Genomic DNA, 59,029 nt, shown 5'->3' on the forward strand with positions numbered 1-59,029 from the left:
TTTAAATAATGTCATACTTTAATTTAACTCTAAATAAAATAATTATGTTTATTTGATTTTTTTTTATAATTTGGGCAGGATTAAAAAATTACAAATAATATTTTTTTATTAAAATTATAAAATTTGATATATTAATAATATTAAATATAATAATTTTTAATAAAAATTATGATTTATTAATTTTGTGTTATAAAATGGATATTAGCAATACGAAAGTACTTATACTTAACTCGGGGGCAGTTGCTTAGGGCAAACACTGATTCTGATTCTCTCTTCCATAGCAATCTAAAACCTTTCTCACAAATTCTCTCTCTGACAGTGTTGCTTCTGCTTCAGAACGATAATGGAGTTGCTCCGATCAAACCTTTCCCGGGTTCGAATCCCCGAGCCTACCAATCGCATATACAAGCAAGAATGCTGCGTGTCTTTCGACACTCCCGTAAAATTTTCTCTTTCCGTTCCGTTTTCCAATTTCCATTTTGCTCTGTGTCACTCAATCAATATTTGTGGTGAATTTCAGGTGTCAGAAGGTGGATTGTTCATCGACATGTTCACTTTTCTCGCGTTTGGGAAGGACTTCGTGAGTTGGAATTTCGAGAAAACTGGAAATCCTGTTTACTTGCATGTGAAGAAGACTAAGAAGTTGGTTCCAGAAGATAGGCCTTCGAAGAAACCCACTCTCCTGGCTATAGGTGTGTGTGCAATATTATGATAATTTGTTTTGTATGAATGCATGATTATTTGCTTCACTTGTTGCTTAAATTGAAAGATTTGTTATTCTTTTATGAGTGGTGTTTTTTAATGTATAGGTGTTGATGGGGGATTTGATAACAATGAAGCTGAATATGAAGAGATTCATAGTATAGTTATATTACCTGATTATGTGTCTCTTCCGTTCCCTTCGGTGGAATTGCCGGAGAAGGTGACTGTTTATTCTCTTTCCAGTTTTTGTTTGGAGAGGAGTTGTGTGCTGGGGATGAGTTTCGTTTATTTGTGAAAAATGTTTCAGGTGAGGTTGGCTGCTGATGCTATTTTGTTAGCTGTTGGTGCTGAACGGAAGGAGCAAGTTGCAGCTTGGACTGCTGATAAGAAACGAGTTAGTGCCTATGCGATGAGTTTACAGCAGATTGACAATGGTGTTGTTATTCCTCCATCTGGGTGGAAATGTGCGGAGTGTGATAAGAAGGAGAATCTTTGGTTAAATCTGACTGATGGATTGATCCTTTGTGGGAGGAGAAATTGGGATGGAAGTGGTGGAAACAACCATGCTGTTGAACATTATAAAAAGACAGGCTACCCTCTTGCTGTAAAGCTTGGGACTATCACTGCTGATCTGGAAGCAGCAGGTGATGCCCCTTGCAGTGTGTTTTGTTTTGACATTCTTATGCTCCTATTAATTTCAGTGGTTTGTTTGTAGAGCATGGTTTAATTTGCAATCATGAAGGGGTAATTATTATGCCCTTATGATTGTTTCTGGTCAATGAGTATGTTGTTTGCTTTTAATGGTCTGGCCAACTGATTGTGCAGTTCTTGCTACAGTGTCTTTTAACTACTGTGGTAGTGGGTGTCATATCCTGATTACCAATATTTAAATTTCAATTTGAATGTTGCAATGCTAATAATAGCAGAGTATTTCCTTATGTGAAATAGACTAATAGAGGATGCAATTAGAATGTATTAGTCATAAACCTAGCCAAAATCTCTTACATTTCTTTTTTCCTTTCCCAGAAGTGGGATGGTTAAAAGTTAGCTAGTTTGCTAAAATATGACGGAATTGTTTTGAAGTAATATTAGGCTTGGAAAACGCTATACAAATATAGATTCTGTTTGTAATATTTGACCATTGCAAAGAACCATGTTTCCATTTTTTGTCCCCACGTGTTACTTGTCCCAAATGGTTTATATGCAGTGCAATGTTCTTGAATATAGTATAGCATATACTTTGAATGCAAGAAGCCTATTAAGCCGTTTTTCAATGATATCATGTTGAAGGGGCAAGGTTGAAATTTGTTGTCAATCAAGTAGTTTGTTATTTATGGTTCTTATACCTTCTATCCTGAATAAGTTATTTAAACTATATAATTTAAATATACACTGTGAATTAATGCTGAATTATTTTTATTTATTTATTTGGTATTGTGTGCTAAGTATGGATAATGTTATGGCAGCTCAGATGTTTTCTCCTATCCAGAGGATGACAGTGTCTTGGACCCACTTTTAGCACAGCATCTGGCTTTTTTTGGCATTGATTTCTCATCACTGCAAAAGGTTAATTCTTTACCTTAAATTGATATTTTCCACATGGTACTTGATTACCCATGGAGTATGATTCTAATATTTGGGTCAGCTTCTTCCCCTTTCTAAACAATGAGTTTATGTGATAGTTATATATGGATGTTTAAGCAATTGACTTTTGTTGTGTTACCTTGTAACATACTTTGTATAAGAGTATGCTTACCTCAAATAATATGCTGTTTCAAAGTGTCAAATAATTCTTTTAAATCATCAACTTGTTACATTCAGACTGAAATGACGACTGCTGAAAGAGAACTTGACCACAATACCAATTTTGAATGGAATCGAATCCAAGAAAGTGGACAGGCCGTGGAACCAATTTTTGGACCTGGATATACAGGATTGGTCAACCTTGGAAACAGGTAGAGTAGGCTCTTGATGATTTCTTCTTGTTGTAGTGCGCTTGTTTGATGAGTTTTTGCTTCCTCTTTTTTCTCTTTCAGTTGTTACTTGGCAGCAACAATGCAAGTTGTATTTTCTACACAATCCTTCTGTTCACGGTCTGTTCAGATCTCTAATTTTCTTTAGATCTGTTTGGATCCTGCTTGCAGTTACTTCAGTGTCTGTTATGATTGCATCTTAGGTACTATATAAACCAAAATCTAAAAAAGGCATTTGAAACAGCTCCTGCTGATCCAACTGTGGACCTGAATATGCAGCTGTAAGTTACTAGATTGTTTTAGTCTACTAGAAAAGTAGAAATTGATATAACTGTATCACAAAAGTGTAAGAAGAAACACATTTTTATAGAAAAAATCCACTATTCTACTTTTGACATGGTTAATAAGTATTTGGTTACTAATGTAATTAACCCATATATGTAGCAGTAGTTTTACATTCAAGTAGGGCACTCTGTTTGCTCCATAGAACAATGTATATCAATAATGAGGAGATGCCTTCAAAAAGGATTTTTTTTTTTTCTAGAAAAAATCTCCAAAAGAGAAATGTTAATGATTTCCATCTTATACAGGACCAAATTGGCTCATGGTTTACTGTCTGGTAAATACTCTATTCCACCATCTGAGGTATGTACCCGTATCAGCACATTTATCTTGAAAATTCGTTTATATTCTTCCTCTTCCTTTTTTAAGATTACCTTCTTTCATTCAGAGTGATGACTATGCAAATGTTGCTACCACATCTACAACTTTGGTAAGCTTTCTAGAACTTTGGTGACTAAAATTCCTATTTAACTTATACAATCAAGAACATTTAAAATTTTTAATTGATCAAGTTCCACGGTGAGCAACATCATTCTTTTAAGGGGAATGCAGATTATATGTTGTACTAGTTTCAGAAATGAAATGATTTTTTAAATGAGCTTTAATCAGAATGGGTTGAATATGCTGCATGTTTTTAAAATGAGGTTTAATCAGAATGAGCAACATCATTCTCAACTTCTCATGTATTCTATGATAGAAATTTCTCTGTTTCATCTTATTGTTTCGTATAACAGTGAGCTTTCTTGTCATTTTTTCTGCTTGCCCTGTCCCGGTTTTTTCAAACACTAGGAACAGGAAGGGATACCCCCACGAATGTTCAAAGCTGTAATTGCTGCCAGCCATCCTGAATTTTCATCTATGCGGCAACAGGTATGTTTATCGACTTCTTTTTTCTGAATGAGTTAATGGTATAAGAAGTGTCTGATATTATTCCATTTGATATGTCCTGCTACTTAGTTATTTATGAATATGTAGCCACACTGTAAGGAAGTAAAGGATGTAAAGAAAATATCAAGTTAAGCTGGAATGATGTCTGCCGTTATGCTTGGTTACCTGCACTTGTTATCATAAATTTAGGCCTCCTAATACATACTTTTGGTTTCTGATAAGCCCCAAAGTATATAACTTAAATTATCTTGATTCAACAGAAGTGGTTCCACCCATACTTTATTTTAATATATTTTTCTATTTGGATTTTGGAGATGAATGTGTCTTTGCTGTCTTCTAACAATTTTATTCCAACTCAATGTTAGGATGCTTTAGAATTTTTCCTTCACTTTCTTGACCAAGTTGAACGAGCTAATACTGGGAAAACTGAACTGGATCCTGCGAGGAGTTTCAAGTTTGGTATTGAAGATCGAATCTTGTGTTCATCGGGAAAAGTTGCGTATAATAAAAGACTTGACTATATTCTTTCGCTGAATATCCCATTGCATGAAGCAACTAACAAAGGTGGGTGTTTTTAGTTCTCAACTGAGAAATCTTAGGGTCTTGTATTTTATACCTTTTTTCTTTTGTGAAATTTCAGAAGAATTAGAATTGTTCAACAAACTGAAAGCAGAGAAACTTTCTGAAGGAAAGGAAGTGTAAGTTCAGATACTTAGGAATCTTACTGTTTCATTCATTTGTTTATCCAACCTCTGCTAATTATATTTATTCTTAATTTCTGATAGGTCTGGCAATGAGATTGTACGGCCGAGGGTGCCTTTAGAAGCTTGCCTTGCAAATTTCTCATCCCCTGAGGAGATACATGATTTTTACAGCACTGCCTTGAAAGCAAAGACAATAGCAATGAAGTAAGCATTAATGCCGTTCATGTTAGTTCATTGGATAGTTATATAGGGTGTTTCACTATTCTGTTTTGGATTATTGAGAAATTTAGTCTATTGATGTCATTGTCTTGGGTATAGGTGAAGCTATTAAGAAGGATTTATAGGTCAATAGTTTGTATGTAAAAACATGATTTATGGTAATATTTTGGCTTTTGAATTGTGTACCTGACCGAAAAGGCTTGAGTTTCGTTATAATGTTATTGTCTTAAGCGAATAAATGATAATCATCTGCAGTTAGGATTTACTTTATAATTCTTATTTTTTACTTTTACTTTAAAGTAGCTTTTAAGATCTAAAAAAGCTTGGTCTAATGCTACCTAATTATGTCTTTATTAATAGTGCATTGAAAATCATCTTGATGCTGAAACATTATTTAATCTGTAGGACAGCTGGTCTGACATCTTTCCCTGATTACCTGGTGTTACACATGCGGAAATTTGTTATGGAGGAGGGATGGGTACCCAAAAAACTTGGTACGTTGTGTATCAATAATCAATATGTTGTGTATATAGATGTACCTGACATTATTTTTTTCCCTATATCTCTTTATACATAACTAAGAACTTCTCTTCTTTCAGATGTGTATATAGATGTACCTGATATCATAGATATTAATCATATGCGCAGCAAAGGTCATCACCCTGGGGAAGAGCTTTTACCAGATGGGGGTATGTATGTTTTTCTTGTTCAGGAGGTTATAAGATTCCAATAGAGGAAAATAGATAATTTACTTTGATTACTGAGTCCTCAATTCTAATATATAACATTTTTTACATGTTGCGTTGGTCACCTGCTATTTCCTTAGTGGAATTTGTGTTCTCTGTTAGGAAATAAACTTTATAAAATTAGTGGCTTACATTGATAATATTGTTTCATTTTACATACGCTCCTTATGTACATTGACTTGGTTTGGTGAGATCACGCTGGGATTGTTGGGCAACCTCATGAAATTGCTGAAATTGGATGATTTGTGGAATCTTGATGAGCCACCGTGTAAATGACTAAGAAACAAATTTTCAGAGGAAAAAATAACCCATGCCCACCCCCAAGCTCTGTGATCATTTCCCATTTCTGATCTCTGGAAATCTGAGTTTTTGTTACACTGAGTGGTGCTACTACTGGAGTTCCTCTTTCGTCTAAGACTTATTTGAATTTTATTGAACTGGTTGGTGCCATATGGGTCTTCATCAGGGTGTTGCCCTTTATCTGCATTGTAAACTTGTCGGTTGGCTGGGTGTGACTCTGGTGAAGCACCCACAATATATATTTTTTGTAACATATTTGGCCTTGGCCCTAAAAGACCAAACAATTACAATCTTTCAGTCTTTCACCCTTGGCAAAAGCATTGTTAATGTGTTACAATCACACTATTTTTTGTGTCTTCCTCTCCCTTCCAATCCTAGGGAGGATCTAGATTTTAGCTAAATAACAAAAATATCATTTTAGCTGGAATAAAGCTAAAAGTTGCCAAATCTATTGACATTTGTTGCACAGTACCCGGTGAGGAGGATTCAGACGAACCTTTGGCCAATGAAGACATTGTCTCACAGCTGGTTTCCATGGGCTTTAACCATATTCATTGTCAGAAAGCTGCTATAAATACATCAAATGCTGGGGTAGAAGAGGCAATGAATTGGTTACTATCTCATATGGACGATCCAGGTTTCTCTTAGTTTTTTTTATGCAAAACAGTTCCTTTAAGCCAGTGGCTTCTTAATACAAGAGATAATAACTGATATATCTTTATTTTCATAGATATTGACATTCCTATCTCAAAAGGGCAAGGCTGTGACAGTGTTGACCAATCAAAAGTTGATACTCTAATTTCATTTGGATTTCAAGATGATGTTGCTCGAAAGGCACTGAAGGCATCGGTAATTTTCTCTTACAATATTTTCCCTTCTCTTCTGTCTGTGGGATTTGGATGGTCCTCATTGTCCTAAAATGTTTGACTTGGTGAAAATAATTGCTCTGTAGGGTGGTGACATTGAGAAAGCAACAGAGTGGATATTTAGCAATCCTGATGCTTCAATTTCCAGTATGGATGCTACTGCATCAAACTCTGAATCTGTTCCAAATGATGCCAACTTACCTGATGGAGGAGGAAGTAATTTGCTTTTAATACTTAGTTATTATGACGTTGATTATAATTGAATCTTGAATCATCCAAAAAAAAAAAAAAGTTTTCGAGTGTTCAAATTGGCGTTATTGTTTTAACAGCGGATTTTTAATGAGATTTCTCTCGCTTTGGTTTTCCACAGGATATCGACTAAAGGGTTTTGTTAGCCACATTGGAACATCGACGCTGTGTGGTCACTATGTTGCACATGTCTTAAAAGACGGTAGATGGGTTATTTTTAACGACAATAAAGTTGGGGCTTCCATTGATCCTCCCAAGGACATGGGCTATCTTTATTTCTTCGAGAGGCTTGATGTTTGAATCAGATTGTGTTAGGTATTGAACATTGGTGAATATTTATATTGTAAAGAGGCCCAGTGCGTTTAAGAATGTCACAATCAGCAGCTACCAATTTGTGCTAGCGGGAATAGACAGATACTATCGTCGTCATGGTGACATGGTAAACCTCCCTCATTGGCCGCCTCATTACTTTTGGGAACTGGAACATAGATACCTTTCTTCGATCTTTTAAAAATTGCAAATCCTGTATTACATTTCTTCCCAATGCCAAGGAATCTTTATAATTAAACCCATCAACTCAACGAGTTTCAGCATGATAAATGCTATGAATGAATGGATTACATTTCAAATAGTAAGTAATAGGAGGCATCATGTGCTTTGAGAAGCCAGTGTTGGAGCTTCTTTTGGTCTGAATGTTTACAGTTTAGGAACTATATATTTTTAAAACAGAAGTTAAAGATACTGTAATTTTTTAGAATTTCAATTCAACCACGTTCTGCGATTCAAAATCATTTAATGCAACTCAATAGTTTGTAAATGAAATTTAGTTCACTTTGTCGAGCATGGTTTGGAAAATGCAAATTATCTTATTTTTAGGATTTATTTGCTTTCAGTTTATCTTCATTTTTTTTCTCATTTTATTTTTAATAATTTTATTTAAATTTAGTCAATTTTAATTTAAATGTTAAATTCTGAACTTTTTATCTAAATGTTGAATTTTGACTGTAAAGTCATTAATTTCAATAAAATTCATGTCTTTATTTAAATGATTTTTTAATATTTTTCTTTGATTTAATTCTATTTTATTAAATAAAATATAATCTATTATATTAATTTTCATTATATTTTTTTCTTCATTGAGATGCTAGTTTTACTATTTCCAATTATAATATTTTTATTTCTTAAGATATATATTTATTAATTTTTGTTTATATTTTTTAGATTTAAATTTGTAGAAGTGATAATGAATTACGAAAAAGATGTCTGTTATTTGAATCGATCAAGTTTTTCGGTTTCAAAATCTGTCTCGATATTTATGATATAGAAATTTGGTCCTATATATATATATGTATAAAGTGATAAAAAAAAAAAAAGTGTATTTTCATCAAGAAATAGCAGGATTTGAATTGCTTATAAAAGCCATCATTTACACTTCACGCACAGCTCATTCGGATATTGAAACATGACGCAGAAGAATCGTAGGCAGGACAGCAACAATCAGGCGGTCTAAAAAATCAATTATGGAGAATAAACACTCACTGAAACGGAATTCGGGAACCACAGTTGCAGTGTAATGCTATATCAATAGCGACAGTTCAATCGGCATATTATGAATTGCACGGTCCACAATCAATTTCTGGACCGCCGCCAAATGGAAAGGGATTAGAACTACATGATATATGTAACAGCAGTTAGTGTTCAGTGTTTGATCTTCTCTTTAGGATTTAGTATTAATAGGTGTAGAAACTAACTAAACGATGCTGCAGTTACAAAATCCCCCGTTTCCTAGAGGTTTATCGTGTCCAGTCCCCCTTATTGTTTCAGGACATCGAATGCTTACTATTCTGGGGTCATCTACCCGTGCTTGTGCCTGTGCCTGTGCTTTTGCTTTTCCATGTCCTTTTGCTTTTGCTTTTTTATGTTTTCGTTCAGCTTCATGTTCCGTTATGTATTCTATAATATCTAGCTGCGTACTAATTGGCCACTTTAGGTGAAAGTTCATTAGCTTCTTTGGAACAATCTGTGAAACTGGTCCCTCCTCCTCCTCCTCTTCTTCCTCCTCTTCCTCCTCCTCCTCATCGACCACCATCAATGCTTTGCCCTTCTCCCGTCTTCGTTGGTTGAACTCGATCTCATCTTCAGTTATTTCCGGCACCATCCGTGTCTTGCCCTTGTCCTGTCCTTGTCGGTTTGTCTCTGTCTCTGCTGCTACATCTTCTTTAGATGCCTCCACGACCCCAGCCTTGTCCTCCTCCTTTCTTCTTTGTTTTGCCTCGGTCTTGACTACTAAAATTCCAGATTTCTCTGCAATAGAGACGCCCCTGTTTCGTCTTCGTCGGGTTATTAACTGAGCCTCAGGTGCTTCTTCTTCTTCTTCTTCTTCTTCTTCTTCTTCTTCTTCTTCAGGATTATCAAGCACCAGGGCCCAAAAGGGGGCTGCCCTGCTCTTGTTATGTTCTTGCATGCTTGACTCAATCTCTTCTGCCAACTCTTCTTCGGATGTCTCGGCTGCTGCAACTTCTTCAGCATGCTCCAGGGATGCCGCCATTTTGCTACCAGACATAACAATTCCTGATTCAGTACGTATCTCAATGTTCTTTCTAAGACAAAGTTCAACCAGCTTGTTGCAACACTCTTTCTCCTCCTCCTAGGAAAACCAGGATGATATATAAAATTGCTTAAGGCATAATTTGTAAATCTGTTCAAACAGGAATTACGACTGTGCATTTAATTTTTCATTTCATTTACCTTTTTGTCTATTGAATCATACTCATTGGGATATGCAATTTTGGTAGCAGCCAGAAAAGCGGACATTGCAATAGTAGAAGGCGTGAATAGAGTGAAGGGGTGCTCTGCAGCAAATTTTTTTGAAAAGAACCGATGTTCTGTAAGTGTCACAGTGGGAGAGACAAATGCTACCAATATATTTTTTAACACACTCTTCTTAATTACTTTTTGACTGAAATTTATTGAGAAATGCAGAATTACATCGATTTTAACTTTTGATTTAAACGAGCCTCACTCATAATTTTATAGTTTCAAATAAATTTCAATAAATAATAATAAAGAGTGTATTAAAAAAATGTTACCAGGACTTTCGTAAAAAAATAAAATAAGACTCAACAAGTTGATTGTGATGCCAATTCACCTCCTTGAGCCTGGACTATGATCTCATTGATGCAACGGCGTTTGAAACCACCAATCTTTTTGAAGATGGGATAATGGTGGTCTAGAAAGCAAAAGGGAGTTACAGATATCATTCGCCAGTCAAGTTCTTCGAGAATTAGAAGCTCCATTTTCATAATCCTCTCGTGTTCGATATCAACATATTTGTCCCCCTGTGTAATAAATCAGCGCGTGTAGTCGTGTATTAAACACAATGAGATTAAATTTAACGTGGTTTTAATTCCGCAATATAGAGTGTCGCGCACAGGCTTACCAGAAGCTCAGGGAGATAGAACTGCTTTGTCCTCATCTTGGCGGAAATGATGAAGCAACATATTGCAATCAAACGAACTCTTTCAGTCAAAGTTCCACCGGTGATATCCTTAGGGAAACCAGAGAGATTTATCACAAATGAATTCAAAGAACGATGGATAAACAAATTTTAAGATTTCAGAGGCGAAAAGAAAAAGATATATTACTTGAATAAGTTTCCTGGAAGCAAAGCGATCGAAATAGTTCACTGCTAGGTAGGGAATATATGCATCGGGATCTTCGCGCTGCGAGAGCTGTGCGAAGCAAAACACGCAGAAGAAGTCAACATAAGTCAACAACGACAAGATTAAGTAAAAGAAATCAACAGGTTCCTTTCACGATTACAAAGATAAATCCGAGCAAAAAGAACTAAACCAGAGAGCGAGATTTTCACACATTAACACATCCAAATGAAGATTCAAAAAATTATGCACAAATATTACGTTCTTGCTTTCCACGAAAAGGAAAACGTCCAGGCCCTAATGCAATCAATATATCGGAAATTAAACACAATAACACTCACTTTTTCTTCCTGTTTTCTACGTAGCCAAACGGAGACGAAAATAAGCCATAAAATACAGCCTAGAAAACAGATCGCAAAAAGAAATTAACACTAGCGTAGCAAGCACTTTCTTGCACGGATGAACATATTTCGATTCTGTTTTCTGAGTATCCAAACAGATGCATATGAAAATGAGCTGGAAACTAGAAACAAGAATCGAATTTTTTCAGGAAACAAGCAGGTTCTTGCATGGATTTCAAGTTTCATATTACGGCTAAAGGAAACAAACGGAAACGTGTCTACGATTCACACTTACCCTGGCGATTGTAGAAACGGCGTGCCTCCGTAATTGAATGGTGTAGTTCCTTGAGTAGTAACTCCTTGCGGCCATGAAATCGATCTCGGTGTCAAGGTATTTGGTTATAGCGTCAAGGTCCCTGTAAGTAGTTGGCTCGGGAAACTCAGTGTCGGATTCCATCGTCAGAGAGCGAGAGAGAAAGTGGAAGGTTGTTTGTTTCCCAAGAAATTGAGAAAAAAAACGAGAAAGAAGAGAAAGAGAGAGAGAGAGAGTGAGAGAGATGCGGAGTGTAATTAAGCTCAAGGGTTCGGCTTTCTCTCTCTAGACAGTTATTTGTTACCAACGGAAATAGAACAAAAGCGCGCCAGTTTTTAAACTTCGCGATACGACGTCGTGCTGTTGCTGAACGCAACGACGTCGTGCTGCTTGTAAACGCAACGACGTCGCTCTGCCTCTGCTTCCGTGGAATTCAAATGTTTAACGATCGACGAACAGAATAATTCAATTTTAATTTAATTTGTGTTACGTGAAAATATGAAAAGAAGAGAGATAATCATATTCCTTAGGAAATTAAGTGATTTTTGTGGGATGACACAGTGATATTATCGCAACAGTTTTTCAAAGTCATAGATTAGATAACAATAGTGTATTTTAGTTATAGCAGCAATTTCCGTTCTCCAATACTGCGTTGAACCACTTTTGGCATTGAACATGTAATTCAAATATAGGGAGACCTAACCTACCTTGTTGTGAAGAAAGACAAATGCTTTGGTAACATGCTAGCATGCAGTATATAAAATAAAGAAAATATTAGCAAAAGTGTTTAGGATTGATTTTCAACCTTTAAAAGTGGTATAATTTCAATAAAAATATAATAAGCATGTATTATTTTTAAATATTTAAAATTAATTCAAAGATTTGATATTAACAATATTGATAAAATTATGTTCTTTCATGGCCAAAGATGTATTCACTTTGAGAGAAAAATATGTAATAAAGTTCTTACATGTCCGTATAGGAAACGTAGGACTAATAAATTTTTGCTAAAAAGAAAAAATATAAGAATACAAAAATTTAAGAGTAAAACCTCAATACTCTTTGAGGAATAATTGTTTTTTTTAAGCTTATCCAATATTTATGATTCTAATTGTGAATTCTGTTTTTGTCCAAAGTGTATATTAAGAGTAATTTTAATTTTCCCCTCTTTTTTCTTTAAATTATCCTATTAACTAAATAAAGAAAATATTAAATATATTTTATGTTTTTAAAATAATAAATACATATACCTTTTTAAATTTAATTTTTACTTTGCAAAGTAATACAAAAATTAGAAATATACAACAAAGCTTGTATATTAAACCTCTTTCTATTGTGCTAAATTATATAAAATGTAAATAGTACACAATATAAAGAGTCACAATACATATTAATCAATAAAATTTTTGTAAACTTCCTGGCAGCATAATTAAGATTATTATGAAAAAGTTACAAATTAGGTTTTAAAATTAAAAAATGATAATTAAAGTAATTAAATTGTAGTAATATAAATAAAATCATTTTTCAGGAAATTACAAAAATCCCATTTCGAAATTAAATTTGTTAACTGCAAAAGTTGCTCATTAATCCATTTTGATAGGGTTGATGACATGACATTACTGTCAAAGTGCATGAGAAAAGAAGAGTGAGATAAAATAATTTATAAAATTTTAATGTGTGTGAAAGTAACATTATAAAAATTTATTAAATAATATTTTTTTATTAAAAATTTAATATTTAATATTAGTAATATAATGAATTTTATAATTTTAATAAAAAATATACTATATATAAATTTTTATTGTGTTTTTGGACATGTTAAAAACAACTGAACAGCGTATATTCACTTGCTGAGTTAGCGTGGGTATGATTTGAGGTCAATTTGTTTAACTTCGTCCCGCACTTTTCATTTAAATAACTCGTATTTAAATTATTTAATGATGACTTTAATGTTTTTATATTAAATAATATATTTTTACCAAACATATTTAGTTTTCATTGGTTAATTTAACGTTGTGATGAATACTGATTTAAATTTATATGCGATGTATACTGATTTCTAAATTGTAATTGATTAATATAAATTTGAATATAAAATATTTATAAGTATATACGATGGGATTTTATTCCTTTAACTTAAATATGGTAGACGCAGGTAAGTTAGCGTTGTTTCATGTTAACTTAAGTCGGATAAAAACCAACTCCATTCCCCAACATTTTGACTATTCTATCGACTAATTGTAAATATGAAATGATTTCTTTATTAGTAATAATAAGCTCTTATTTCTTTTATGAATAATTTAATATGAAAAATGCTAGTAATATATTTTTTTAATTCACTCTTTTTTTAAAACTTATTGAAAAATAAAAAAAAATGAGAAAGAAACATTAATTTAAAAGTGACAAAAGGACATATTTTTTTATAATTTTCAATAAATTTTAGTTGATAATAAAAGATGTATTAAAAAAAATTTGTTGTTAGTATTACTCATTTAATATATACGATCATAGATTTCTGTTAAAATTTATCAAAATAATAATAATAATAAATATTTTTTTAACATGTATTTAATAATATATAACAAAAACTTACGAGTAGTAATTATTTATTAAAATTTGCATAGCATTATAAGGTCTAATATAAATATTATAAATTGAATTATTTTATATTTTTTAATATGGTACTTTTTTAACGTGTATTTTAAAAAACTGTTAATAAATATTAGCATAACTTCTGATTAAGAGAATTGCAAACTGTTATTAATTTTTTCCTATTCCCCTGGGAAGGGAGACGAAGCAACTTAGGCAAGCTATCGAACACAGTTCTTAAATAAATAAATAAATAAAAATAACACATTTTAATCAGCACGTGAAACATACAGGTAGCAGAGCCAGGTGTCCAGTTCTCATGAGCTACAATTATACTTATGCTTTTAGGAAATTTGTATTGAAAAATATATTGATATATTTTTATCATAATTTTAAAATTACTTTTAACATAAAAATAAATAAATTATTATTAATATCAGTAAAATATCGATCAGCAAGGTAATATATATTTATATACACTGAGTAGAGTTAAATTTATCAGTTTTAGCAATATAATTCAATAATATAATATACGGAAAACATAGGATAGTGATGTACAGTAATACTCATTTGAGAAGTTGACATTGGTAGAATGGCTGTAGGCAGTAGGAAAGAGTCAAAGCTTTGAACGACAAGTAGATGCGTAGACGGAACTTGGGTGCCTCACACATTAGCCTTTCCCGTTCACTGTTCCATTCAAACCTATCTCCATCCTTAATTTCTAGCTTTCAATTTCTCCCTCACTTTCCTCCAAGTGGTCCCTTCCCAATATGGAATGAGACAGAAATTGAAAAACCCACTCCAATTAGAAAAATGTCACACAAGTTCCTTATTGAGAAATTAAAAGGATATAGCTCATTGGGTTAATTTATATATATCTACAAATATTTATGAAAAAAAATGAAATTTAAGCACAATTCCTTCTTTTTTTAAATACTGAAAATATTTATAATTTTATAAGACAAACTTGGCTAATTCTAACCGTTATGAGATTCTTACAGCATTCAGGGCTCAGGCAGTGAGGAATGTATTTAACAAAATTTTTCTTATTCTTATTCTTATTATGACTTATATGACATAAGTTTCTTTAAAGTGAGTTTTTCTTTGAATAAATATATAATGATATTCAAAATTCTTATTTAGTACAAATATGAATTTGGTACTAAAAAAAATTCTTGAAATTGATTAGATAATAAATATTAACAATTTTCATGTTTTTTTAATCATGATTTTTGTTCTTTTTTCCAAATTAATAGTAACCACGTACGTTATTCGTATTCAATTCGTGTAAAAGCATCAACCAAGGTTAAATCTACTTAATAAGGGTTAAATTCGATCATATTCTAAAATAATTTATATTTTAAATAGATGTCACATGGGTAAGTCGAACCAAGTAGCTATTGGTTTAGGTTAAAATCATATTATTCCTTTTATTTTATTTTTCTTTTGAGAAATATTCTCGAGCTCAGTTTTAATAATTAACATAATTAAATTTTTAAAATTTCTCATAGCCAATTAACTATTTTTGGGACAGATAATTTTTGTTCGTGGTTAACATATTTTGACAATTATTTGAGATCACACGTGTTCTTTACTTATATGCCACCTATAATTAGGTTTAAATAGGTCAACTTCTAAACTAAATCTCGCAGGGACAAAGTTAAAGCTCTATTGAACAATTTGAATTGTAAACAAATTTATACATGTAATAAATAGCTCGTTTAATTGTTCTCTTATAAATTTTAAGCGTTTTTAACTAAGTTAATTTACATCAAGACATTAAAAAACCATAAGACCCGATTAGAGTAACTTATAGAAAATCAAACATTCAAATTCTCAAAGATAAATGAAACGAATAATGTATATTTAAACATGATAGAGAAACAAAAATCTTGCAAGATGAAAATATCAACTAAGCTAATAAACAGTAATAATCTCTTAGATGTTGAAACAAAGTCTGAAATGAAATAAATTTCAACGTAGGGACAAATCATATTACAGCACAACTTCCAATCGAGTTCAATTACAAAAGTCCAGAGTTATTCAAGCCATTTGAGATGTTATACATCAACATGTTGCTGCCGTAAGTGTCCCTTTCATCTTCAGTGGTTCCATTGACGAATGTCGTGGAAGATGATGAATTCAAAGTACTCGGGCTAGAAGACGATGGTGTGGATGATAACAGTGAGCTTAAATTGAAATTTGGCACCCCCTCATTGTTACATAAAATCTGATTTTCCAAGAGATTGTTGATGATGGAGTTGTACTTGGGAGAAGAGAAACATTGTGTTCCTGATGATTCGGCTTGATTTTGATCTGATATGTGATTATGACCTCCATTATACTGCCACAAGTTTGGTAGAGCGTTAATTTGTTGGCTAAAAGGAATTGTAATTGGAGAGATTTGTTGCTCTAGTTTTGTTTCTATATGCAATGGATTAGACTTAGTACAATGGTTTTCTTGAATTGAGACTTGGGGTTGGTTTGGTTGGAAGGTTTGGATAGAACCAAGTTGTATTGGTTGGGAGCATTGGGATTGATTTTGCAATAAAGGGGTGCCACCAATTTGGTTATTTTGCTGGTAATTATGATTTAAAACATCTTGGTTTTTGCTTTGACATGATAGCAGAGTGGTGAGTAAACTTAGTAGCTGGCTTGGATTTACGTCTCTTCCCATCCCTGAAAGGCCAGGGTGGTTAAATTGGGGTGAATTGTATAAAGATGAGTTCAGAATGGAAGCTAATTGTATCACATCAAGGCGCGGTGTGTGAGTCACTGGATCAATCCCCATCTTCAATAGCTTTTTCTTGATGTGGGTATTCCAATAATTCTTGATCTCATTGTCTGTTCTTCCTGGCAAGTTAGCAGCAATTGTAGACCACCTGTGCAGGACAGAAAATTTTCCATTTAGATAGCAATAATTAATTTCTATGCTACATAATGACAAAAGAAAATACTGTTTGTTATTGGATGCATCATTGACTTTGTATAGTTGCCTAGCTACCATTCTAATTAAAAATGAATTTTATTGCTTCACACAATTTAAAGTCCATGCATTAGTTGGCGATTCTGTATAGCATACATGCAAATTCAAAAAAGCATCTCTTTTTTAAAGTATTTTTAAATTGGAGTGAGGAATAATCATGTACCAACAAAAAAAAAAAGTAAGGACTAAGGAAAATAACATAGGAGGGGTGTTGGGGGATGAGATTATAGTCTTGATCATCACTTACTTGTTTCCCAAAACACTGTGTAACTGGATGATGGCTTCTTCTTCTTCCAATGAGAATCTCCCCCTCTTTATATCAGGCCTCAAGTAGTTAGCCCAGCGAAGCCGGCAACTCTTGCCACATCTTTTTAGTCCTATTATTCATCATGAAAATGGAATAAACACGAAGGTTCATGTCAAGTGCCACTTCATTTATAACTAGGAAAATATTAATGCCAACCTTTAAAGTTGTTTTCCAATATTTGAAAATGATAGTGTTTTATTAAAAATATTAATATTTAAAGGCCGATGTTAACAAAAATGTAGTACTTACAAGAATAAGAACTCTAAACGTTAAAGAACATGTGTGTGTAGAGATCATGGAAAGGGAAAAAATCATGAACTAACAAAAACATAACCCCAAGTTTTATTAATGATTAGTGAAGTGGCTTTTGGAGAAGCATAGCAAAAATTACCTGCATTTTTGGGAAGGGTTCGCCATTTCCCATGTCCATGTTTCTGAATGTAATCGGTGAGTTTCTGATCTTCCTCCGGCGTCCATGGACCTTTCTTCAGTCCATTCTTTTCGTTAGAAGAAGGCTTGGTCATGACGAAGAAGTTAACAAATCACACACTCTAACTCTATTCGTCTCTGATGGATATTGCTTATAGTTTGAGTGTCACAAAATCACAAAGAGAGAAAAACAGAGAAATTAACAAAGGAGCTTGCTAGGTGTAGGATCGATGATGAGTGGGAATGCGTATATAAATAGTAGAGAGCTAAGTGGAAGGCAATCTGCCTAAGTAACATGTTCAAGTCAATGGGATTCGGTACCGTCCTTTCACTCCTATGTTTATTACCTGTTGGACGTGTCTTAATGTCAAGAAAATTTATAAAGCTTCCATACACTCCGACATAGCACGAGTAAGCTAAAAGACTCGAATTGCAGTGAGTTAACTTCAAATTTAAATTTCTATTTTTAAATAAATCCCAACAGCCAAGGTAAACAAAATTAATGACGTCATAATAGGATAAGGATTAATTAGTATTGTCGTTGCTATAAATAAATCAAGCCTTAAATACTTATAAGTTTGACATATTAGTTTGAGAGTTGTTGTGTGTATTTTTATTAATCTAATTATTGAATTATAATCATTTGATAATTAAATTATTTATATTTCATTTTATAAAATTGCAACACAAATAAATTGGTAATTAAATGATTTTTATTTTCATACATTTTAAAAAAATGTGACAATAATATTGATATATTTTAACGATATATTAAATATTTTTAGATCTATCTTTTTTATAAACATCATTTATACAATAGTAACTTAGAAAAAACAATTTAGATATATAATAATCATCTTAATCGGATAAAAGAAAAAAAGGAATATGGAACATCAACTTATTAAACTTCAACATCTTAAGTTAAGAATGAACTGTATATGAACTAATGCTATGTTAGACGATTATTGAAATAAAAAAGTAGGAAGAATATAAATAAATAAATAAATAAAATTTATTATTTGAATAAATTAAAATAAATTTTTGACTTGTTTGAATAAGTATTTTTTAAAATAAATAATATTAATTAAAATATAAATTTAACATAAATTTTTAGAATTTTCGTTTTTTATTTTTAATATTATAAAATTAAAATTTTATTTTCAAGCAACTACAAAAAAAAAAAAAGCGAAAATTTAACGCTTCTCCCTTCCCTCCTCTCATTTTTTTATGATCTATTTCTTCATTTTTATATTTCTACCTGCATAAACGATGAAATATACTCTCTCGATCTTTTCTTTCTAAACATAGTGCAAGAAAATGAGCTCGCTCTCTTATCAACCGATCTAATTTCTGCCTAACGCACGCTAGTTTGAGACTCTCACCACAACCTTATTAATTAATAACGCTACTTGAATATAACTTTTATAGCCATAAGCAAATATATAACATTGAGTTTTTCAAATGAATTTATTAATCCATAGTTATAAATTTTTAAAAATTTCTAATTACTTTCTTTGTTTTATTTTGTTTTGTTTTAAGTTAGTTAATTACTGTAATTTAAAGCTTTTTAATTAATTAGTTAATCCTTTCAATTGCCAAATAAATTAATCAGGCTCCTTCTCATAACAATTGCTATGCAAATGTGTACTTATGAGTGATAATTAAATACAAAGAAAATTTTAGATGTTCCTTCTTATTATTCTATACAATTTAATTGAGTATGTACACATCACTTATATGGGTCATCCTACTATCGCAATAATTATATTTTTAATGTTACCTTGTCATAATACGTGCAGTTAATTAATGAGAGATCTGAATTTAGCAGAAGGATTAATATTATATTTTGGCCAACTTAAATCTATAGTGAGGGTGACTCTCACGTTAATATCCATCTATAATTGAAGAAAATGAAAGATACCCATAAAAACTCAGAAATTACTTAATAAATCCCCTTTTTTTAAAAATAATAATAATGCAAATACGACGAACCATTTTCCTTGTATAGATTAGGAGATGATTAACCCAAATTTCAACACAACGTGGAGTGATTATCATGTAATTTTTTCTAACTGAAACACAATCAAATGATACCTTCTAAGAATAAAATTTATTGATTTGTTAATTAATATTTAATCTACTTGATCCCCTCCCAAATGAAAATGATAAATGAACTCATAAATTACTGCCTGAGCATATATATATATATATAGGAATGCAGTGCTATTAAATTAAAAATACTTGATAAATTTGGTAAATATATTTAAAGTCGCTTTCCTTTCTTTTACATTTTTTTCTTCCCTAAATTTCTTGTGTCATGAAATACGTAAGCATAATGCATGCAAAGACGATTGGAAGAATAAAAAATTGCATGCAAAAACTTCCAGCTAGAAATATAAAATTAAATCAAGGACAAACTAGTAATTTAATGTATTTCTGCCAAACAAAATGACTGATTTTGACCAAGTTATTGCTCCCTGTACAATCCACATCACCATCTATTTTAAGATTTTTTTTTTGAAACTTATGTATTATACAACATAATATATATTAATTTTTTATGTCAACTTAATTTCATTAATATATATATAACATATTATAATATTGATATAAAATTATAATATTAATATTAATAACTTAATTTCTACCAAGTAAACAGTATATTAATAAAGATTAATCTAAACTAAATTATTAATGTATACAACTTTTTTCAGCAATTAAAATAGCTTATAATTAATTGTATAAAGTTAAAGTATGTAGCTTCAAACGAAAAAATTAGCAAATTAAAGATATTTTTAATTAAACAATATTATTAATATATTTTCATCATAACTTTTACTGTTTCTTTAACATAATTGTCAATAAAAATTTTGTATTTATTAATTCTTAAACTTATACTTTAATTACATCGATTAATAAGACTCTTAATTTTATATTTAATTTTAAAACTCATGTGTGCACAAATAAATTATTAAAAAACTTGTTTTCATCGTTTAGATGTGTTTAATTTACATTTTTTTTATTGAAAAAACTTCTTATATAAAGTTATTGTAAACATGTACTGAGTATTGTATATTCTTAGATTGTTACCAAAAAGAAATTTGCATTCTTAGACATTAGTGCTTCGAGAAACAAATGTAAAACGAAGAAAAAAAAAAAAAAAAACCTATCCGGAGACATTTCTGATAAATTATCCTCCATGATCACAGGAGCAGTCTACCGGCGATTGTGTATGATCAACAGAATAACGCAACGTTAGTCCAAAACTGACGCTACCATAGACTGTGCTACAGTACAACGTTAATGGGCACCGATACTACCTACGTGGTCATGCCGAGGTGAAGCATATAACTGGCCTGAGCTGGTATAGAAGATTTTTACTGTGTAATGTTGAACTTCAAATGTCACCCACACTGCAAAACGTGTTCTTCTCAGCTACTCTATTTTCAAACGCACATATAACTCTGAATTGCCTTGCAATTAATGTTTTGACTTTTTATTATGTTATTATTTTCTTTCAACATGTGACTTTGTGAACAGTGTGCGCCTTTTACATTGGGTTTTCATTCATTGCAGATCAGGCTCGACACGTTCTCTTTGTATGAATAGAAAAGTTCTTCCATACCTCACACATGAAGCATTCTTACATAACAGGGATTTGTTTAATTTAAGAAATTTTTTTATTCTTATAAATAATTTTAAAATGTGTCGTATTATATTATGTATACGCATATTGATCTACAGAATTCGAAGGTTTTAGCATTTTTTTTATCCACGACTAAAAAAGGTTTCTCAAAACTAATAACAAATAATAGTTTTTAACCATAGTTGAAACTGTTGTTGCTTCTTCATGTTTGCCTACATTTTTTAAATTGTGTTCAAGTAACAGAATATTGCTATCAGCGTGTAAACTAGATTAAATTAAATTTTATTTATCTAATGTCTCAAAAATTGTTATTATTTATTTTATTTAAACAATAATTTTATAATTAATATGATTATAGGTAAAAAAAATTGTTGTTAAAATAAATAGACAATTTTCACTTAAATAATACAGTCTAAACAAATGCTTAAACTTCAGACAATATTTGTTTTTTACTTTTAAGAATAATTTTTTAATGTTATTTGAACAAAAAATGTTGCAGTGTTATTTTATATATTCTTTTAAAAATAAAAATAAGATAATATTTTTACGATTATTTATATAAACAAAATGCAAACAAAACTAGTGTTATAAAAAACTAATGAGTCCTAAAATTTCTAATTTTGTTCTTCAAATATATAAGTATATGTCACCATTTTACTCTTGAAGATTTTTCGTGATCTAGTCCTTTAATTACGTAAAAATTAAAATGTTATCAAATTGGTACATTTTTGTAAGATGGACAAAAATGAGTGTTATAAGAGATTATAATTAAAAAAACTATAAAATATGTAAATTATCTAAGACTAAAAGTTTAAAAACTATATAAGTCTTGTTTTTAATTTAATATATTAAAAAAGTATGTTAAATATTATGTTTTTTGTATTCTTTTTTCTTACTATTCATTTATTTATTAATACTTTTAAGAAATTTTAAATAATAACTAAAATGTATTAAAAATATTTTTTCAGCACTCCTCTTAAAGGAAAATATTAAAAATAAAGTGTATTGGTAGCTTTGATATCATTTTACACTAACAATCAATATTGAATTTAATTTGGACGATAAATTAGTAGTGTACCAAACTCTCTGGTAAGTGACAAGACCTTTTTTTTCAACACCACTGGTAATATTTGACCAACTTAGAGGCTTCTACAAGCTTTCTAAATGGATAGTAAATTTATCTGTTTCTGTTTTGTATATTATTCGTGTGGAAACTTGTTCTGTCTCGTTGAATTTCAGAGAAGAAACAAATGAGTGGAACGACTTGAGAGAGCATTTAAAGAGAAAATAAACTTTATTGCTGCACAAATAGATACTGATGTTATAGAACTTATTTCAGGAAAGGAGCTGAAAAATGAACTCTGCAGTAGGTTTGTGACATCAGTAACCAAATTTCCAAATAATTCAATGTAAAAGTTATGATAATATTGCAACTAATAGGAATTAGTATCTCTTCTCATATCTTACAGCACAGTCGCAGAACAAGAAATGTGACATTCTTACTTGAATTTCACCTCCACATGTTTGAACAGATTAAAAATAAAGAAAGCGGATAAGTCGTATTCCACGACCACAGTATGATTTATACTATTTTAGTATATATTTAAAATCGGTTTATATGTTCTCTTTCATAATGTAAGTTTAGAACGTTCAATACACCAGTTAATTTTAAAATTATATATACGTTTATTTCTAAAATAAAATACATGGGGTATTATACGAAGTATTAAATTAATTATAATAAAATTATCTTTAAAATTATAGAGCGTATAATAATAACAAATCTTTTTAACTTTTTTATTTATTTAATAAACAAATATTTTTAACAAACTTGTTAGTATTTTCTTTTGAATTTTACTATTTTAACTACTAAAATTGATATCAAATATGACATTATGTACCATTATTTTTATTTTTTAAAATTTTTTATGCACACGTTAAAAGTATAGTTTAATTTAGTACATGGTAAGCATAAAGATTTTCATATTATCAATAATTAGAATGCATTATCATATAATTCTTATATTAATTATTACATAAATTATTCACATCAATATGATAATTTATTATTGAATAATTTTACATATTTAAATTAAGTTTTAAAAAATATACTGACTATAAATATCTAATTTTTAATGTTTTCCTTTTATGTTTTGAAAAGCAATCCTGAGAGAGTCAATTTTGTTGAATTAATAGCATAATGTTACTTTCTCTTGCGCTTGAAAATGAAGCGAAACGAATGGCACATTTGTTGCTGTCTGGTGGAGTCTGATTTTGCCGCCATTATTTATATTTTCTGAGAGCTTTACAGTTTCGAAACCCCGTTTGTGAACTTGCATTGGGTTTGTGAGAAAGATTTGAAAATTTCAATTTTACTGATCAAATTCGCTTTCTTCGCTGACTAAGTGAAAAATGGTGCCCACAGCAGCAGTATTTACTCCATCCAATCATGAAACCATTATTGCTAGGAATCGTTGAAAATCGACTATATTCTATTGTCAAATAATTAATTCTACCACAATAATCCGATTAGTCATTGCTTGATTGATGTATTTCAACATTAGTTTTCTTAATTAGAAAGAGACATCATTTACATGCCAATAAATGGTATCTTTGCGTTTCAAAATTAAATACAAACGAGTACTCTAAATTAGATAATTAAAGAAATAAAATATTAGTGTATATTTACCCGTAATTTTAAATATATTTGAACATATTTCTTAATTAAAAAATTTACCTTTATTTTTAACTATTATATTTAGCAAGACAAAAAAATAATAATAATTCATTTTATAAAATTAAAAAAAATATTTCTAAAAATAAAATTTCCCGAACATATATTAGATTAGGTGGATTAATCATATCAAGCTTATTCTTGTTATAGTTGTAAGGTATGGGTCGAATTCAGAAGTTAGGTAATTTGCAGTGTTTAAATTCACTGTTTGTTTGAATGGGGGAGACGGGGGAGTTTGTTTTAAATAACTGTTCGTTAGTTAATTTCCGTTTTTAATATATTAATATAGGTTTAACTGTTTTTCATCTCAATAATTTCTTGATGTTATTAGTGAACTAGCTTGTTAAGCTTAACAAGTTTTTATAAAAACTTAAAGTTTAAGCATAGTTTTTTTATTAAATAATTTTCAAGTTAAGTTAAGTTCAAAGTAAATTAGATTATAAGTTTGAGACGAATCACATCATTTATTTTTTGTAGTACGTCAAAATAAATTCATCGTGTATATTAAAATTAAGCCTAAGATAAGTATAATTTTGAAAATGTTTACAGGTCTTAGGTTTGATTTGAAATGAAAAACAATATAAAATTTAAATTGAGAATACATGTAATTTAAAAGTTTTATTGAGAATATATAATTTAAAACAACCGGAACCAAAAGTTTAATTTAATATAAAATGTGCATGCTACGTAACATAATTTGAGTCTTTCTAATTAATGCTCTAATTTTTTTACGAAACTAATCAAAGATCGAAATGTTTTCCTAAAAAAATATATTAAATTGCATTAAATTATAGTGAGAGATTTATTAATGATATTTTTCAATTTTTTATTTTTAATTCTTTAATTTATTTTTGAAATGACACGAATTTTAAGATAAAAAGTTACTGTAAAGTAACAATATTTAGTTCCAATATTTGTTCATGTCGCGTTCTCTCTCTAAGTCTTTTTTATAAGACATTTTTAACTAAATTATACAGATTGATAAAAATAGTTAAAATTAATTAAAAAATTTTATTTTAAAATTTTTTCTAAGAAAATAATTTTATTCTCATGTAACCCTATTAAACTTAACTTCACCGTCAACTTCTATACTTTTTAGTGTTAATTTAAATTTATTTACCACACATATCATTTAGAAGTTAGTTGAAGATTTGCACCATACTTAAATATATTTTGTACACGTGTAAGTCTAATGTAATGTGAATTCACTAAATTTGTTTGAATTTCAAGTTGATCATATTAAATCGTTTTAAATTTCAGAGTTTCTAATCAAGATTTTTTAATTTTTAGTTGAAACATAGACCATAAGAACATAAGCTTGTAATTAGTGTTGTCTATTTAGACCGAGTGTCAACAATTAATAAACAAGTACATTTAATTTTGATTCTATCATTCATCATTAGCTTGCGCGTCCCATTTTACTACTTGCTAAACTCAGTAGCACGTATATTCACCACCATTAAATTTTACTCGATTAAGCAATTAACTAGACCATATGATCCTATAGTGGTTGGCACCGCATTATATACGTATAGTTTATAATTGTAATTTTTTATATATGTATGTGTCTAGTTCCTCTGCATCAGATTATTCTACTATAGAACAATTAATAAACATATCCATGAAACAACATATTACATCACATAATCTTTCAATCAATTACACGGAGGACACTTGGTGACTAGAAAACCAGAACCTTCGTATCATACGTAACTAGTAACCCACCTAGAGTCTAGTCTTGTAGCTTCTAGCTTCTGCTTCAAGCAAGATATATATACTTATAAGAACATATTAAGATGAAACCTTGAACATGCAGAAGCATAGAATCTGGAATGAAGCAAGCAATTAACGGATCCTTTTCAAGTGAGATCAGAATACAAAGAGTTTGTTAACCAGAAAAACGAACACTTAAGCATATGTTGCTGAGTCATAGTGTGTTTAGGTGAGGGTCTCATCCACGTATACACATAGATGCGCGTACACTTACAATTCAACGAGTGACTTTTTATTATAATTAATCAAATTTCGAAGAAAGTAGTGAAATTTTCAAATATCGCATGATAAACTTTGATATATCGTCAGTCCCCCAGTCCATGCCTTGCATAATTAATTGTTGTTTTGAATAATTTTTCTTTTCAATTTAGAATTGACAATTTTGTCGGTAATGAATGAACAGTGCAATATACACAACTTGCCAACGTTTTTGTGAAATGCAATATCCTAATTTTAATATGTGATTTTAAAAGAAATGAAGATTATAATATAAAAAGTGCAACCACTTTGTGTTATTTATTGATCACTGAGATCTTGGGTAGGTCTGCACTTCTGATAATACTTTCGGGGTCTTGATCGAATTAATTAATTAATCATATTTCTTATAGTGTGTCAATAAATAAACACATGACGAATCTTTCATGGATAACATATTTCTTTTTAAAAATTGGAGTCAAGTTCAAAGCCGTATATTGTCTCACTTGTCAGCTACCTATATATACTTTATTCTCATCTATATATATAAAAAAAGACAGCAAAATTTTATGTCTCCATCTCGTGTCACAACCTAATATCTTCTCATTTTTCTTTCCCCAAATATACACGCTTTATTTTATCAGCCACCCCATTATATATTGATTGTAGCTGTTTTCATTTTAACAGTATAAAAGGATTAATATATTGTCCTTTCATTTTCTTTGTTTCTACAATTCAATGGCCTTCCATCTTTATAATGATTGATAATTTGAAATAAATAAATATTTAAATATAATTGTATCTTGGATAATTCATTGAATATTTTTTTACAAATTTTAATTTTCAAATTTAAAATCATCTTAATTTTATGTAAATAGTAAAATAATCTTATGTATTCTTTTAAATAATAGGTTAATTACTTTATTCAAAAAAAATAAATTGAGTCAAATATCCATTATGTCCAGAAAAATGATTAATTTTTAAATGTTAACTAAAATTTTTAAATTTATACTGATCATTGTATACACAATATTATTTATAATTTTTTTGTCAAAATTTAAAATTAAAACTTATTATTTTATTCTGTATATACTCCAGGTATTTGGGTCAAGTGGTATCGAACTTTCCACCTGACTACTGGGCTTGGATCAATTCAGATGGTACCATAAAGTAATCCAGATCCAGCAAGTTGTGGGCTTTTACCAAATGTACGACGAAAATGGACCAGAGGATTTAGCTTTAATGGATTCTAGGCCTCTCTACACCTTTTGCTGCGGACTTTTTTTTAAATTGCATTATGACATTTTTTTTAAATATATTATTTATAAGTAATAAAATTTTAAATGAATTTTTATCCCTCAAATATTTATATATTTTATTCAATTTCTCATTAATTTTTTCATATAAATCTCTAAAATTTCTTTTTCATTTTCAAATAATTTATTTATTAATAATTATTTATATATTTATCTAGTAGCATATCATGTGTTTCATACAAAATAACATAAAGTTGATATAAATAATAACGTGAGATACCTTATTTTTTTCATATACTTAAATTTTAATTTCAAAAATTAATATTATTAATAGCATATTATATCTATATCATATTTGAATTAAATTATGAGTTAACTCAAATATTGTATGAATAAATAATAAAATAAATTAACGTATTATTAATAGCAATATGAAATAAAATAAAAATAATTTCAGTAGGACTAGATTAAAAAATAAAAAAGGAGAGGTTAAATTAAAAAAAATGTAAAACTAAAATCTAATTTAAAGTTTTACAAAGACATTAAATCATTGTTTACGATATTACAAGATTTTCAAATACATATTTAAATTAAATTTAAAAAAAGAATTATACAAATAAAGACGCGTTAGAACGACCTAATAGCGAAGCTGGTTTAGCAAAAAAACAGTTGGCCATGTGTTCTTATTTTTCGGCGGCAGTCATTATTAAAATCCGCGGGATGAAGGAATGAAAGCATCAATTCTCTTTTCTTTTTATTTTTTGGTCTGAACCAAATACATTTAAAATTCATAGTTAAACTCTTAACACAAGTCAAAAATACACGCAGATCTATTTCACCTTTTAGTCACTTCAAGTCTTAAGTTTTCCTTTATTAATCTTTCTCCAAGATGGGGTCAATTTCAGTCATTTTCTTTCTTTTTTAATACAAATGTTATTAGTAGTGTATTTTTATATGATTACAAATGTTATAAACAACTAACCAGTGAGTCATAAGTACTAACAAGGGCCATTATCCTTTTGTTTCACCCAAAAAAATATTATTACTGTAAATAATGTGATTTTCACCTTCATACAAGGGAGGAAAACTTTTCCAGAACGTAGTGCGTATTTGATCATCTAGAGGATTTAAATTTAGTCTTAAAAAATCAAGCTCTTTACTATTTAAATTAGCAAACCTTAACAGATATCATAAATTTAAAAGGTAAGATTTATTTATAAATTTGGAAATTCAAATATTAATATTATTATTTTAATAAAAATATTTAATGTCAATCCGAGTCAAAATAAAGTGAACATTTTTCAAAAGCAAACCTTATAAATTTTAATTGCTCAACTGCTGATTCCTCGTCTTCCCCCAGTTTTCCTTTTGCCGACTTTGCAAAAGGTTTTTAGGCACAAACTCTGTACAAATACAGGCCGGAACATTGCCACTTGCCATACAGATTTTGAGCCTGTCATTGATGGCATTCAAAACCCGAAGAGCAATTTGAGTATATATACATACAAGTCCTTCGTTTTATTAAGAAAATTTCAAAATCAGAGTTTTAAATTTACAGTTCAAATAACCTTCCAATGAAGAAGCTAACACCCATTATTAACTAATTAATAAAGAAAGTTAAATAATAAATAGGTGGGGTCATGTGTCTTGTATGCTGAACCAATGATGGCATATCAGTACAAAAGTTGGCGTCTGGAATATCTAAGATTCACTTTCCCAATACTTGGCGCAAGGATTTCAACTGCACCTGGTTTTGTTTTCCTTTTAGTAATTCAGCCAAAACTACCTGTGGTTTCTCACACCCCTCTTTATCCACATATTTAAAAGGGTTGAAATGAGAATGAGGGAGCAAAAGCAACATGAGTGGCGCAACCAAATCATGGGTAGTGGCATCGAGCATTGGAGCAGTGGAGGCCTTGAAAGACCAGCTGGGGGTATGCAGATGGAACTATGCTTTGAGGTCATTACAGCAATATGCCAAGAACAATATCAGATCTTATAGTTTAGCTCCCAAATTTTCTTCTGCTGCAATTTCCAACAAGGTTGAAAGAACAAAGGAAGATTCTATGAGTAAAGTCATGGAATTCAATTGCTGGGGTCCCAGTACTACAAGGTTTTAGTTGTCTAAGGGGTTACCATTAGACGCTGAACAGTGTCTGCATATACAATCCGAATGTACCATTGTACTTTCTGTTGTAATACTTGTTAGTTGTCTTGTCATCTCCTCAGATTTTGCATCTGCTTCCTTCAATTATAGAAAATATAATTATATACGAAGAAAATGCAGGTCTATTTTCTCATCAGCTTTTCATTCTTTCGTCACCAAAAGGGTGTATTTTACTAGTAAAATACCAATATCAAAAATAAATGTAGATACATATGTGTATCATTTTGGAGCCAAATTCACATTCATTTTAAAAATTTATTATGATTAAATTCGAAGGATTTAATAGCGTAGGCAATTATTTTTAGATTAGTTTGTAGCAATAGATTTTCGTTAATGATATACTTAAAAACACTATTATAAGTTTTCAATTAAGTTTTTAATAAACGCATACATATGATGAGATGACTTATATTTGACTTTTATTTATGACGTGTTCTTTCTCTATAATGTAATTGTTTGGGGAAGAAAAAAAAATCTCCAGCAAGGAATATATAGCGTAATTTAATTATTAATTTAAAAGAGATTAATATAATTATTAATGAATGATATTCGTAATGTAGACAAAAAAAAATTTGTTGAAATTAGTCGACTCTCAATAATCTGTCAAGCCAATTCAAAGAGTTGAATAAATTGCCATTTTCATTTTAAAATATTCAACTATAAATATTTCAAAATTTAATTTTAAAATGTATCAAATTTTAAAATAGTGATACAGCATATTTTAAATTAATCATTTGAAGTTTTTACATTAATCTAATAATATTTGTGCAATATTTGAAAAAATAATAATTTTTCAAGAATTGTAATTTTAATCTTGTTGATTAAGTAAAGTGTCATTTACGAGTTAAATATGTTTTATATTTTATAAAAAATTATAATTATAATTTAAGCCTTAAATTAGGTTCTACTATGATTGATTGTCGTTTTTCAAAATCTAAGAAAACAATTGATATGGAATATTCGCTCCTGATTTTTTTACGTTACATGGAACTTCTAATGAAGAACCGAAGAAGAGTGGAACCACACATTTTTTTAGGTACATTATTTAATTAATTTTTGAATACATATATTATTATTAAATAAACTGCCGGTACCATGAATCTTGGTATGACCAAACAACAAAAGAAAACAACAACCGTGTGGATTTTGTACAAAGCTAGGATTGTGTCCCAAACAATGGGTGCAAGCTGCAATCGCCCCTGGTTTTGCTTCTCTGTGTCCCTTTCCACCCCAAACCAGCCTGTGGTTTAGTTCTAAACTCCCGTTAGTAAAAAATCACTTAACAACCCACTTATATATGGGAACCAACAAACACACCCACCCATCAAAACAACTTCTTAGTCACACCAATATTCAGATTCATCAAAAGCTATAACAATGAGTGCAGCCACCAGAGCTTGGATCGTGGCATCAAGCATAGGAGCAGTGGAGGCCTTGAAAGACCAATTGGGGGTGTGTAGGTGGAACTATGCTTTCAAGTCATTGCAGCAACACGCTAAGAACAACATCAGATCATACACTCAGGCCAAGAAATTGTCTTCTGCCTCTTCTGCTGCTGTTTCCAACAAGGTCAAGAGAACCAAGGAAGAGTCCATGAGGAAAGTCATGGAATTGAATTGCTGGGGTCCCAATACTGCAAGGTTTTAATGTGAATGAATGCCTATGTAATCTCAATAATTATTATGCTGCAAGTGACTACTTTGTAGCCCTGTCATCTTAGTATCTTGTGTATCTCATTGATTCATCCAAAATTTTGCCAATGATATGGTAAATGTATGACCCAATATAAAGAAAATTTAGGTCTACTTTTCATTTATTTTTTATCTGTTTATTTCAATTTTAATGATGTGAACATATGGATCCGCTAATATTTGTAGAGGGTAAATCCGGGTTAGTATGTTATACCTCTTATGGAGTATATCAAATAGAGGAAATGATAGAAGAGAACTTCCAAACTCACATCTAGACGAATGCTCACAAAGAAAAGGTTTGAATTTGCTGTGTCGGTTGTGGCTTGATCTAAACGATTTTTGTCTCCGATTAGTCATTTTGTTCATGGATTAAATCTCTAATACTCGGTGTTATGGGATATCTAGTGCTGTCAAAAATCAATGGATATAAATCATGATTCGTATTGTAATCATGGTCACGGTTGTGGAGCAAACACCTTGATATTAATTGCGTCAAATTGTGGACATATATGTGGTTTTGGAGATTCTATTATGTTTACAATTTTTTTCATGTTGCTTTGATCAAATTACTATATTCTGGTTGGAAAACAAATCAAGGATATAAACAATTAATAAAAACAAATCACATCAAATAATCAATCTAATTGTGACCTCATTTGCTGTCATTTTTTCAAATGAAGATGCTTTGGATTTCATCCTATTAACAATTTACGACATATGATTACTGTTTGTGTGAATGATGTGAGCAAAGTATAGAAAAACTTTGTTACTTCTCAAGGCAAAGACTAATCAATGAAGGATAAAATATACTTTACGTTATTTACAGATTATTGGCTATGATGCCAAATTTCTACATTAAAATTGGACATTAATCTGTTTACACATTCCACTCCTCAATATCCAGAACACCCTTCAGGGTTGAATCAATTAATCACTCGCTGATTTCATCGTTCAATATTTACATCATAATCAACAAATTTTCGACTAGATTTCAATCAACCAACCCATCAGAATCTCTTAAGATCAAGAAGTGGCTTTGACAATCCGATCAAATTGCCAATCCTTAGATTATGATCACAGTCAAAAAGAATCTTAAAGGATCTGAACTGGGGTAGCAATTTCAATAGGGCCTTGCAAGTTTTGGACATTGGAAGATCCTAAACTTTAGTAGATACTCACAAAACTATACTCCTCTGCATTTGCTCCTGAGTTCTGGTAATTACTTCAAAGATAATGATACTAATTTTGAATGTGTGTGACTATAATAGCAATGAAGAATAAGAAATTGAAGGCAAGTCAAATTTGCTTTTGTTTTCTAGCTGACCACCAAATGTTTTGCATAAAGATTAAGCATTTAAGGTTGAGCAACATTTACAAACCTTGACAACATAAAAAGGACTTTGGTAAAACATTGTTTGTGAAAGACAAATGAAGAACTTGGAAAGCATGACATGTGAACAAAAGAAACATCTGAGATCTAGTCAGGGATTCATTATTCTTCAAATTCAAGGTTCTAAGTTTGAGGCACCTTTGTGTCTGTTGGAATTTAGTTACACACATACGCATTAAGGAAACCTTATCCAGATCCTCACTCCATTCTATTCATCTGGAACCTCAGTCAATTGCAACCCAGCCTTCACCAGTCAATTGCAAAGTCTCTCTCTCATTGCAATTCTTGATGAATGATCGTTTTGGGGTTTATTTGTTGATTATGCGTCACATTTTAATCTATTTTGGTGTAAAGAATAGCTTTTAAGGAAAAAAAATTTCTTGCTGTAATTTTTCATCATGATTGATTGTTACTTCTAAACATCTAGTCTGCTTTATAACCTGTTTACGGTGAAAAATGACAATTGTAAACAAATAATCTAAAGATCAATCTGGGGACTGGATTTAGGTCCTCTTTGGGTTCTTTTAAATGTGTTGTTAACGTGATGCTCAAATTAACGGCGTAAAAGAGTATTAAGCAAGAATAGTGAATAATAAATAGGAAGAATTAAACCAAACATAGATGCTTTTACAAAAATGTAGTAAACAGGAAACAAACAGTGTACAAAGATACAAGCAACAAGCACTGAAATTAAAATGCAGAAAGGTAAATGCGGGAATGTAAAGGTGCTGGAATGTAAACGTACGACTCCTCACAACGGCCACCGTGGGTCTCCTTGTAACTGGTGTCTGGCGCGGTGCAAGGTTTCAGCGTCTCAGAGAGTTTAGGTGCGGTGTTTGGGTGCAAAAAGTCGTCCTCTGTGAAATAGTGCTTTGGGGTATTTATAGACATGAAGATCACCACAGTTTTCCTCCTTTTGCAGGCACTTCTTAGTAACTGACTTCAACTGTTGATGCTCACTATCCACGATTGCTTGTGATCGTGTTATTTGTTGGGGCTGTAACCGCTATCGCCTATGATCTCCTTTGCGTAGTGGTGAATGTTGATAACTACTGGTAACCGCTTTTGGATTTTTCAATACTCCTATCTTTCGAATATTTCTGAGAGAAATCTAGGAGACTCTTTTAATGTTATGGCTTATAATAGTTTCTTCTTGACTTCTCTTTTCGAGCCATCCTGGAGTTTTGAGAGCCTGTCTTGGTCTTGTGGACTTAGAACATTTTGCTCATTTCTGTTTTTCGAGCAATTCTGGAGGGACCCTGAAGCTCGACCAGATTTGTGGACTTAAAATATTTTCCTGTTAGACCTGTTTTTTGAGCAGTTTTGGGTGTCAGGGACTTGAAAACTCCTCAAAAAATCATCGGTTTTGTTGACTTGGAATATTTTCTTGCCAGTTCTATTTTTTGAGTAGTTTTGGGTGTCAGTGACTTAAAACTTCTCAAAACTTCTCGAAAAAGCCTTTAGTTTTGTGGTCTTAGAATATTTTCGTGTCTTTCAAGCAATTTAGAGAAGACTCAACAATGTGACAAAAATTTCCTAAAATAGCTCGAAATGTGTTCCTTTTAATTAAAACCAAAGATCTTCCAATATTCTCTTATATTCAGGTTTATCTTTGGCTCTTTCTTGACCCTCAAAACTTGTTGAAATGTAGTTTCTTTCAAGATGATTTTTAACTTAGAAAATTTTCCTTATCCCAAACATAACCTTAAAGATAAAATAAAGATTTTAGATTAAACTTCAACATTTATAATCATTCCATTTTCTAAAATGAAACAAAATAAAAAAATATTATATGTCAAACTTAATCAAATTACACATCTAATAATTGTTTAATCAAAACTAATTTTTATCAATATAACAATTGATTAATGTAATTATCATGATAATAATGTATATAAAATTTTAAATAATTTAGACATTTTTAAATATGTAATTCAATAAAATATCTTTATTTATATTCTAATAAGATATAATATGTTAAACTAATATAGAGTGATAAAGTATTGATTAGTTTTTAAATTATATAAAATAATAAGGATTAAGTTGATAACATTTATTTTTGATAAAAAAAATTATTAAATATATCATTTTAGTAAGTTTGACACCTTGCGTTATTTAATCATATCCCTTCTAAATACTATTTTTAAGAATTTTTTTATAGTTAAAAATATTAAAATATAAATAAATTTCATCTTTCTTGAAAGTAAAGTATATAGATAAAAGAAAATAATAAGAGAATAAAAAATATAGATTAATCAACTTTTAAGAAAAATAATATAACTTACTTTATTATATTTAGTGATTTTCAAAGTTAAACCATTAAAATATGAGATTCCCAAAATTAAGTTTTTTTTTAAATCCCAAAATTTATTTACACTAAACGTGTTTTAATTAATAACATAATTGAGTAGTTATACAACAGAGATTTGATACATGAGAATTTATTTATGAATTTAACTGAATTTATTTTAATCAAATGTGTAATTTTTTATATTTTAATAAAAATTATTAAAACAATCTCACAATAATCATAAATAATTTTTACAAATTGAAATAATTTTTTAATTTAAAACCAAATTTCACATATTTTTTTATCCCCTCTTTTTTTTTTCTTTTTCGTACCATATCATCTTTATATCTCATTTTTTTTAGTCTCTTTTTTTCCCGTTCATTTTGCTCTCTTCTTTCTACATACAAATAGAGGTATTCATTGTATTGAATAAATCTGATAAATTAAACAATTGATTTGGTTCAACTTTTTTACAAAATTCAGTCTAACGTGAATAAACTAAACCAATTAAACTTTTATGATAGAATTAAACATTGAATTGGTTTGTTTCAAATTCGTTATTGAACTTTTAAAATTTTGAATCAAATTGATTCAAAACTGGTTTTAAATTCTCATATAAAATGGAATCAAATCAACCCATCTGCACCCTACTCAAAAGAGTAAAATAAACACTCAAACTAAATCGCTTTTTTTTCTTAACATTCATACTACACCATAAGAGTACAGCTTCAACTGATTCAGAGGCAGGGTTGGTTGATCGGGAAGCATATTTACCTCCCACGTTCACTTACACGATAAGGTGAAAATAAAATCAACAAACCCAAAGATTTAAAATCTAAAACCAAAAAGAAGAAGAAGAAAGAAAAATAATCTAAGACCAAGAGGGTCCCCAACAAATCAAGTGTAACATATTCTCAGTTTTCTCCATCTTCCTCTTTTCATCAACGTTGCACATTTTGGACTGCGTTGCAATATTAGAATCAACGAGGCACATACCACTATTGCCCTTATTGCAACAATGTTCTGCCACCGTAACATTTCGCTTTTCCGGCAACAATTTTTTGAATGCCCTCTCCGATTTGCACACTCTCCTATTACCATTCATCGTTCTCCCTTTTTTCTTAACCAAGGCTCCAATATATATTCACGAAATAACGAACAATAAAAGTACAAATGTGCTAGGGAGTGTCTTCAAACATTGATCACTTGGGAAACGAACATGTCTTTCTTGAAATATTATATTGCTAGAGAAGGTTTATATACATGATACAATAATAACATTTTTATTTTTATTTTTCTGTCTCGAATTTTCCTGGGAAAGTGACTCTTTTTGAAACCGGGGTTCAGCTCCCAGATTTTGTAACACCCGGTTTTGTAATTCCAGCAAATTTTTTTGTCCTTGTTTCTTTACGGCAAAAGCTAACCTGTCCTGACAAAGTTAATTACAATAAGGTATCGACGAAGACCCTTTTGTAACCTTCATCATGGGATGAACATTATGGGTTGTTTTATTTTGTATAGATACAAAGATGTGCCTTAATTTGAAACCTCGTTGATGTAACCTCACGCAGCTCCTGATTTGGTAACATGGAATTTGTAATCCAACTAATTTTCTTGCCCTTGGTTTTTTGGTGGTATAGCAGAAACTAGCACCTAATAAAGGAGAGTGTTTCAGTGCCGATTGATTTATAATCTGATAGAACAAAGCCAAGTTAATGAGAAGCACCTTAATGGGACATGGATTTTTATTTTATTATTTAAAAAATATCGTGGACATGTGAACCTTGGTGTGTGTTAGGAGCAACATTTTCTGATACCACCAAATGCAAAACCAAACCTCGTCTCTTCATAGATTTGTAATGGATCGGGCCTTGTTATTATTTTTATTGTGGAAGAAAATGAAGACACTTGAAACTGGGCTAGTCTGTTTGAAAGTTGAAATCCAATAAGAGGAACCGGAATTGATATTTTGTAAAAAGGGAAAATTGACATTAATAGGAGAGAGTGGTAATGATAAAGTGGAGTAATAATCACAGGCTAACAGGTATATTCATTTAATGGGAAACAAAAAGGGTGAAAGTGGATTCATTGGTTGAAGAATAGAAAGAAGGAAAATAATAGGGGAAATCGTTCTTTGTGATAAAGCAAAGGAATGTCATAATAATTCCCATAATGAATTTCCCAACGAACAACAAACCCACACCAACAAACCTAGCCCACATTTGTTAATGCTCCCTACATCAAGCCTCACCTAACTTAATCTCCCATCATTAATACCTTCACCCTTCAATCCTAACCCAAACCCATGCCTTGTTTGCTCTAAGGATTTGACCCTTTCAGTAATATTTATCTTTAATTAACAACATATTCTCTTATTCAAGAAAGATAGAAATACCTTTTTTAAATACAAATTTTAATATTTTTTATTAGAGGAAGACTTGCATTATTTTTTTATTTTTTAAATAAAATTTAATCAATGGTAAAAATATATTTAAAAGATTATTTGCTATTTTTTTATTATTTGATTATCATTTTTTAACTTTAATTTTTATGATTTATTTTAATTATTTAATAATAATTTTTTTAAAAAATATTTATTATACTTAGCTTGTTCAACATTACACATTATAATAAATTATTAAATAGAATTTTTTATTAAAATTATAATATTTAATATTATTAATATATTAAATTTTCTAATTTTTTATAAAATTCTGTTTTATAAACATTTTGATCAGATTATTATTACACAAATTAAAAATTATATAATAATAATAATAATTTAATAAAACATTATTATTGTAAATTATTTAAACTCAGGTATAACTTGATTGACTAATTATAAATAAAGTTTTGTTAATTTCAGTCCTTAACACAAATTTAAGTATCTAAAAATAAAAAATATTTATAAAAAATATACAGTTATTATATTAAAATTATAAAAATATAATAAATATTTTTTTAATAAAATTTTATTATTATTAAAGAAATTAAGGTTAATAAAATAATTGTAAATAAATGTTACGAATCAGTATTCTAATTCTAATAATGAAAGTGTTGAATATAGCATTAAAAGGAAGACATTGTTATCAACATATGTTACCCTAATTAGAAGCAACTTTTTGGATATTTAAATTCAAAATTTATAATAGTATTAATATTACTACATAAAAATTCCAACTTTAATGTAGTTGAATAAATGGTGAAGAGCGTGTGCATTAAATAAAACGAACGCTACCTGAAGGACACGTTGCGAGTGCAGGGGCGTCGGCATAAAGTCGTTGACAGTCGAACACAAACTCTCACTTCTTCTCCCTCTTCGCTTTCTTCTGCAACATTCCAACCTCAATAATCCAATTCCTAAACAAAACGCTGCGTTTTGCATTCAATTTCAATTCCTCACCGGAGCCCCTAACTCCATCACTTGCCGGCGATACCATGGCCATCGCCGGCCGCCATAAGCCGAGCTCCGACGTGAAGCTCTTCAGGCTATGCCCCTTCTGGAGTTCGGGGAACGCTTTTTCGCCACAGAACCACTCCGAAGGGAACGCTAAGAGGTCATCCAAAACGGTGTCGTCTGTTGCAAGGTCGTTGCTACCTCCTCGGCGGAGACTCCGTCTCGATCCTTCCAATTACCTCTACTTTCCATGTAAAGCCATTCGGATTCTGATTTCCATCGCATTTCTATGTTTCGTTTTGTTCTTTGCGGTGCTTTTCTTTCTCAATTCGTTGTTTCTTGTGCCGTGTTTGCTAATTTTAATTGTTAGTGCTGAAATTTTGATTTCTCGTTGTTGTGAAGATGAACCGGGGAGGCAGGTTCGAAGTGCGGTTCGGTTAAAGAACACTAGCAAGTCTCACGTTGCTTTCAAGGTGTGTGGATTTTGCTGGTTTTCAATTGTTGCGGTTAACGATGCATGAAACTCCAACATTGCAGGATAACGTGTTGAAATTTGAATATAAAACGGTTTATTATATCATATATCGTTTAGTTTCATGTGTTTCTAAAGTTGAAACAACGTTCGGTTCTGTTTTATTTTTACGTATGAAAATTTGCATTTACTCATAGTTGGTGACTTTTTCTAATGGATTTCTTAACTCTTATTGTAATTTCAGTTTCAAACTACGGCGCCGAAGAGTTGTTACATGCGGCCTCCTGGTGGCATTCTTGCTCCTGGGGAAAGTTTGATTGCAACTGGTAATTTTTTTAATCCGTATGTTGTTTTTGGAAATTTCATTTGTCGTCTTGTTAGTGTTTTTTTTTTTTTTTTTTTTGGTGTTATATATTAATGTTACTTTCCAAATTTGGTGCTCAGTGTTTAAGTTTGTGGAGCAACCTGAAAACAATGAAAAGTTGTCGGATCAGAAGAACAAGGTCAAGTTCAAAATCATGAGTCTCAAAGTGAAAGAAGGAGTGGACTATGTACCTGAGCTGGTATGTCTGATACCTTCTGATATAGTATTATATAGAATATCTCAATGAAGAGAGAGAGAGAGAGAGAGTTTCTTCCTAGTTTGTACTTTCTTTTTATTCTGTTGGCTAATTTGTGAAACCTATGATATAAAAGAAAGTTGAGTAATTTCTGCTAAAACCAGTAAATCTGTATCATCAAATTCAAACTTGATTGCCCAGAAGTAAAAAGGAGAAAACAAATTTAGTAGTTTTATTTGTTTTGAATTTACTACTATAATTGGAGATTTGTCAAATGCTGACACTTTTTTCAAAGGTTATGTTTCATAACTTTATACGGCTACTACAACACTTCATGGGGCATTTGATTGAATAGCTAATTAGCAATCGTGATTATAATGGTTACAAACTGGTTTATGCCAATTTGAAGTCTCACAACAGTTTTGAAAGAGATTACAGGATCTGAAATTAATTTGGTTAGAAAAAGATGTACTTGAATTCTCTGACACATCTTAACCCCTTATAATTAATGCACTAGCAAGACAACATGTTAGTAGGAATCCATTAATGAGGTTGAATCACTGTAGGGTAGATGCTATGGCTTTGCTCAAAAGAAGTTTGTACGGTATGAATGAGTCTTGATTGTCAAACCAATACTTCCTAACAGTTTCAAACAATTAATTTCTCTCAGCAGCAAATTCTTAGAAAAACTAGGTTTGTAGATAGCCTTTACTTTATAGTTGAATTTTTTAGGTGCATAATGATAGTTTATTGCTTGGAAGAATTCAATTTGATATTATCTATATCATCGACTGCCAAATATCTCAAGCTATATAGTTCTCTCCCTTAAAGCCATTTGTGGAGCATGGATTGTGTTTCTTTAAGATAGGAAGAATCGATACAGAACTTGGGTTACATGGTAATATTTGCCTGCTTCTTAGTTCTTTAGAATGGAAGCAGGATTCTTTGGGAAATTAGGAGAAGTCATAATGCACAGGCATTTCAAAACTCTGGCTAGTGAATATGCTTTAAATAGTAGACAAAACCTATGTTCATTACAAAGAATTTATATCTATGGATTTGGAAGTTGGGTGGATTAAATGCATTTTCTTTTGTCAACTGCTTGGTCCTCCTTGTACTAAATCTATGTTGTATTGGGCGAATTGAGCCATCCCTACTCAGTAGAATAACTGGAGAAAAGTGGAGATGAAGGGGGTGTAATAGTGGAAAGTAGAGGCTGGCAGAGAACAAGCGGAGAGAGTAGAACAAAAATGGTGAGACTGTACGTAAAATCCAGAGATGAGAAAATACACAAGCAATTTTTTATAATACTGTTGGTTATTCATGCTCGATTTCCTTGTATGGAAAAGTTCTATTATATTATTCCATATGTAGGACACAAAATTGTATAGGTTTGCTATCGGCCCTATGACATTAATATATGCCAGGAAAACTGAACTTCAAAATCTGTTTAGGATTATTTTTTGACAAATAATCGTATATAGTATCAGCTTATGCTGCATTGATTATAGCTTGTTTCATTTATTCATGCTTTTTGACTATATTTTAAAGGTTACCGGTTAATGATAAGAATAAATTTGGTCATCGGGCTTGTGTCTTGCAGTTTGATGAAGAAAAGGATCTAGTGACAGTGGAACGAATCTTGAGGGTTGTGTTTATAGATCCAGAACGGTCAAGTCCTGTAAGTCAAACTTTCCTGCTAATTGTCCTAGTACAGGTCCAAAGGATTGATGTGCATTAATGACAGTCTGGTCTTTTTAGGCTTTGGATAAATTGAAAAGACAGTTGGCTGAAGCTGATGCTGCCCTTGAAGCTCGGAAGAAGCCTCCTGCAGAGGCAGGTCCTCGAGTTGTTGCTGAAGGGCTTGTAATTGACGAATGGGTACGTATAATGTTGAGCATAGAGTTGTCCATTTCAATCTTTTTTTTAATATATTTTCATTATTTACATCCTAAATTGTCTGTCGCTTAATGTTTATAGAAAGAAAGAAGGGAGAAGTACCTGGCCCGCCAACAAGTTCAAGCAGTAGATTCAGTGTAATACGCAATTTGTTCTTCCAGCTAATTCTTTTCTTTTGGGGGAAACATTAATCAAGATATCTTTGTTATGCTACTGTTGCCAGCAACATTGGATTTGCTTCGAAAGACCTGTTGCGGGACTTGGTTGGTAGCCTATCGGTAGTTTCAGAACACAATCTGATGGGGAAAAAATATTCGTTGTATGATTGTCAAAATTCTTGTTCTTTGGAGGAACAGTCTGACTTGTACATAGTAGAGTTTGCTTGTTTTGTAAAATAAATGCATTTCCTCACTGCCATCTACCTGTGAAATAATGTTGAAATGACAGATTATTCATGACAAAGTCATTTTTCTGCATCTTTGTTATGATCAAACATAGGTCATCATAGAATTGTTTTGCACACTAGCTACTCGCTCCTCCTTCTCCCCTCCACCCAACGCATGCATCTTATGGTGCTTTTTAAAAGTGGATGAATTTCTTTTAATTTCTCAAAACCTAAGCTACTTCTATTCGGTGTATGTTTAGCGTCCTATCTTGGGTATTACTGAAAATAATGATCGTGTAATAGATCAATTAAATAAAATGGGACGTTGGTAGCCACCAAAGAGGGCAAGCCAACTGATTCGCCAATGATGCGCAATCGAATCTAGCAGACAACTAGCGTAACGTGTCTCCAATATAGGAAGAAACAAACTATATGCTGTGTTTCAGGTACAACAAAGTAGGCCACAATTTCAATTTTTCTCTCCAATATTACGTTAAAACAGAACTCGTCCTGTACATATATATCATCACTTAAAAAACTAATTACTGAGTATCACATATATCATCAGGAATCTGAAAATTCTGAGAACCAAAAATTTCATGAGAGCTGCTTTCAACAAATACCGCCAGGCCACACCTGCTGCAGTTGAATGTATCCCACAGGGAAAAACTAACTGTTCCCGATATTGTCTTCTTAGCAGGGTGGTCTTTGACAGTGCAGAGCTTTTCGAGTTTTCTAACAACATAGTCATTGGATAGAACACGCCCTTTGTTTTCCCCTCTTGGACAGTCAGTAACCAAACCAGTTTCGTATAGTGCTACCATTATATCTGCACCATCACAGTCCACCTTGCTCCTCAATGCTCCATTTAGGGTGACTTCCAAAAAATCTGATGTAGGCCTATTGAAAGTTGCCTGCTAGCAAACAATTTTGTTCAACTGTTAAAAACTTGATACGCAAATGTTAACCAATATCCGTAAGCTATTCATTAAGAAATCAAAAGCAGAATTTTTATTGATCTTGTTAACTTCATTCTTTAAGATTGAATTTAAGTAATTCATAACAATAAAATTTTATTAAAAATAAAAATATAATAAACATCTCAATTTTTAATAAAATCTTATTACTATTAGTTTGACTCCTTTAGCACCTAAATTCACAACTTAGCTAAAAGCCTAAAACAACGAGAATAAACAAGAAAGTTAGAATAAAAAAAAAGCCAAAAAGAATGCCCCACCACCAGTTGCTAATGTATTAACCTATTATTATTATTTTTTTTATTTTAATTTTAAGATCAATTCATTCTTTTTTGCAGAAAAATTCACGACCTTTACGTAAAATGCTTATATTAATACTACCAATTTCTTTTTTAATAAAAAAAAAAAAGATGAAAATCCAGAACGATCCCACTATTACTTTCTAAAACAGGCTTTGTGGCAGCGTAGCATTTGTTTTCTTCCTTTTAAACTAATCATAAAAATTAGAAACGAATAATAGAGAATGTAGTGCAGCATTCAAGGCCTAATGATAGAACACTTCCATAGCACACCAAGAAAACGTTAGTCTCCCCCCCTAGTTTATCTTCTAACACTAAAATAACACCATGATCATAAACTTCTTCATCAGTATGTTTGGATTAGACTTTGGTAACATTGATTAAAAAAAATTAATGACAAAATACTTTAAACTTGAAAATGATGTTTAATTGTTAATTTTTAATTTATCAAATAATAAAGCTTTTTGTTTTTTACAAACGGACATTTGCGGTGAAACAATCATGTTAGAAGTTGTTTGCAATGCTTTGTGTCAAATAAAAAAATGTTGTAGCATACTCGCAGAGGTCAACTCCTAAAGAACAGTTCATTTTTAAGCAGTGAGATTCCACTCGGATATACATCCACAAACACAAGTATTCGAAAAATTCCTTAGGATGAAAAATCTTCTTTGTATTACAATATAAATTATCATTACTACATGAAATTAGAATCTTCACTTAATCTACAAACAAAAGGTTAACACACTCTTTAAAGAACCATTTTTAGCACATTTTTTTTTAAATAATGAGTATATAAGTCAATCTCTTTATAAACTCTTAACTTGCTTATATCCTATTATATGTGGGACTCAACTCATATTTTATATTGGCTCCCTCACAAGTCTTTTTAGACTCCACATTTTCCACATGTGGATGCTACTAGCTCTTTGTTAGGGCTCATCTAATGTTACTATTTCTTTTATGATACACTTTTAACCACGTTTCTATCTAATGTTGTTGTTTCCTCTATGATGCACTTCCAGCCACGTTTTGAATTAGTCATTTGGATTGACCTAACTTTAATATCACTATTAAGTTAGAGGAGCATTTAAGTAGGGAACCTTATAATGAGTAGGACGCCACAATACAACCACAAAACCTTAAGATAATAGGTATATGAGTCTATCTCTTTATAAACTATTAACTTGCTCATATCTCATTTCATGTAAGACTCAATTCACACTTGATTCTAACAATTTAATTTACAAGCTCCAATCACCCTAAAAATATTTAGCTTTAAGATTAATATTTGCCGGAATCTAAAGCTTTAAAAATATTTCCACTATCTTATATTAGCTTTCAAAATGTAAATTTGAACAAAAACAAGGAAATTATAGAACAATAGAAAACAGTTTATAAAAAACAAGAAGAGAAAAAAGCATAGAAGTAATGCATGCATGATGCATGTGGTAATAAAAGAATAAAGGGAAGAATATTAGAAAACTGACCTGGAAGCGGGGCGCAGGGAACCTAGGAGCAGAGGAGATGGCAGATATGAGGGTATTCTCGTCATTTAAAAGGATTTGGGCCTTGCCTTGTACTACAACCTGTGGGGTAAACAAAGTGTCAAGCCCAAGGGCCTCAACATAGGCCTTCTGTCTAACGGTCCACTGGCTGGACCCAAATGGGTCCCTCCAGCCCATGTAATCCCAATAGTCCACGTGGAAGGCCAACAGCACCACCGGCCCTGCCAGCTGGAAGTCACCTCTCCCCAACCGAGAGAACAGAAGGTCCGCCGCCGGCGATGTGGGACACCCCTGCGACGTGAACATCTCCACCAGCACCGGTCCCTCACCCTCCGCCGCCTCTTCGGCCGCGCCGTTTCCGTCGTGAGGGGCTCCGGCGTGCTTGTGGCGGAAGCATGACCAGAGGCGAGGCGCCATTGGTTGGAGAAGGAGAGAATGGGAATGGTGAGGGTAGAAGATGAAAGGAACGGAGGGTGGAGAAAGAAAAGGGGCGAAGAAAATGGTGAGAGATGTTTTAATGGTTTTTACAAGCACTGCTATTAATATGTACAAGGTTTCATGTTTGTGATGCAACGTTGTATGTGTTAACGGAAAACGAAAGCAACAAATCAGATTACCGGTTTTTCTGTTAAAACTTACAATAACTAAATCTTGTCTTTCTTTAGATTACATGTCTACGTGGAAAACAATACCAAGATTAAATATTAAACCTTGCGCTCATCTTTGGCAAGGTGTATCTTATCAACCCAATCCAAACTATACTAAAATTAACAATTTGGTTTACATAATTGATCAATATATTTAATTTTAAAAATAATCAAATAAAATCTTTAAATATTGAATAATATTTATATTTTAATGTGCAATTTTTTTTATAAAATCTATTATTTGAGTATAAATTAAATTTTTTAAACATTGATGGATTGATTAAATATAATTTGAAAATCGTAAGATTTTACATATAAAGATTTTTCTATGTTTTTTTCATTTTTAAGTACATTTTTAATTATCTAATTTGAATCAATCTATTCATCAAATCGGGTTAATTTAGGTCATATGTCAATATATTTTAACTAAACTTACGATCAACCCTAATTAAATCATTTTATTTCAGAAGAATTTTGATTTTTAATACCTATTTTTAATAATTTTATATCATTTTTATTTTTTATTGTATCATCCATTAAATTTTTATTATTTTATTTCACTTTTTTCAGGCAAAATTATATTATTCACTCTCTAAATTTAAGTGAAGTTTAAATTAGTCTTCTACGTTTAGTTTTAATTTTACTTTAGTTCTCTAATTGTTTTTAATTTCATTTAATTCTCTATTTTTTAATCTAAATTATACAAATTAAAACTTTACTTAAGCATAGATAACAAAAAATATAATTTATCCTTTTTTATATTTCTCTTCACTCTCAAAAATTAACTTAAAAAAACCATTTTATTCGCAGTAAATATGAGACAATTTAACGCCCACAACGTCCAATATAAAAAAAAACACTAAGCTAAATACGAAGATATAACAAGGAATGAATATTTGTAATTTTGAAATGAAAAAAGTGTATTTTATAACGAAAAGGTAAGGTTAAAATGCAAACATGAATGAATAATATTCCTGTGCTAAACTCATGCCAAAATTCATTTAGCTAGTAGTAGCCCAAATAACCATCGTGTCATGAATATCCAAGCGAGCACCTTATGTGGTCCTATTCATCAAAATATATGAGTAAATATTGAATTCACAATATATAATGTGAATTATTGTATTTCTTCACTTCTGCCCAAAATTTTCAAACCAACTAAAGCATAGTTATAAGTGAACTATTTGATGAAGTGCCCGAGCACAAATTATAATTTCAAAATCAACATCAAGTCATTTTTCGAAATGAAATGTGTAAAATATTATACATTTCCATCGTTAATTTAATTGCTTGAGTTGAAGTAGCTTGGATTTATATATACTTGCTGTCTATTTTTGGTCCGAAGTTTCTCCATTATTAGAATGAAATTTCTGCCACGAACACCAGCCAAAATGTCACAAATCTAACAGACAATAATAAGAACTAGACAAATTACTAGAGCTCCACCTTACCTTGCGACAAGACTCAATGGCCAAATCGCACCGACAAAGCCACATATTATAGAACACGTGTACAACATTATCTAGGATTTGCAAGTGTACGTACGTAACTTTATCCTGAGTTATCTCTACCAAATAATATTGACAACGTTGCTTGTCCATGTTCCATAAAGGATAATAGCGCCAAACTTGATCCACGGTAATTATATAATCACATGGTAAAATAAAAGGGCTATTTTCATGGAATCTTTTGGTGGCCACACGTGGGTGATCCACTAGCACCACCCTTGTTAATATATATTTAAATCTCCACCACCGCCACCTTACCTTTTTAATCCCCATTTCACAACCTACTAGAAGCAGCTCATTTTGCTCTGTAACTCCCCCTTTTCAGCACCATACTCATTCTTCTTTCATTTCCAATATACTATTTGTTGCGGTGAATTTAACTGTAGTTCACCATGCTAGAAGGCAAGGCAGTGATTGGTGAGACAGACATGCTTCAAAACATGCAGCAAGATGCCCTGAATTTAGCATCAAAAGCATTGGATTTCTTCGATGTCACTGAGGCCATTGACATAGCCCGGTTTATCAAGAAGGTAAAATCTTAAAAGGCTAGCTCTAGCAGTGTTATGAGCTAGTTTAATGATTTTTTGTAAGATAAATATATAAAATGAATAGGAAGAAATATGAATTAATTTTTTTCTAAGTTAAAATTAATTAATTTCTACATTTTAACTTTTTTTAAAAGTTCTTTATTCGTTTAATTCTTCTAAAGGGAAGATATATAAAATGACTTTAATTTATAAGAAAAAATTAATTAATTTTACTTTATTTTTTTATTTTTATCTGAAATAAATAGTTATTGAAAATTTTATCTACCTAACAAGCAAGAAGTTCTTTGTAAGTTGATTCTTTGAAACATTTTTGTGTGATGTTATGGCAGGAATTTGATAGACTGTATGGACCTGGTTGGCAATGCATTGTAGGTACTGATTTTGGTTCATTTGTGACACATTGCTGTGGCTGCTTTATCCATTTCTGTATAGGCAGCTTGGCCATTTTGCTCTTCAGGGGTTCCGCTGCTCCAGAGGCACAGGAACATCAGTTCTCAACATTAGCAGCAGCTAAGGCATAACATTCATTTCCTTGTACATATTTATCTATTCCTTTCCGATGTAATTAAGGTGATGAAGATCTTAGACGTAAAGTTCCAATAACTTATATAATTCATTGTGTAAATTTCCGATATATTATTGTAAATTTGGTGTTATACACTTGCTACCTCGCCCTTATGCTTTTAGTTTTGATTAGTAAAATGAAATTTTTTAAATTTTAACGAACGAAACTAGTGAACCAGAGTTAACTCAATATGCAAATATTGCTCAAGTCTAGCATAACCAGAGTTAACTCAAGAAAAAAAAAATCTAAATTTTATAAAGCGCTTAAATGGCGGGAGATATTTTACTCATGAACTATTTTCACTAATTTCCTAGTTCAATCATTCGTTGCTGGATAAACATTTACTTGAAATGGGCACAAAAATCTATACAAATCACTGAAGAAACTTGTTTGCAAAACATAGCAAATCTCATAAATTAATATATATATATATATATATATATATATATATATATAATTTTAAATATTAGTATTTAAAATTAAGAGTTGTCACTAACTTCAGTTTTTGTCATAAAAAAATGTTAAATAGTGATAACAAAGAAACTTTAGAAAAATGTTAACATTTATTTTTAAGGTTGATTTTGAGTAATAGAAAGTGGTAAGTTCCTTTTTCTTTGTAAAAAACCTATCACATGAAAAATATAAAAGTGTAGTAGTTATTTCATTTTTAGTAAAAAAATTATCAAGTTTACATATTAAACAAATAATTAAAGAAGATATTCATCGTTTCTAAGAATAAATATTTAAAATCAAGTATAGAATAAATATTTTATACATCTAGTTATTTTTGTATTGCGCACCACTTTTTTTAACAAATTAAGCACACCATATCCTTTTTCCCCAATTATACATTATTCGATTATAAATTGCCATTTACCTAAAATATTTAAAGGCAGCGTTTCTTTTTTACTTATTTAGGCCCAAGGGCCTTGATCTCCATATCAATTACTGAGTTGGATCCAATGCCAGATCCACGCAGCTATATGCTAGCTCTAGCTCTTAGGCCCATGAAACCGGTAACTCAAACCCAACAACACACAACAATTCAGATTTCTTTTAAGAATTAATATTAATAAGCTCCTGGCAAAAAAAATGTCTATGAAAAGGAATTAATATAAATAATTTATACTTAATTAATCGATTAATTTTGAGTGATTTTAATAATAATAACGTATGATTTATATAATTAAAGATAAAATTTAATTATTATATACTTAATTAGTTTGCCACTGTCGCATCTTTATATGACCACGTTGTATTATATAAGAACTTTCTAATTATATAAACAATTTTAAATATTTTAAAAAACAAAAAAATCAAATATGTTATTTATAATTTATTAACTTAGACATATTTTCTTTTAAAATGTTGTTTCATAAATTAAAAAACATAAATAATAGGCATTAGTGTGTGCTTGAATGAACTAATTTTTGTTAATTATGTAAAAAAATTAAAAATATATTATTTAATTTTGCTTGGTAAATTTTTAAAATCAGTTTACAATCTTTGATTATTTTATTTTACAAATGAAATTACTTATTAAAGATAGACAAACTTTTAAAACTTGATATTAAAGTTGTCAATATATGTTTTAGTTAACTTTTATTTTATTATTCCATTACTTTATTCTTAATATTTAATTATTTTAAATACAAAAATATCATTACATATTATTATACATATTTTCATTTTTATCCAAAAAATTTAGTTAATTTATAAAATCTTAACATAACAGATTATTTTAAAAATCACTTCTCATCTAATATATCTAAACACAAAACTTATTTTATAATAATTTGTTTATTAAAATATAGTATAATATAAATAAAAACTATTTATTATTGATATTAATATATTCTAAATCTAAATAATTGATGATATATCTAAACACAAGTGAGTGATGAATCGATCTGGAAGTGATTCTAATGAAGAACGTTTTATACTTTGAAGCATAATTCGGGTAGAAGTCACGGTGTCGGTTGGAAGTACGGATGATTCTAATATATTATTTTTTTTCATCTTCTTTTCTTAACATTTCTCAGAAAGTTGAGATTGGGTGCGAACGACCCATGAGCTTTTCAACGTATTATACTCGGAACCCGAATGATACGTTTAATAATGTGATTGAAGTCCAGGTTCGCACGTAATTGAAGCCATGCACTTTTATGCATGATTGTAAATTAATATATCGTTCTTATTTCTTCTAGTCCATTATTAATAATTAATTGGAGTTCTATTTAATATCAGAACTATTTTGTTCTATACCTTGCAGGCTGATTCCAATAGAAAGTATTCCTCGTGTGTTGATCCTAGACAGAAGTACGTGTTTATGCAACGAAACACTTCATTACTGAAGTTAAAAACAATCTAAGGTAGGAGAATATGTGTAAGGCAAAGAATATGTTTGAAGTCTGAAGTTTTCTTCTTTTATACAGGCGTTGGTTTATTTTCTGACTTAGATTATATCATTCTGACTCCAATAACTATATTGTTAAATAAATATAAAATTTCCGTTATCAAAAATACCCGCCAAGGAGCAACCCTCTTTATAAATCTACCCACCCTATCACATTTTATAATTGAGAGAACTAGAAAAGATGTCAGACACGAATGATATGAATTTTAGTCCCAGAAATCCAATTCCAATAAGGTAAGCTGTTCAACACTCGATGATAAAGTATATTCCTTTTTGATAACTGATATGGTAAGAGTTATGGACATTCGATGATAATGATGAGATATGATCCCTGTCAATGTTTTTCATCCTAATTTTGCTTTTCTTATTCCTCACCCATCTAGGGGTCTCACTAGAGGAATTAAACACCCCCCCCCCCCACTAAGTTCCCAAAATAATAATAATAATAATAATAATAAAATGTTCTTGTCGAATTATTTTAATGTTATTATGACTTTTTTAATTGGTTATGCATGTCGGTTACATATAAGCACTGAAAAATGTTTTCTTTTTTTTAAATAAAGAAGTTTTATCTAACATTTTTGGGGGATTACACTTACATCATACCGAAACTATTGTACTCACAGTAATCCACATAAGTAAATAATTAGTGTGGCAAAAGCTTGTGAGGACTTGGCATAAACAGCATACATACATAGATTATAAATTAGCCTTTGATTTAGGGTAAACAAAATCCACATGCATATACATAATGTTATCAAAAGTCAAAGTCATCCTGATTAGGCTTTGGTGAGGTTAACAAAGCCGTATAGAGACGAAGCCTATCCTCTTCCATGGAAGTGCACCTTGAAGCAGGCCTTCGAGGCCTTATAAAGGACAAAGAATTCAAATTCAAACGATGCTTATACCTTCTCCAAGCCAACTGAATGGCCACAGCAGCCCAAGTTCTCCAGCCAGGTGAGTAATACCTAGCGCTTCTCTTAACCTTTTCCTTTACAAATGTGTACCTAAAATGTTGTGTCACATACTTCACATCCTTAGCTTCAAGCCCAAATGCCTCAGTGGTTTCAAGTGTGACCAAAGTGCATGATGATGGTGGAAGACGCTCTATAAAGGGCCTCCTTAGACACCATGAAAGTAGCTCATCCCCACTGAAGTTCCCTGGGCCTAACATGCAGCAACTTTTCACCCCATCTCGTAGGACTTGGCTGCTCTGAAGGTGACCCCTCACCACAAATAACATTCTTTGAACTGGGTCTCCCTCTCTAGTTATCTGCACCATAATTAAATTAACCACATATATACATACATTTACACTAGTGGATCAAATGAAATCGGTCTCATATTTAGTAAAATGATATTTTTAATTACATTTTATCAAAAGTGAATTTTATCAATCAAATAATTGAATTTAAAGTTTGGATGAAGTCTGTTAAGTGTACAAATTTTTACACCATTCAAAAGTTAGTAAATACTTTATTAACTCGTTTGACGTTAACTAATACTGTATAATAAATTTATGAACGTTTTTATTGAGTAAATTATATATATATGAATTTATCATTATAATATCACATGAATTAATGATTAGACTGAAAAATGTATTTTTAATAAAAAGTTATTTGTAGTATATTTTACAAAGTTAATGTCATTTGAAGTTATAGATAGGAGGATATAACAAGGCTCCTACATATAATTCCCTTGTTTGAAATTAACATTTGGCGTGATGTCTGTATGAAATATATATGCTATTAGTAATAAAGCAATTCAGAGGGATATAGAACTTACTGTTTCTCCCTTTGTGAATACAAGGGACTTCACACGGTCACAAATGTTCTCTAGCACCAAATCATCCATGTGCTGAAATAGTGGCACCTGAACAAAATACTAAAGCATTAGCATTCAGGCCCTCGTTACCCCCCTCGTTATTGGGTTTGGGCTTTTTTATACCTTCAGGGCCAATTAAGGAAGTTAGAAGAAGGCCTTATTTCAGTGGCTTTTTTTGACAAAAATTGTGTCAGTGGGTTTTGACATTTTGTTATAGTACTGCTTAGAGTACAAATTAGCACTTTAGAAAGAAAATTGTATGCATTTGTAAGACATTTAACCAACGTATATAAAGACAAAAAAAAGAGACTCATTTCAAATCATCGTTAGAAAGTGGGCCACGGCGAAGAAAAATCACTGAATCAAGCAATCAGTTAATTACAACTATGAACTAAAAACAAAACAAAGCAATCAATAATTACAATGAAACAAGGGTAAAAAAACAGAAAGGATAGCGAAAAAATTACGCTCAGTTGACACCTTTTCTAATTTGTACGGAGTTAATGATGCACAGATTAGACATTTAAGATTTCAATGTTTTTAGAATAAAGTTTGTAAGAATACATATCGATGTCGTGTTCTGTTGTGGTCATGTTTGAAATGTTAAATAAGATAAAAATATTGTGTTAAGGTACTTGCCAGTGCCTCCTCTAAAAACAAAATGAAACATAAGGGGAAAGATGTGATAAAAATTGGAGCACCTTTTAGAACCTTACCTGTCTCACTAAATCCAAACAAAGATGGTACTTGATGTCCCTTCTTAGACCCTCTGGGAGATTTTTTATCATTTGGCATTCATCAACCCCACGCATAGCAGCCCAACGTTGCCGCTCGTAGTTACGCACACGTTGCCGAAACCCATGTGGCAAGCGCCTTTTACTCATCCACCATTCAATGTTCCTCATCTTCAATTGCATTGCTTGCTTCTTTGATGTTGTGGCATGCAAAAATACCTATATGGGTCACCAAAATTAAAATGTATTGAACTATTTATGTAACCTAAGTAATGCAACCATTCTAGCTAAATAAAATAATTAACAGTTCATGAGTTATTGTTTATTATGTGACCCCATGTTTTTTTAATGTTAATGCATGTACCTTGATGTTTCCAATCAGCATCGTGACTAGAATGAGGCCACTAGTCAATACAATAATGTTGAAAACCACTTCAATCCGTTCCGTTGTGCTCTCTAGGTTCCCAAAAGTACTGGTCACATCAACAATTAAAAAAGAGTGAGACTGTTTGAGTAAGATATTGGAGTAACTATGAAGCAACAACAACGTCAAAGCCGGTACAGATAATACGCAGGTTTTTCTAGGTCCATGTATAAATAATACTCTGATTTGATGTTTCATGACGCTGAAATGCATGAACCACGTACATAATGATAATGCCATGAAAATTTATTTTGTTGACAATAAGCGTAATATGATTAATAATTGTAACTCCGAGATGAATATGTATTTAGGATAATTTTAAAAGCAAATATTTTGTTATATGAAATTATAGAGAGAGAGAGAGAGAGAGATAAGAATATAAGGGAAAATGATCCTTAAAGCGATGGTAAGTACTATAGTATGGATTGGAAATTTGTAACATGGTTGTTGATTAGATTCTAAAAAGAAGAGCTCCCCACCAAATTAAATTAAGTTTATTTAATTAATGTCCATTGAAATAAATAAATTTAGCAAATTTTATGCTCAGAAAATAGACACATAAAAAGATATGGAGTTGATTTTATTATCTAGCTTTTAGCTGTCACCATTGAAGAGATCATGATCGAAGAGGGAGATAAAGGGAGTGTAATAAAACAAAAGCGTCGTCAAAAGAATATAAGACACAGCGTATGCGAAATCGTAGAGGAGGGGACCGCAAAAGAAAATAGAGGTGGGTACCTGAGAGTCATTAGGCCCCAGAAGATGGGGAAAAGTATTTTCTCCAAACGGCTATCATTCGTTACGAGTTGAACAGTCCATTTATAAACACCATAGTCATAGTTGTCAGGGCTAGCTAAACAAGTAGACCTTGCTTCACTGTTCTCTGCCCATACCAACCTGGATTTCTCTCTCACAATGCTTGTGCTTCCATAGTATATAGGTTCTTTACAACACAGTGTTCTCAAGCCACAACCACTTGTTTTTGCACATTGCTCTTGGAGACACTTGGCTGCCCTCTGGATCCCCAGCAAATACCAACATGCTCCTGCTGCCTGTTTCAACATACACAAAAATTGGATATTGAGGAGCTAGAAAATATTTTATGATTTTTTTAAAGTTATTATTAACTTATTTATATTAAAAAAAATTATGATTTATTTATGATTTTGTTTTTTTAATAATGTTATTTATTTTAATAATTTTTATTATCAAATTATGTTATAAGATTTTATGTTATAACAGTCAAAAGTTTGTTAAGAATGAGAATACTCCTTGTAGTCCCTTAATAATATTTTGTTTTGCAAATAAAAAAATATGGTATTGAATAATTGTTCAATTGAGTTGCTCCGCCAAATGCAACCTTAGTCAACTAGTGAAAAAGAGAAGTTAAATGTAAATGTAAAGAATATACGTTACTATGTTTACATGGAAAAAATGGTAACCAACCCCAATAATTTAAAAAAGAAATGGTTTTGATAAAAATTTCTTACAAGAACTGTGAGATTAACCTTTGAGTCCGGGTGATAAGGTAAATTATGACAACACTTTATGTTACAGATAAAGTTGGCCTGGATCATTATCTAGTTCTACTGTAACTAACCTGTGTTGGCTACACTAAGAGTAATTCTAATATGACTTTGGCTCTAATTGTCCGTGCTTCAACTTGAAAATAATGGCTACAATTTGTTATGGGGACCCAAATCAAAAATCTGATTACACTTTGAAAGTCTTTAAGCTGAGATGAATGAGGTAAAAGTATAACAAACTCATGGACTAATTTTTTTTTTCATAACATTAATGCTATCCCCATGTTTAATTCGTACATCTCTATTTTTACGTGTATTGGATAGAAAGAAGAAAAAAGAAGAAGAAGAAATTATATATATATATATATATATATATATATATATATATATATATATATATATACACGTGTGTGAATGAATTCTTAATATTTTCACTCACTTTCTCTGACATGTATTTTTTTATTTCTTTTTTATATATTATCTATCACATCTTTTACTTTTTCTTTCATTATGTTCTTTTCATTTTTATGTTCCTCCTGCCCACTTTCTACCCAAAAGTGGGTGTAAACAAATAAAATATATAGTTGTTAGACTTATCTTGTCTAACCTGTCAATCAAGAAACACTCAAATGCAGTTCCTTTGTTATTAACCTTTTTTCTTTTCTGTGTATATCAATTGATTAACTTTGAATTTTTCAAAAAACTTGTTGCGCTTCTTTACATCTTTCTTGTAATGCTTTATAGCATAAAGCACCTCAATATTCCGCCCGCTTTTCGGGGAATATTAGTGTTCATTTGCAGATAATTTAGTGATATTAAATTAAACTTGCTCAATCGGAAGTCATTGTTAGACAAATTTGTGTTATTAAGTAAATCATATTTTACAAATTATATAGGAGCGTTTATAGCCAGCTTTATTAAATTGGGATCATTGTCGACAACTATATATTAATAGTTATTATTTAGAAATATACACGGCATGAAAAGACACTAAAGTGCAACACTTACATGGGAAGCTACAAAATACGCGATCATGTTGAGGGCGATACTCCACCAAACGGTCCCAAAAATGTAGCCAGAGAGGTTTTGAATGCGACGCAAGAGACAAACTGAGTGATAAATTTTGGGAAGGTATTGAAAGAGGAACATGATTAAGAAAACTGTCATCACCAACGTAATTGATCCTTTCTCCAACAGAGACGGAATTGCTATCCATAGCACAATCTGCAAAATGGTAAAAAAAAATTATATATATATAACTACTTTTGAGTTTTCTTCTCATTGACAGAACTCTGATACCATACTGCTGTAAGCCCTATAATAAGCACAGTATTTGAAGCAAAACTCAGCATAAAATTAATACGTTCTATACTACAAAGAAAAACTCGATCGATGCTTAGTTCTCAGATTTTATTTTCTGATATAAAATATAAATACGATGTAAGAAATCTATGTCCATTATACGGGCCAAACTTAATTTACATTACATCCTACGCATTCATTGTTATTGTGATTCCCTTAATTTTTTTAAAAAAGAAAATGTTGTTTCGACCGAACCAATTTTAATTTGTACACCATTTTACGTAGATAATAATATATAATTTTTTGCTAATTAAGTAGCATGTGGTCGATGAAGATATTAAGTGTCCCCAATAACTACATAAAGCACACCGTTAACAGGAAATGGTAAGTAATTAGCCGTTATAAAAATGTTACTCAAAAAATTAGTGTACAATAGTGTGAAATTGAAGATTAAAAAATAAAGATAAGTTTGATAAACAAATGTATGTAGGTATCGTGCTTCCTCAAATGAAAAAACATGCAATTCTGTACTACTGTTTTAGGTGACCACGATATGATATAGTAAATTGCAATGGCACGATAGAATAATTAAGTACTGTGTAGTAGTATATGAATTTGAGGCACTCCTTATTGTTGGCAACTTACTGTAAAATGTTGTTGTGTCCTTGTTATGCCACCCATTTCCGTCACACTGACACAAATAACGTGGTCTACCTTCTAAGGAAAATGACAAACGTCTCTCTTGTAATATGAGGTCAATATAATGCAACATCGGATAAAGAATTATATACGAGGTAATGCATATATATGGTAGTACTCCAAGCTCACAAATTAAGTTTAAACGAAAAGGCCATACATATATATCATCAATTAAATTATTTTTGCCATTCCTAGCCATACTTTAGGTAGAGTTTGATGAAATGCCATTTATTTACTGGTTGCCTCCTTTGTTCTATGACTAGTTGAGACAGAAATTGAATTGTCTAGAAATTAGAAATATATAATTCCACAATAATTTATTAGCATTATTGTTATCGGTGAAGTATTTTGCATATGTTGTTCTGTGTAAGTGTTTAATAAAGGTAATTAAATACCAACCAAATTTTCTTAAGATACTGTCTGCGAAATTAAAATTTAAAAAATATTAATATATTTGTATTATATTAATTTTTATAAACCTTTTTTTATTAATTCCATTAACTAGCTATCCCTCAAATAAATTAATGAAGATTTGGATGGAGTTCATTAAGTGAAACCACTATGATTAGGACGTCCACTCGTCATACCAAAATAAAATAAAAATTTATTAGAGAAATGTCATATAATGATTATTTTAAGAAAATTAAAAAGCAAAAGAAATTATGAAAAGAGTCTTCCAAGTCACAAGAGAAGCAACTCAGAAATTTGACCAGCTAGTACGTTGGTTGTGTTCAATTCAGTACTAGTCTTTATTTATTTTCAACTGTAGATGCCGTTGTAGACTCTAATTCACTCGGCGTACAGTGATGAGACCAACGAAATTATCCTCAATTATACAATAGAAACCCTTAATTCTACAACCTCTGAACAAGTGTCTGGAACATTGATAATATTAATATACGTAAAACCCCTTTGACAAATCTTAAACATATAGTGACAGAGAGACACGGGGCTTGCGAAAACATTCACATGATGAAGTGTAATGCAGGTAACCATCGCAGTCTGCATGCATAAAAACAACAAACGGTTTCATGCACTTGTCCTGTCCTCCTTCACTTCCCACTCTACCAAACTCCAATACTTCCCTCCCCCAAAAATATCTCAATCAAATCGTATTTTCATTTACTTCAATAAATTTCCTATATAAATTTATTAACTTCAACTCTAAAAATTTAAATTTAAATAATAAATTCAACCTTTTAATTCATTTAAAAAAATATTATAGATCTTGTTAATTGGTTTCCTTTAACTGTTCCAAAGATACTAATTACAGAATTAATACATAATTTATTTTATTAAAAACATGTTAATATGTATTAGAGCGTATAAATGAGGATGAATTTGTGTATATTTGTTAGAAAAGTGATTTTATTTTAAATTATTTTAGGACACCAGTTAGCCTATCTAAAATTCATTAACAAAAATTAAAAATCAATTAGCTGAGTAAATTTCGAAATGAAATGAAGGAAAAGAAGAGAAAAGAGAATAAAGTAAAAGTGTCTAACCTGGGGAATAGGGAGAATGACAAAGAGGTCAAAGAAGAAGAGCCGGTTGGCGATGAGTTTGGTGGTGTCTCGTATGGGAATGGAAGAACGCTTGGCCATCTTCAACTGCAACCACATGTTCCAAATGTGCAACGCGTCCGTCATGCAGCGGAGCACCGTCACGGTGATCACCAGCCACCCGTCAACGAAGAGGCACATACACGTGTCGCTTATAGAGAGAGCGTAGAAGAATAAGGGGTCCACGAACAACCCCGTCGCGCACACTAGCAGGAACACCCTGTTCCATTCTTCAACCCATTTGGCTCTCGGCTCCACCAATACCCGACCCGAAAACCCGCTTTTGAGTTCTGGTATTTGGTTGTCGATGGTAACATTGTTGTGGTCTTCGAGGTCGGTGTCTTCGTCGTCGTCGTCTTGGTCTTCTTCATCAGTGGAGGGGTAGTGCATGCGTGAGTGGTGTTGGAGAGGAACAGTGTGGGTGGTGGCCATGGAAGAGAGAGAGAGAGAGAGAGGGGTGAGAAGAGGTATTTATTTATTTTTATTTACGAATAAGGGACACAAATAATTGGAGTAGCTGGCTAGGAAGCTGCGCAAGAGAGAGAAGTGGGGAGCGTCCAGGCACGTTCACAAAGAGAAATCATATATTTATAGTCTTTTTTTTTCATGGGTTTTGTTGTCATTTAAAAAGAATCTTTTTTATGTGACTTTTTTTAACTGTGCTTTTACTCTCTCTTTTTTTAATTATTTTTATAAATATATTATAAAATGGATAACTAATTATTAAAAAATCTAAAAATTAATGAGAATAATTGCAATTTTTCATAACTTATCTGTAAATTAATCCATCAAATATATTTTATTTAAATGTTGATAGACAAAAAATAAATTAATAAATTAGAAAAAGAGTAAAAGAGTAAAATAAAAAAATTCGATAATAAATTTTACAAATTTATTATTTTTCAATTGAGTAAAACAACTTTAAGTGACACATTAAAAATAAATAAATATAAGTCTTCTATAAACGTTTTATAAGTTTATAACATTTCTTACTTTAAAATGAAACATCGTCTCTTTCTTAA

General features: G+C 31.0%; 9 protein-coding genes across 14 annotated transcripts; 5 read left to right on the forward strand and 4 right to left on the reverse strand.

The window, feature by feature from the left end:
• The first annotated feature begins 217 nt into the window (after positions 1–217).
• LOC113855276 (ubiquitin carboxyl-terminal hydrolase 14-like) lies at positions 218–7,827 on the forward strand. Of its 4 annotated transcripts, none has more exons than XM_027486845.1 (20): positions 218–439; positions 521–692; positions 810–922; positions 1,010–1,346; positions 2,174–2,268; positions 2,524–2,657; positions 2,739–2,795; positions 2,879–2,956; positions 3,266–3,320; positions 3,406–3,447; positions 3,807–3,887; positions 4,271–4,469; positions 4,546–4,603; positions 4,691–4,813; positions 5,234–5,322; positions 5,428–5,517; positions 6,344–6,511; positions 6,605–6,723; positions 6,827–6,956; positions 7,111–7,827. In XM_027486845.1, exons 1-20 carry the CDS (start codon positions 344–346, stop codon positions 7,287–7,289), a joined length of 2,415 nt encoding a protein of 804 aa, XP_027342646.1. In that variant the 5' UTR covers positions 218–343; the 3' UTR covers positions 7,290–7,827. The 4 variants fall into 4 exon arrangements, with proteins under 4 accessions (XP_027342646.1, XP_027342650.1, XP_027342647.1 ...); XM_027486846.1 differs by having other exon boundaries at positions 267–439; positions 3,406–3,440; positions 3,806–3,887; positions 7,111–7,578; XM_027486849.1 differs by lacking the exon at positions 2,879–2,956 and having other exon boundaries at positions 250–439; positions 7,111–7,614.
• Positions 7,828–8,739: 912 nt separating this feature from the next.
• On the reverse strand, positions 8,740–11,446 carry LOC113855478 (cyclin-D2-1-like). The gene is made up of 7 exons (XM_027487124.1): positions 11,285–11,446; positions 10,634–10,720; positions 10,429–10,536; positions 10,138–10,327; positions 9,738–9,841; positions 9,409–9,636; positions 8,740–9,291 (listed from the first exon to the last, which is right to left on the reverse strand). Exons 1-7 carry the CDS (start codon positions 11,444–11,446, stop codon positions 8,740–8,742), a joined length of 1,431 nt encoding a protein of 476 aa, XP_027342925.1.
• Positions 11,447–15,914: 4,468 nt separating this feature from the next.
• LOC113853637 (transcription factor MYB41) lies at positions 15,915–17,708 on the reverse strand. Its single transcript, XM_027484122.1, has 3 exons — positions 17,576–17,708; positions 17,125–17,254; positions 15,915–16,773 (listed from the first exon to the last, which is right to left on the reverse strand). The coding sequence occupies exons 1-3, from the start codon at positions 17,706–17,708 to the stop codon at positions 15,915–15,917; spliced, it is 1,122 nt and encodes a 373-aa protein (XP_027339923.1).
• Positions 17,709–29,076: 11,368 nt separating this feature from the next.
• On the forward strand, positions 29,077–29,337 carry LOC113856434. The gene has a single exon (XM_027488250.1). The coding sequence runs from the start codon at positions 29,077–29,079 to the stop codon at positions 29,335–29,337; it is 261 nt and encodes an 86-aa protein (XP_027344051.1).
• Positions 29,338–30,520: 1,183 nt separating this feature from the next.
• Positions 30,521–31,039, forward strand: LOC113855368. The gene has a single exon (XM_027486989.1). It carries the CDS (start codon positions 30,762–30,764, stop codon positions 31,029–31,031), a length of 270 nt encoding a protein of 89 aa, XP_027342790.1. The 5' UTR covers positions 30,521–30,761; the 3' UTR covers positions 31,032–31,039.
• Positions 31,040–38,024: 6,985 nt separating this feature from the next.
• On the forward strand, positions 38,025–41,555 carry LOC113854384 (vesicle-associated protein 4-1-like). Its single transcript, XM_027485340.1, has 8 exons — positions 38,025–38,404; positions 38,555–38,625; positions 38,869–38,950; positions 39,069–39,187; positions 40,788–40,865; positions 40,946–41,065; positions 41,165–41,220; positions 41,307–41,555. The coding sequence occupies exons 1-8, from the start codon at positions 38,194–38,196 to the stop codon at positions 41,479–41,481; spliced, it is 912 nt and encodes a 303-aa protein (XP_027341141.1). The 5' UTR covers positions 38,025–38,193; the 3' UTR covers positions 41,482–41,555.
• On the reverse strand, positions 41,555–44,666 carry LOC113855479. Its single transcript, XM_027487125.1, has 2 exons — positions 44,232–44,666; positions 41,555–42,382 (listed from the first exon to the last, which is right to left on the reverse strand). Exons 1-2 carry the CDS (start codon positions 44,664–44,666, stop codon positions 42,011–42,013), a joined length of 807 nt encoding a protein of 268 aa, XP_027342926.1. The 3' UTR covers positions 41,555–42,010.
• A 2,021-nt stretch (positions 44,667–46,687) lies between these two features.
• Positions 46,688–47,536, forward strand: LOC113856425 (dynein light chain LC6, flagellar outer arm). Its single transcript, XM_027488225.1, has 2 exons — positions 46,688–46,934; positions 47,282–47,536. The coding sequence occupies exons 1-2, from the start codon at positions 46,797–46,799 to the stop codon at positions 47,471–47,473; spliced, it is 330 nt and encodes a 109-aa protein (XP_027344026.1). The 5' UTR covers positions 46,688–46,796; the 3' UTR covers positions 47,474–47,536.
• Positions 47,537–50,605: 3,069 nt separating this feature from the next.
• On the reverse strand, positions 50,606–58,549 carry LOC113855323 (cyclic nucleotide-gated ion channel 4-like). Of its 3 annotated transcripts, none has more exons than XM_027486918.1 (7): positions 57,951–58,549; positions 55,453–55,668; positions 53,816–53,970; positions 52,859–52,967; positions 52,477–52,713; positions 51,722–51,808; positions 50,606–51,206 (listed from the first exon to the last, which is right to left on the reverse strand). In XM_027486918.1, exons 1-7 carry the CDS (start codon positions 58,437–58,439, stop codon positions 50,691–50,693), a joined length of 1,809 nt encoding a protein of 602 aa, XP_027342719.1. In that variant the 5' UTR covers positions 58,440–58,549; the 3' UTR covers positions 50,606–50,690. The 3 variants fall into 3 exon arrangements, with proteins under 3 accessions (XP_027342719.1, XP_027342717.1, XP_027342718.1); XM_027486916.1 differs by having other exon boundaries at positions 53,657–53,970; XM_027486917.1 differs by lacking the exon at positions 51,722–51,808 and having other exon boundaries at positions 53,657–53,970.
• Between the last annotated feature and the right edge of the window lie 480 nt (positions 58,550–59,029).

Source organism: Abrus precatorius, unplaced genomic scaffold, assembly GCF_003935025.1.
Source record: "Abrus precatorius isolate BTA unplaced genomic scaffold, Abrus_2018 Scaffold11, whole genome shotgun sequence".
Lineage (NCBI taxonomy): Eukaryota > Viridiplantae > Streptophyta > Magnoliopsida > Fabales > Fabaceae > Abrus > Abrus precatorius.

Bases quoted from the DNA above. Each gene is read 5' to 3' on its own strand.
- LOC113855276 (XM_027486845.1), top strand. From the start codon at position 344: ATGGAGTTGCTCCGATCAAACCTTTCCCGGGTTCGAATCCCCGAGCCT. The intron at 923-1,009 runs GTGACTGTTTAT...AAAATGTTTCAG, and splicing joins CGGTGGAATTGCCGGAGAAG to GTGAGGTTGGCTGCTGATGC. The intron at 3,321-3,405 runs GTATGTACCCGT...TCTTTCATTCAG, and splicing joins ACTCTATTCCACCATCTGAG to AGTGATGACTATGCAAATGT.
- LOC113855478 (XM_027487124.1), bottom strand. From the start codon at position 11,446: ATGGAATCCGACACTGAGTTTCCCGAGCCAACTACTTACAGGGACCTT. The intron at 9,637-9,737 runs GTAAATGAAATG...TGGTTTTCCTAG, and splicing joins ATGATTCAATAGACAAAAAG to GAGGAGGAGAAAGAGTGTTG. The intron at 9,292-9,408 runs GTGCTTGATAAT...TCTATTGCAGAG, and splicing joins CAGCCCCCTTTTGGGCCCTG to AAATCTGGAATTTTAGTAGT.
- LOC113853637 (XM_027484122.1), bottom strand. From the start codon at position 17,708: ATGACCAAGCCTTCTTCTAACGAAAAGAATGGACTGAAGAAAGGTCCA. The intron at 17,255-17,575 runs GTAATTTTTGCT...GATGAATAATAG, and splicing joins AACCCTTCCCAAAAATGCAG to GACTAAAAAGATGTGGCAAG. The intron at 16,774-17,124 runs GTAAGTGATGAT...TGTCCTGCACAG, and splicing joins CACAGTGTTTTGGGAAACAA to GTGGTCTACAATTGCTGCTA.
- LOC113856434 (XM_027488250.1), top strand. From the start codon at position 29,077: ATGAGTGGCGCAACCAAATCATGGGTAGTGGCATCGAGCATTGGAGCA.
- LOC113855368 (XM_027486989.1), top strand. From the start codon at position 30,762: ATGAGTGCAGCCACCAGAGCTTGGATCGTGGCATCAAGCATAGGAGCA.
- LOC113854384 (XM_027485340.1), top strand. From the start codon at position 38,194: ATGGCCATCGCCGGCCGCCATAAGCCGAGCTCCGACGTGAAGCTCTTC. The intron at 38,405-38,554 runs GTAAAGCCATTC...GTTGTTGTGAAG, and splicing joins CAATTACCTCTACTTTCCAT to ATGAACCGGGGAGGCAGGTT. The intron at 39,188-40,787 runs GTATGTCTGATA...TGTGTCTTGCAG, and splicing joins TGGACTATGTACCTGAGCTG to TTTGATGAAGAAAAGGATCT.
- LOC113855479 (XM_027487125.1), bottom strand. From the start codon at position 44,666: ATGGCGCCTCGCCTCTGGTCATGCTTCCGCCACAAGCACGCCGGAGCC. The intron at 42,383-44,231 runs GTCAGTTTTCTA...GTTTGCTAGCAG, and splicing joins TCCCTGCGCCCCGCTTCCAG to GCAACTTTCAATAGGCCTAC.
- LOC113856425 (XM_027488225.1), top strand. From the start codon at position 46,797: ATGCTAGAAGGCAAGGCAGTGATTGGTGAGACAGACATGCTTCAAAAC. The intron at 46,935-47,281 runs GTAAAATCTTAA...ATGTTATGGCAG, and splicing joins TAGCCCGGTTTATCAAGAAG to GAATTTGATAGACTGTATGG.
- LOC113855323 (XM_027486916.1), bottom strand. From the start codon at position 58,439: ATGGCCACCACCCACACTGTTCCTCTCCAACACCACTCACGCATGCAC. The intron at 52,714-52,858 runs GTACATGCATTA...TGACCCATATAG, and splicing joins TGCTGATTGGAAACATCAAG to GTATTTTTGCATGCCACAAC. The intron at 51,809-52,476 runs GTAAGGTTCTAA...TATTTTGTTCAG, and splicing joins GTTTGGATTTAGTGAGACAG to GTGCCACTATTTCAGCACAT.